Consider the following 72,089-nt stretch of genomic DNA (forward strand, 5'->3'; position numbering starts at 1 on the left):
AAGGGAGAAACGAGAGGAGATGAAGGAACAAGGGGAGAAAAGGAGGACCTTGCCACCCATTGGCAGAAGAAAGCGAGAGGAGACTGATATTAGGCGGTCTGTTTTGAAAACTGGTCAACACCCCTTTGCATACACACACACACACTCTCTCTCTCTCTCTGTGCCTCATTTTCTCTTGCTCGCTCACCCTCCTTCCACCCCAGTCTCTCTCTCTCTCTCTCTCTCTCTCTCCCTCCTTCTTCCTCCTGCATCCCCCCTCCCTGGGAAAACAGGGACAACAAATTAGCCTTCTTTTCTCGGCAAGGCCCGGGGAGGAGGACACTTGGACAGCCCTCAGAGTGTCCGCCTGGAGTTCCCATGGACCCCTCTTGCCCCTTCCCCTTTCAGCCGGCGAGGAAGCAGTCATTGTGCCAGCACCTGTCTCTGAGGAAATTGGTAAAAGTGATGGCTTTGTTAGCCGTCTCCATGACAACCAGGAGAAAAGAGCGGGGCCAGCTAGCAGGGACTGGGGTGGAGGAGAAAGAGTGGGAGAGTTAGGGGAGGGAGTTAAGGGGTCTGACAATGGAGTAGCGGTTGCATCGCTTTGGCTTTGCCAGGGATCTACGTGAGGATGCTGTGACTTGCTGTGCGTGTGTGTATGTGTGTGTTTGGGGGGGTGTGTGGAGGGTATTGTGTGTGTATAATGCAGAACTTGTAAGTAGCAACCAGCGTAGGAAAAGTCTACCGACCATCTCTCTCTCGTTCCCCCTCTCCCTCATCCCTGTGGGTGACACTGTGACATCCACCAGTGAGGCAGCGAGGCACGAGCGTGAATGGGTTGAAAGCACCGAGGTCAGTCACATCATGTCCAGAGAATATCCCCCTCGGAGCAGACGACGCAGACACTTTTTAATGATTGGTTTTACTCTCTGCAGCCCAGCTCAGGCATTCATTTCAGAAGTAAATGGGACAGGCATTTTTTTTTTTTCTCTCCGATCCATGACATTTTTAAGTGCAGTCCATTTGTAGCTAAGGTATAATGTTTAAAATCTGGAGCAAAAATATTATTTCATTAAAGATTTTCAAAATAAAATTTCTCTTTACTTTATTAACTCTTCACATAATGCAAAGAAGAGATTGACAGACATTATTATTTTCAAGTCATCCTCATTTCAAAGCTGCATCACGACTTCACCCAACAAATGAAAAAATATGTAAAACAATATCTATATCACTACATGAACAGATTTGATATAAGTGCACAGGGTAAGAGCAGAAAGCGCTGCACCTATCTCTGGTGCATTGAAAAGTTGTGCCAGCCTAATAGCAGTACTGCCACCACACCAGCAGAGGGTGCTCTTTCACTAGCTCATGCAGGAGCTGTTGTCCCCAGAGGCCAGCAAGAGTTTTCAGGTCTGCACTTTTCTCAACCTGATCGAAGGACTAACCTATTACTTATTACAGCCAAAGTGGCATTTTTTATCTTTTCATTTTTTTGCATTAAATATTCATAAGATTACAGGACTCCTGATCAAGTAATGGGTGTTTATTGGTGAAAGCAGGATAGGTACAAGAAGTTCTACAAGGTGACTGTAACTTAAAAAGGGGGTTTCAAAGGGGCTGTTTGTACGACAGGTCCCCCAAATAAATCACACTGTCAACAGAATGTGAGGAAACAACTGTGTTGATGTTATAGCAAGGGAGCCTGCGTAATGTGTTGCAGTGATGTCTACCGACGTTAGCAATCTAACGACCTAGCCACAGCCTGCCCCGTCTTGTAATACTGCTTTGTACCTCAAGAGGCAATAGTCTGATAGCCACATAGATTTTGCAGGTAGATACAGAAGCGGCAGCAAAAAGAATTCAGCAAATGTAAGGAGATATTTTTACTCCTGTTTTACTTGCTCAACAGAAGAATGCAACAATACAATGTGTTGAGGTTTCTCTCTTTTACCAAATAAAGACAAGCTGAACTGTCAAGTTAACTCATTGCAAAACACATATCATTCGACCCTGACACAAGCAAAAATTAAACCCACTAAAACAGTCTGGATTTGTCACAGTGAGGCTCTAAACGCCTCTTTTACCTGCTGCTTATGCCCGACTCTCTCTCACTACTGTCGCCTGCAGTGTATTCTCATCTCCGCGGATTCAGCGTTTTGGTCAGAGATCCTGTAAATCACCTCTGTACTGTATCCCCTGTTGCCAAACTTAAATTTGTCAGTCTTGGGGGCCAATCTGGTGTCCAGCTGTGTTCACTGGGTGGTGGCACAGCCTGGTGGAACTGAGCCCCGTGGGCCACGATGACTACACTCATGATCAGAGGCTGCAGAGTCTTGTCAGCTGTCAACTGAGCTAGTCTGTAGAGCCAAAGATATCTAGGAGAGTATTGAGCAGCATTACACAGTTATGCTGCCCCTTAAAGCTACATTTGAGTTCCAGCCTTTCTTATATATGACACCTTTAAAAATAAATGACATCTCCACTTCAGGCGGTGCACTGCAAGAGTTAGGGGGACTCAGCCTTCAAACCACTGAAGTCCAGGGAAAATGTTTAAAAGAGTGATAATTGCCAGTCGTGACCTTTCCATCTTTATTATATTCTTTATTCCTTTATAAGGAGCTGATACAGCCATAAAACCGAAGAACTTCTCATAATCTTTTTCATTTCATTTTACTTTGCAGACCAGACCACATAGGAGGTCTGTGTGTCCTTGAGTGTCTGTGTGCGATGGACCGCATTTGAAAATATGATTGATGACACCTCCTCTGTTCAAGAGAGGCTTGCATATCGAGATGAGAGGAGAACAAACTATATTAGCGGTCAAGGCCAGGAAACTTCTGTCACTCACGTAACCACAGAGGCCATTTTGAGTCCGCCACATGAATGGAGGCCTGAGGCTGCTCCACAAGTGTCTCATATAGGCTGATGTAGAGGAATGGAGGGAGTCATATATTAGCTCTGCGTGTGTGTCGCTTGTGATGTCGGGAGGAAGGAAGGAAGGAAGGAAGGAAGGAAGGAAGGAAGGAAGGAAGGAAGGAAAAAGAGAGCATGGCCAGAAGAGTGGCAGCTTCTTTGGATTATGCGATAAGATTCAATTTTGTGGCCAGGAAAGACAGGACCTGGCTGGGTAATGATGCATTTATTAGAACCATTTATCATTTTCTGAATCAAATATGTTAGAATGACTTTAACAGGCATGTATGACCTCCATTTGCCTACGAGGGCAGTTATCATTTCTTTGTGTTTTGACCTCTATATCTTACCCTTCCTCCATGTCATTTTTTATTTAAAACTAGTGCATTGCCCGTAGGAAGCATGCATTTCTATAGAAAAGTGGGAGGTTAAGTAGCTTTTTCATGGATGGCCAAATGAGGTTGTGTTTGAAGGTGGGACATCAGGGATATAATTGGCTGTTTTTGACTACTTTTGATTTGACCATTTTATTTCACCTTAAAAACTATTTACGTTGCCTTGTTTGGTGTCATTATTTTCAGCACAACCTCACATGTGTGACTGTACAGTTATTTTTTCATTTTGACATACTATATTAACACTATGGACCTAAAATCACAAAATAACAACAGAATAGGAAAAAGTTTGTTTTTTTTTACTGTGAAAACCACAAATATGTTTAATGAACCAACTGCATTAGTTATAATGCAAATATAAATAGTTGTTTGCTAAATTTGTGCATAAGTTTTTGAAATTTACAAAGTTATATGTAACTATTTACATCTAAATGCAGGCAATGCCTCAGGCTCAGGGCTCCTCAGCTCATTCCTGCCTGTTCCATATTCAGCAGTCCCCTCCTTGTTTTGACTCACAACACAAAAACGACTACAGTACACAATGAACACACTACATTACACACTAACTATACATTCCAAACACACTATATGTCACAAATCTCTCAATTCTCAAAACTCGCCATCTCTATCACCGCCTGCGTCCCTCACACAACTTCCTGTTCCTCAACAACCAAACTTGCTGCTTGCGGGCACTTTCGTGACAAAAGTCCGTTTTTTACGTTTATTCCTGCACCAAAGCAAACGTGACGGCAATGTTCGCGAAAAAGTGTAGCGGACATTATTTACCCTGAGTCCGGTTCTGGACCTGCCGGTGCGTCCGTCGACTCGGGAGGTGGGCCGTGGGGTTGGGCTAGCGGCTAGCAGCTAGCTACACAGGAACATCCACAGATTCCAGTTCCACTTTGTTGTCCTCGAGATCTCCTCAGACCGGAACAGACTTGGTCCGGACTCGTTTAGTCTCATTAATCCACAACAGTACCTTTAGATGCACAGAACGGGACCAAACCCCCGGCAAAATCCCGAACCAGCTCGCTCCGCTGATGGTTTAAATCGGCTTGTTTCTTAAGGTATGTCGTAGAGGTGAGCTCTGCAGTGACTCTGGTGCGCACGTGACTGCGGTGGCTCCGGTGGACAATGCTGCAGAATTTGTAAAGGGTTTATGAAATAATTTATTAACAGTATCATTGCCGTCCAAACAAATACGACGTGGCACCCCCTTGAACCAAGCAGCAGCCATGTTGAAACTCTCAGGCTCACAAACACACACACAGACATACAGAAATTCCTTGGTTTTATAGAGAGATAACTAATTGTGATGATGATTATTGTTATGGACCCCATCTCAAAATGCTGTATGATCAAATTTCATCTTAATAAATGACTATGGCGGCCAGCTACAATCAGCTGCAGTAGTTATATAGCAGTAGATACACAATCATTTGAGTAGTGGAAGAATAAGACTTCACTGCCACAGACGTTAGTGTCACATAGACAATACACATAACGTCAAACCTAATAGTTAAAATAAAAACGAACAAAGTGAGCTTTAGATACATTCACAGTCACCTCACCTCACTGATAATAATAAACGTTTCGACTGTATCGCGGTTACTTCACTCTCAAACCTCACGTCACGTCATTGAGCACAGAACATCTGACTTCTGCAAACAGCCTGAGTATCTCATCTTTTTATGTGGTGCAACTTTTCCATTTCATCCCCTCCAGAGCATAAAATAAAATTTGATGAGTAGCACTGAAAACGTTTGGCCCGCGTACTGCCGATGCTGCCCTTCTCCTCTCTCTGCACGAGTGTCATTCCAAATAGCGTCGGTGAATATTGCCATGTGGGAACAAAATGAACGCGGTGGGTTTACGAACGCCTCTAAAAGTGTCTTCACTGCCGTCCAGGGGCTGTGATTTATCCCCCCTCTCTCCGACGTGAGGCTGCACTACCTTTCGCTGAAACCAAATACTCTCAACATCTGGGGCAGACGGGAATATCTGTGTGTGTGTGTGTGTGTGTGTGTGTGTGCAAGCATCTGCGCCCATCTTCTTTTTGATACAGAAAACCTTGAAATGATACTCAGCCCCCCGCACAAAATTACAACATATTTCACAAGAAACAAGTCATTCAGATGTTTTTCTTTTACTCCCTCTGTATCTCATTCTTGATAAAACACACACACATATCCACACATATTGTTGTCTGTCCATGTGTGTCATCCAGATATGGGCTGATACTTCACATGCTGGTCAAACATTTCATTAATTAATTTCTGAGCGGGATTCTACTAATTGCAGATTGAGCGAAAGTGCGTTTTATGAGACTGATGCTCACACTACCTGTGTGTGTTGCAGCGCTGACATACTTACAAATGCCCACCAAGATGCACAGTAAATTATTTGTGCCCACTATTTTTCCTTGGACTGACCGATGCACAATCAGCCCTGTTGCCAACCGCACTGTCTTGTTTTGATGCTCAGCCTTGCTTTGATTAGCTTTCAATAACAATAGACCATTTTCACATGGTGGCCATCTTCCTGTGACATCACACTCAAGGGTGGGAATCTCAGATGCTGCACCGCTGTGGTTCAGACTGCATTTCATGTGAATGTACAGAATCTGACAAACTTTCATTCAGCTCCCTGTTTGATCATCAACTGTAAAATATGATGGACAGTGAAAATCTGGACGGATTTCAATAACCCATTCGCAACCACCCTGATGACCTTTAAGTTGTTGCTAGTTATTGTTCTTTTTTTTTTTTACACTTATTTTAGTTACGGTTACAGACTCTCTCCACGTCCCTATACTTTAGTCCCTATACAAAAAAAGAGACAAAACCCAAAGCAAATAAAGTTAAAGAAAGATATGATTAATAGGATTTATTTATTCCTTAATTTTTGTTTATAGATATCACAGTGATATCATTATGGTGAGTTTGTTTGGTCACAATAATCCCGTAAAGTAAATCTGAAATCCTGAAAGCCTTATGCCAAAGAACTGGAATCTTTTTTATTTTTAACTGATGATGGCATCAGATGAAGTCAGTCATTATTTCCTCAGGGGATCACGAACGTCTGCACAAAATTTCAGGGCAAACCACCCAACTGAGATATTTCAGTCCCAGCTAAAGCTGTGGACCAACTTACCAGCAGACCGACCGATAAAGAGCCGTTCATTTAGTGTGGTCCAAAAGCAGAAAGGATTTTGAAAAATACACATTTAGCCACCAATGAATATAAGGTCAGGGAGCGAATGCTTACGATTACAGTTCTCGACTGGCGTTGGCAGTAAACAATGCTGAAAAGCCCCCAACACCAAACTACTCGTACCGTATGTTAGCCAAAGTTAAAACACAAATAAAATGTAACTCCTAGCATAAAACAGCAGACCGTGAGTCAGACATGGACTTTATTCAACCAGGTAATGATGTGCTGAGACGTACTGGTGTTATCTGAATCATCAATTGTGCGCCCAGCAAATATGTGTATGGTCGTGTGTGTGTGTGTGAATATGCCTACGTGTGTGTGTGTGTGTGTGTGTGTGTGTGTGTGTGTGTGTGTGTGTGTGTGTGTTGTGCTATTTACTTTGTTTAACAGCCTCTAAATGCAAACAACTGTTTCCATGTATTTTATAGTGCCTGGCATTACAGTCCTTTGGGGGAAATAACACAGAGATTTGTGAAATGCTGGAAAGGCGTGCAGCACTATTTGCTACTGAATGGCTTTACTGTTATTTGGGCTGCGTTATTATAGTTTTACAGCACGAGTCTGATTTATATGCGAATAAAAGCATGGCCGGTGCCCCTATTCTTATGGTTCATACACGGTGCAGACGTTGTTATTCTCTCCGTTTATTTCAGTGTGTTGGATATCAGTTGATGGGGAGTGAGTCTGGGTCTGTAGTTAGTCCTTTACAGGCGCTAACGTAATCGGGCAAACACATTCACACTTACAGTCTGCTGAGTCAATAGTTCACTCCATCTGCATGCCTTTATACTGTGGGAGGATCCTGGGGGAAACCCACAGAGATATGGAGGAATATACAAATGGAGGATCATCGGACTCTGGTCAAGGTCTTTTCAGCCATGAATTGATCGTGCTAAACACTGATCCACTGTGCTACAACCACCAAATCACTGCCCAAATCACACAAAATGCCGATTTCTACATAATGTTGCTTTTACAAATTACTAATGGTGAAAGATAATGCAGACACATAGAGAATACCTTTGAATTACTTCAGTTAGATAACAACTCTGACAATGCATTCACACTTATTAAACAGAAAATGAAAATTGAAAAAAACAAACAAACATTATATTGTTTTAAACTCACATCACAGGGAATCATGGGAGCTGTTGGTTTCATCGTTCAACGACCGCCCTTGCTTATTAAAAATCAATCTGCATCACTCAGACAGAAATATTAAGGATATAATGTAAAGTTTTCTTCATGTTACATTAGGTAACATCCAGTTCATCACCCAAGTCATAGCAACAGGCGGATAAATGGAGTGAGGAAATCTAAATTTCTTGAGGTTCTCCTCCAAAAACATTTGGGATCAAGTAAGTACACAACTCAAAAATACAATATACAATATATAACAAAGATATAGTTGGTTTTCCACATTTTGAATGTCCTTGACCAGTGTTAGTCCTTTCAGAATTGAGCACGTACCATCTGTTTGTTTCTTAGGAAGTATGAAAGTGTGTGTTCCTCTCACCATTTTGTGCGACCTCCAACAGTTCTGTCAACATTCTCCCCTTTGCTGAATTTTCAACTTGCCCTCAATATTTGTTTCTGTGCTAACCTCCATGCCACAATGTTCCCAAACAGCTTGGATCCGGTAAATTACCCCCAGACTTTTTTTTTCTTTCTTTTTTCTTGTTGTTCTTATTTCTCTTTCTCCATTTTTTTCAAAACACAAACATCTCGGAAGCAAGCATGGGTGTTCCTCAGTTCATTGTTTCTACTCTCTCTCTCTCTCTCACACACACATACACACGCACACATCATGGACATGCACACACACCAGCAGACAAACACCTTAACCTCAAACCTCATGCTAGGTGCAGACAGGACCACACATACTGTCTGACACACAAAATGTTTGGAATGCTATAAACATTTATTTCGGTTGAAAAGAAGATTTTTGTGTGTGTGTGTGTGCGTGTGTGTACGTTTGTGTGTGCGCGTGTGCGTGCATGTGTCTGCACACTTTGTTTTTGCTGAAAGAGAAGGAAAGTTTAACTCCACATGTTGGCCACCAGATAGAAGGAGATCAAACATGACCAAATATTTTGGGTGTGTTGTCCATAAAACGGGACAGGTTTATATATAAAAAGAGCTAAACCCGTTGCTGAGTCATTGCTTACCCATGAAACATTTCAAAAAGAGAGAGAAGTGATTTACTAAAGCATCATGAATTGTTGCTCTCAGTGCTTTTAGACTCTTTGGGAGTTTGTTATTACAAAAGAGGAGTTGGGATTTTCTTTTTACTATAGAGCAGTTTTATCTTTCAATTTGTAATAGAGTTTAAATGCTAATCCTAACAGACATTAATGTGTTGTGCCATTTTAATCATATTGATTATTATATATGGACTCATTTTCCCCCCAATCATTGTTAGCACATCATTTCCTACCAATCAATCTATTCTAAATGAATTGGTGTTTCATTTGATTGTATTCAAACAAAAAGAAATACCTCTTCTTGTGTACATTATTACACCCAATTGATCCACAACACAAAAGCTTACATTAACATAATATAACATATATATGGTATAATATGAGCTACTATAGTGTTACATCAGAATAAGAAATACTTGTTTAATTATTGATGGAGATGGAGTGGCGGACATTCAGTGTTACAGTTGCGAATACTTCTAATACAAATATCACACTAGATATCAACAAGTTATTAAAAGGGAGGGATTACAAGAGTATGTCAGAATAAAATGCAGCATAAAAAAACAAAAAATATGCACATTAAAGTAATGATACGTGACTTGACAGGTCTGATGATCTTATTTCTGGAAGGTGATTTCATTTGGACTGATCTGAGAAAAATCTTTTCCCCCCAAACGCTTCCAGAACTTTTATTTGAAGGAGGTGTAACATCCTGAGGCAGAGAGTGTGGTCTGGACCTGCTCTATACAAAAACTGTCTCATCAACGTTTCGATGTTGTGCAAAATAAGAAATTGACTTGATTCAAATTGACGTGTTTCTGTTTTACAACATTTACAATCTCTAGACAAAGACCGTCAGTGTGTCTGTCTCTGTCTGTCTACGTGTGAGTCTTTTAGTGCCCATATTCTGTCTTGTGGACCGTCCACTCACTGGGAGGTCCCCCGACTACACAGAGCAAACATGTGGACAGACAGACAGACAGACAGACACACACACACACACACACACACACACACACTGAAGATGGGGAAACTGCTTTTTCAACATTGTGATAAAACCATGATGGGAGTCCTTTTCTCTCAGTTGTCCTTTGTCTCATATTATTGTTCCTTATGTTTATTTATTCCTAATATCTGTCTTTCTTCAGTTTAAACCTTTTTCTTTGTAAAATCTATCAATACCTCCACATCAGCCATACATATTCATACCACACATATACCATTGAGCCTGATCATAAGACGACAAACCCCTTTTGCATAACCTTCTATATATTTGAAGTTAACTCAAGTTAACATTTTAAGTTTACTTAAAAAACAACGTACGTGGAGTCAGGCAAAAGCTCGACTCCGTTACACAAGAGGCGATACTTCATTATCGCCTGCTGTTGAACATATACAGTAAAATTGCAGATCCTGATTTAGAAACTGAACCTAACGTTTCTTGAAAATGAGGCATTGTACATTTGGGCCGATACACGACAGCCAGGTACGAAAGAAGCAAATGTCAGGGAGACAGACGGGACTGTCCGCTAAGGCAAGTGAAGAGAGCAGCGGTTCATTTAAGAGACAGGTATAAAGACAACACTCACAGTTAAAAATTCAGTCGGACACACAGTTAGACACACAAGCAGCGAACAGAGAAATGTGCCAGTGCCTTGCGGCAGGGAGTCGCCCAGCTTTTCCCACTCTCGCTGTTCAAAACCCAGCCCAGATATTTCCTGGTTCTGACACCGGCTTGGCTCTCGGCTCGCTCCTGCATGTAGAGAGAAACGAGAGAAGAATTACTCCGACTGTTGCTTGAGTGAGAGAGAATGAATTTCAAGGTCTGGTGACGCAGACTGTTGAACTCTTGGAAGACAAAAAAAAAAAAAGCATTTATTTGTGAAAGTCCTTGGAAAACATGCCTCATATCACAGTTGTTTGGGTCGATGACACTTAACGCTTTGCAGCTGCTTTTTTAAGAAGTGATGGTTTTGGGGTTTTTCGCTCCAAAAAGACAATCACCCGTGTCTTGTAAAACCTTACATAACAAGAATGTTATGAGTAAACAATGAGAGAAAATACATTCGCTGTAATTAAACACACACACACGCACACGCATGGAAAATGGGATTACTGCAAAAAGAAAATATGCGCGGCATCGTTTAAGCAGCAGACCAGGGAGACATCTTTATCTGTGGCTTGTGTGTGTGTGTGTATGTGTGTGTTAATCTCTGACACTGGGTGAACGGGCCTGTTTTGGTTTCCACGGCAGCGGTGAGGGCCCCACAGTGCACTGGCCCTGGAAGTGGCGCAAACACAAACCACACTATAAGTATGCCTGTGTGTGTGTGTGTGTGTGTGTGTGTGTGTGTGTGTGTGTGTGTGTGTGCTTGCATGTGTATGAGACCACATTTGAACATCTATGTGCTGCAGTGCCCACCTCTAAACTCAGAGGGAGGCTTTGCACACACACACACACACACACACACGTACACGCCCCAGTGCGACTCACACGCGCACGCCCGCACACATACGCGCTCGCCTTGGCTCTGCTCCCTCCCTGGGTGGTCCGCGCTGCAAATGTTTATGATCTAAACCAAGCTAATCCAACTGGCTTGTTTCAGTGAATTGAGAATGATTTACAAGACGCGGCGACAGGGCCAAGGAAGGAGGAGGAAATCAGAGGGAGATCTTAGGGCTCCATTTTCAAGTCACTCTGCGACCAGACCTGCACACTTGTCTCCACGTCTGTTCTCAGGCCTATCCATCTGTTTCTGTCTTGCGGCGTTCCGTGTTTGTGTCTTTTTCATTTGCCCCCCCCCACCCCACTCATCGCCGAGATGGATGTCTTTATTTGACAAATTAGCCCAGCTTTGACGACATGCAAAAAACGCAAGGGATCAGTGGGTTTGCAGTTGCCTGTGAAGGCTCTCACCCTCATGTTCAACATTTCTTTTTTCCGCTGTTTCTCACAGACAAGAGAGGAAAGAAAACCTTAATCGCAATCTGTCTCTGTCTATCACACGCACTTATCTTCTTATAATGAATGTGTCAAATGAAGAATGAGATTAAGCAAAAGGAGTGTCTCTCTAACAACAAAAGAGATATGCTGTAACAATCAAGTGATTTATTGATTAGTTGATGTAAGAAAATGAATTGCCAGCTATTTAGGTGGTTTCAGGCATGAATATTCAGCATTTGGTGGTTCCAGAATCTTACATGTGAGGATTAAGGTGCCAATTAGCTCAGTTGGTACATGGTGTCCCATGTGCAGAGGCCTTGTCCTCGCTGCAGTGACCCCGGGTTCGAGTCCTGACCGGGGGCCCTTTGTTGCATGTCAGCCCTCCCCACATACTGTTTCCTGTCATGTCTCAAGCTGACCTATCAATAAAAAGCCATACAAAGTAGAACAAATGTAAAGATTTGCTGCTTTTCCTCCTCAGTGTGATAGTAGATGAAGAGTCTTTTTGGTTTCTGGACTGTTAGACAAAAGAAGCACTTTGGGCTCCGGAATTGTGATTGGCGTTTTTCACAATTGTTTGACATCTTTTACATGAAAAAAATGACTTGACATTTTGAGTCTCATACCCAGGATGTCAAATATTGATGCTTGGTTGCTGACCTACAGGCCCAAATCGTCAGTATTTGACAAGTTGGGATAAAGACTCAAAAATGTACTTTCTTACAAGTCGGACCTTTAAACAATGAATCCAGACAGTAATTGCTGATTAATCGATAATGAAAGTAATCATTTGCAGCAGCTCTATGTAGCAGCATGTGCTGGCACAGCCTCTTCTTTTATGGGAAGAGAATGAAATAGACGCCGTCATCCACCTTTTGTCTCTTTTACAGACACGTGCACGTCTTGTCATGCGAGCGCTCAGCGACAGCAGTAAAAACTGCAGCCCAGTCCTGCAGTTTAGCTGAATGTGGAATGTCTTGCACACTTCAGTGCTCTGTGGTAAACCAGCCAAGCAGTAATCTCTGTGAGTGTCAGTGGTTTGGGTTGACTTTTATTGCATCTTTGCCTCTTCTTTTTTTTTTTTTTTTTGGTGCCAGATCCCCCTTTTTTATGAAGAGAGAGGGATGCCACCTGCACACTGACAACACCTTGTAAACTGCGCGGGTGAAGAGGGGAAGCAGAAAAGCATAAAGGACCTTTCATAGCTTGAGGACACTGGAATGTATAATCTGTTACACTGATATTTACCCTGAGCTCATTTATAAATATTAATATTTGCAGGATAAGTGATTTCATTTGGGTTTACTTGGTTATGAGTGTAAATTCTTCTGAAAATGCCATCAGCTGGCCTGCAAAGTCAAATTATTAAGGTTGCAGTAGTTTTATTGGGAGAGGATTTGTTTTCAGTATCTCCTAATAAGGTAACAGCATCACAATTTGACATTTAAGGGTTTTATTTAGGTTTTACATTATGTAAGTGTGTTTGATCCACACTGGAGTTTATGTCTTATTGTGACTAAAGGGTTCACAGTCCCAGCACTGAACATCTCATGAATACATCAGAGATAAATTCAAGTGACCCCAGCAACGCCACAGAGAACGAAACAATTGGCTTTATTGATAATGTATTGATGACCTACAAAAAGCAGGAAGCGAAATGGCAAATCCGCTTATTAACCTCAATAAGCCTCTCAGTAAGTATGCAATTATGCTATTAAATGCACCAAAAATAATACCAAAACTAAATGTAGGCATTAACAGTGTATAGATGGATACTTTCCCAGTTGTTTTCCCAATTTATTTCTTGTTTATTCATTCATGTATTTAATTTATTACTGATGTACTTATTTGTGTATCATTTTGCTAAACGTAAATGGAAAAGAATAGGGGTGAAAAAATGATTAACGCAAAAAAAAAAATTGAATAAATGGGTAAATTAAATGCTATCCATTTAAAGAAGGGCTCCACCAACCGATTCTTTAACCAATAACCGAGGTCCTTAACTTTGGGCAGTGAGCAAAGCGTACTGATGAGATTGTCGCTGACACTGTGTTGGCTTAGTCTAATGTAACCATTGCAGCTTTCTTATTGTCATAAATGTGTTCTCCGTCCTGGCATACTGCCTAATGTCTCTGATCTGCGGATCGAGGAGGACATATTGAGATACTGTAATTGCCTGAATGTTTCTCTGGTTGAACATCTGTTATCCAACGCTTTCTTTGTCTTTCTGTATCTGTGTTCATGTATATTTCTTTCTATGTCTCTGAATCTTCGATCACTCCTCTCCTGGCTGTCTCCCTCTTCCCCAAGCTTCATTCTCACCTCTCTTTTCCCTTCATTACTGAAGGACCCCTTAGGAAGCTCTGTCCCTAACTTGTTTTCACTTCCTCTCTCTTCCTCCTCCAACATGTCAGCCCATCAGGCTCCCCTCCTCCCACTATTATTTTATCGCATTATTCTGGCATTCAGGCAACAACAGACGGACGAGCTTGTTTGTCTCCTCCTCTCCTCTTTCCCCCCTTCTTCTTCTTACCTCCTTTTTTCTCGCTCTTCTGGGTTCGAGCAAGCAGCACTGAGCAGTCAAGCTCATCTCCTGGCCAGAGCAAACAAAACCAAAGCCACATTCCCCGAGCTCAATTTGCTGTTACGTCTCAGCTCTGTGAATTGGGGGTTTTCAAGCTTGAAGTCTGGAGGAGTAGCTGGGTGGCTTCTGGCTGCTAATCTGCTCACACCACTCTGTGTATGTGTGAAGCCAAGGCATCACTTCTGCTATGGTCAAAAAGGGAAGAAAAGGCAGAAGATGTTAGGCTCTTTATTTGTTTCGACGTTTGGCTGCAGAGAGCAGCGGAAAAATAAAAAATCCAGAATGTGAACTATAAAAATGAATAACAACAACTCAAGAGTTGAGTCACTCATCACCTTTTTCTATCATTATGGTTGCACAGCTGGGTGAGAAATTGATTTATTTCCCAGGCCGTCAAACTTAAATGCTCATGATGCATAAGCAGATGATGAGTTTTCCATAGAGCGGTAATGCTGATGATGTTTTTTTTACCATCAACCAGAAATGATTGGGTTACTGGTGATTCTGGATGCCCCCCAGATTTTATGTAATGCTACACTGTATTTAGTGTGGCAGATTTTTCAGTATTTTTTTTGCATTAACATTTGCCTCTTTTACCATGATCATCAAGTTAAAATCTATGAAACAGTCCTTTAATGTTTTAATCTCAACAAGGTTCTATTTTGTTTGTCTATATTGTTTGTCAGCAAAAATGACGATGAATAAAGTAAGGGACGTTAACAAAATGTTTTAGTTTAATTCTGCTCTTGTCTCTTCTTTTATTATATATGTATATGTAGAAAAGTAGACTATAACCTTGTGTAGGTGACTATTAGAAACTTTAATATATTATATCTACTATTTATTTACTTACATTCCCAATGTATTTGAAAATGTAAACAGGTTATTTACAGTTATTTTATCCATTTTTTAAATGATCTGTCTTTTCTTTCTCTTATAGGATAGATTAAACCTCTGTGGTAACACATTAATAAATGGTAAATTTGTCACCAATTACACTTTAGTTAATGGCTAACAAACAATTGCATGCTTTATGAACCATTTTTTAAGGGGCACTAGAGTTGGAGAAGATTTATTTCAACTGTTACAACATTCACGAGGTAATAATACAAACTCATTATATTCTTGTTTTCCCTAACTGAATCTACTATCTGATTTGTTGAATTTAGTTTGTTTTAGCATTCAAAAAAATATATCAATGCACATATTTGTCTTCTGACTAACATTTCTTACCCACAACTACATAGCGCACCTGTAGGCAAGTGTAAAGGTTTGTAAACATCGATTGTAACTTTTCAACACATATTTTATAGTTCATGTTTTATAAAGCTTTTCATAATTTGTTAACAGAGAAATAACACTGACTTCTGTGATCTGTGAGCTGCAGTCGAAGGCAAAACTCCACTCGTGTGCAGAAATGCGGTAGGAACCATTGTACGGAGGAAGTCGTTTTCCACACGGACGTATTTCACCGAAAGCTCACAGGTGTCATCATCCCAAGCTAGCTGTTAGCTTACTTTTACGTGAGCTCTGTCAAAGAATTGAACGGATAATTGAACGTCTGCCTCCGCCGCTCATCTGGGCGGGTGTTTAGCTTCTCGGAGGACGCGTCCGGCGGCCTGTGAGCTGTCCCTGAAGCCGCTGTATCGTTCGGTGCTCCGTGCTAATCGTTAGCCAAGTGCTAACAACAGTGACAGCGACCAATTTAGCTGCATGCGTCCAACGCTGCTGTCATTTCGAGTGGCAGCGGATCAATTGGGATCGCTGACAGGTACATTTACACTCACTTTTCTCACATTGAGCGGGTCAACATGACATTTTTTCTCCCTGTTAACGCCATGTGTGAATTCAGATGTTTCACTGAGTGTCCATATGCCACTGTACCGCTGATTGTGTCAGATAACGAAAGGAGTCAGTGCTGTGTGGATGACCTGTCTGATTTTAACATGATATAAAAACATTTTAGGGGTTGACTTATGATTTTCTGTGCCATATTTGCAAAAAACGACCATGCTTGCATAATCTAAAGTGAATCTATACTACCCACCTGTACAGAGAGCACAACACACGGCTTACAAGTGTCATCTTTGTTAGTAACACTTCTCAGGGAATACACAGAAATGAAAAGATGGGTGAGGTGATGAGGTGATACTTATTATACAGTGTAATTTGGTTGTATGAATCAGGTACAATCATTGTAATTACAGTGGAAAAAATTGCAATGTCACTGGGTAAAAAGGGGAGTAGCCTGCAAATTAGGCATTTTTGAGGAAAGGACAAATAAAGCATACCTTTTTTGTAAACACTGGTTATAACAAGTAAAAGTAAAAAACAAAAAAACAAAACAAAAGATAATAATGGTAGGACCAACACATTAAATTGCATCTCGCTTAATCTGTTGTTATAGTCTAACTGAGGAGTTCAAAGGGGACAGCAGTCTGATTTACATACTTTAGTCATATAGTGTAATTAAAATGTTTTAAATGGTAATAATCTCTAGGCTTTGCATTAAAAATTAGCTGTTTTTTATTCACATCTATATTTGTGTCGTTAAGTATTATGTTTATGTGTCTATGTTAGTTTAAATTGCTGCCACACCAATGTAACCATACACCTCATCACACACAATGTTAAAACCCATGTTCATCATTTACCTGTCATATGAGTTTTGAGAGATATTCCAAAGTCCCCTTCCTCACCTGACTGTATCCTGTCTTTGTTACATATTCTCACTGTAAAAAATGTTACCCCACAAATTATTTAAAGGTCTCACATGATATTATCGTTTTTCCTAATTTAGGATTTTAGGACTAAAATGTTGCGTCTTCACTCCTTTGATGACCATAGTCCTGTTAATCAAACACACAGATGTTTTGGCTGTGCCTTCTTTGATGTGAACTAGTCCTTTAGCTTAAATGTTTAGTCACTAAAGCATGTTAAAGTACATATAAAACCACAGTTCACAGCACGTCGTGTTTTCCATTTCTTTACCAACAGAAGTATCAAGTGTCTATTCAACTTTATGTCTTTATATATGTCTGATATACAAGCACCTGTATACACACAGCAGTTTTTAAATCTAAGTTGTCAGGTAATGTGAGTGAATCTATCTGTTCATCTCCGTCTCTCTCTCAGGCGATCCAAGCAGACATCATGGAGCTCCAGGCGGTGTTGATGGCGGCTGGTGGGGGTTCTCGTATGACTGATCTGACATACAACACCCCCAAAGCAATGCTGCCTGTCGGGAACAAACCCCTCATGTGGTACCCGCTGAACCTGCTGGAGAGGATGGGCTTTGAAGGTGAGAGCATAGTTTTTCATTGAAGTACTGGTGTTACAACCCCTATTACCACTACACCTGCCTCAGTTACAGCTACCAATAAGACTGGATATAAGGTGGTGGGTTATTTGTGTTTTCAGCTTACCAATGGATAATGTATCAAGAAATTCACTGCACTTTATGTTGAAAATGATGCAGCCCAGATAGTCCTCTTCTCAGGACTTTGTGGGGCTGTACAGACTGTGCTTGGCTGACAGTTTCCTCCCACTTTCCTTTTAGTTACATTTAGATAGCTGAGTGATTATCTTTAGACAAGCAATTTTATTTCATGCAGGGCTGATATTGTAATATTCTCCTTGTTAACGCCCAACATTAATTGGATGTGATGGTAGTAGCCACATGTGAGCTGTTAGCCCTGCATTCACACTGTGTGTCAGTGGCAGGGGTGGAAAGTGTTACAGGAGTGCGCTGGCGTTCTCGCTTGGTTTCCACATAAAATGTAAAGACGCAAAAATACAGCCAGCACTTCGAGTCTAAGTTTAATGTGGCCCGCTTGGAAAAGCTGGAACAAAACGTGAGCAAACTTCATCTTAGCATTAATGTGGAAAGACGACCTTTAAGAGAAGAGATCCCCTCCTACTCAGATACAAGGACTAACTGTTTGTCATTTTGAACATAAGTACTGATTAGGTAAAGCTGTTGGTTTAAAGACCCTAAGAGAGTAAGAATTTAAGGTCTCTCAATTTTTTACATTTACCCAAATAATTAAAGACAAACTGATCTGTTCAGTTTTATCATTTTGATGTAGCAAGGACAGGATGATAGAGAAGATGTTTGACTAAACACAAATTACTCAACTGATGGAAATAAAAAAAAGTGCAAATCATTGAGCAACCATTGAACTACAAACTGTATTTCAACAGACAATAACTTCACTATTGTGATGGATGAATTGCAGAATATGATGTTGCACGTTTCCTTTACTTGCCTGGGCAAGTTTGAAACTGAAGCAGATGGTAGCCGGCTCCCAATGATACAGTGAAACAGAGACTACTGTAATTGAAATTGGTTAACAGTGTGTGTGTTAAAACATACTGGATAAGGATATGGCGTATATGTTGTCCCATATGCACCTTGTGAACTAATTTTTGCAAGTGTTTGAAATCTCCATTTCAGGGTTCTTTTAAAACATTAGTGTATATTTGCCACTATATACATTTCGGAATAATTTTACTCCCTAATAGCAGCACTGATATCGGCCCCAAAAATTGATTAGAGGTTGGGTTTTAGTGGTCTCACTGTTCAGTACTTTGTGTTTTATAGATTTTGTTTTGGCAGACTAGCAGTCAAAGCTGTGGTCAAATGGAGCTGCTGTGTTAAATCTATATAGTGCAGTATTGAAAATTGTGATAAGGGTGAAACTGGTAAACACATTTAGTTTTAAAATGCCAGAGGTCTCAAAATGTGTGGGGGAAACTGGAAGATATTGGTGTTAATGCTAATGTCAACTACAGTGATTTCATGTATGCTCTTGTAAAAAAACCTGCCTAAGAGGCACCAAAACTTTCATGAGATGATTATATGGAAAACCTGGAACACGAATCATTCATTGATCCTTTACTAAGGCACTATTTCAAGTGACGTGCTCTTTAAACAAATTATAACCGACCTGATAAGACATCAGACAAAAAAGAAACGGGCTTTGGCTCTTTGTAACATTGTGTTCCTCTTGTTTTATGTTTTTAAAATCTGACTCAGTACATTTCTATTCAAAAATCAAAAAACGGCGAGTACACTTGCAGATTTCCCAGAGCCACATGAGGTTGCTCCTTTCACTGCATAAAAAGTATTAGGTTTACAGCTCTGCTGTTTTTATTCCAGTCGTGCTTTCACCAGCTTGTCATCACATCAGAAGCCATTGTCAGGTGTGCATTTCCTGTCTAGATTTACAGTCCAGATTTTTTGCCTCTCGTGCTGCAGCCTGCAGTAGGTCCAGAAGCTCGGGGCTTATAAAGGGATTTGTTGCAGTGTGCTGTTCTTGCCAGTAAACAGGGCTGTTTGTTATAAAAGCCTGTAGGTCCTCACTAGCCTAAATAAAACTAACGTTCTATACATAATCATCCTGTGTGGCCAGCAGTTTACTGTGTGCAGCCAGCTAGCCAAAGCCCTGCAATTTGGTTTTACTAGGCTGACACAGCTAGAGTGAACAAATGCCCGGTAGAGAACATTTTATGCAGACAAGGATAATTAAGGCAGACGGACTCTGCAATGTACTGGATTCATAAAGTGGTGCAGTAATGTTATAACCAACTTTATAAAAAGCAGGCCAGTGGTCTTAGTCTGATGTACAGCTCAGGATGTGTCATAGTCAAATGGACATTGATTTCTTCTTCTTTACATTCACCAAACAGGTTCCCCTTTCATTCAAGAAAGGATCTGAGATAGCCACAGACCATTATTTTTTAAATTCTTCTAAATCAAAATTCTTTACTAGTGCATGTAATGTCTGATATGTACTTTTTGTGAATTTTGTCATCAGAGGTGATAGTCATCACCACCAAAGAGGTCCAGAAGATGATGAGCACAGACCCTAAAATGAAATTGGACGTGAAGATGAAACTAGATGTGGTCTGTATCCAGGAAGACGGCGACATGGGCACCGCAGACGCTCTCAGGCACATCCAGCAGAAGATTAAGGTGTGTGTGTATTATTTTTGTGATATATTGTTATATCATCAATTGCTTGGGTGTGTAGCCAAGGTCATGCCAATTAAATCATATTGTTGCCCTTTCAAGGTTTATTTCTTTAAGAAAGGCAAGCAAATGTCTAGATTAGGACCTTACACAAATATAATATGTATTTTTGGTCTTTAGTTTTGATATTTGATTAGAAAAGATAAAAGATATCTCCTTAATGTTTCAGTTCAAGGACAGTCAGGTTTCATTGTCATGAAATGAAAAAAGCTCAAAATTTAACAGATTTAATTTGGTTTAAATGGGTAACCATGTGACTTTTTAAACCAATCACCTTTCAACTCTTTTTTTTTTATATGACAAGACTTCCATTTCCCCCCTGCTCTGCACAGGGTCTCATAATGAGAGTGTGTTTTTTGTTAAGCGTCATCCTCTCTTGAGCAGAAAGGTTGGGTTGGAGGTAGAGTTGAGAAAAATGATTGAGGGGGAGGTTTAGGTGGGCGTTTTGTGTACTGCCTGGTGACCACTGATCCGTGCCTTTGCCTCCCCTGAATGGTCAGAGCTGCTGAAGTGCCTCATTTCACCTTTTTAAAATACACACAAACATGCACAGGCACACACTTTTGCGCATGCTGACATGGTATCCGTGACCCCCAACCCCAATTTCCAGACCCCCTCTGTATCCTGCCTGCTGATCCCTCCATCCCTCCCTTCATCCGAGTCTCTCTAAACAGATGAGGTCATGGTTGAGGCTCAAACTCCCTGTGCTGCCAGTTTACCCGGTGCACCATTTATTCTCATCCTGTAGTCATGAACATCTGTGCAGCATTTGTGTTTGGGTATGTTTTGGTATATGTCGTCCCTCTGTATATGCCATGGTTCTGACTGACCTCCTGTTACCATGAAGGCATGTTTGTATGAGGGTTTGTGTAGTTTAGGACCGTTGAAGTATTTCTGAATCCGTTTCCCATGTTTATTATTTGACAATCAATGATTGCACAGGTCTGGCTTAGTATTGTTGAGTTTAAGGAGATCTGTGCTTTATAGAGCAATTACTGCTTCCTGTTTGGATTCTGTACTCCTAATTTCTAGGGGTAGGGGGGATATTGATTTCCCTAATTATCCCAATTATTAGCTTCAGTGACTCTCTATTAATTTGCAAACACCATAAACTAGCCTAACCTACCATGTAGCAGAAATGAAAAGGCAGAAAACACAAGAACACACAGCTGTGATGCTACGGAGAGGGAAAATGATTCAACCTGCCCAAACTACAGTGAAGCCAAGCTTTTGGATGCTTTTTCTGTGTAATAATCTCCTGGAGAATGAGCTTGACATGACTCATTCAATATGCAAGATTTTACGAGTATTTTCAGACTCTCAGTGCAATGCAATGTGTACTGAAACATTAAGGATTTGCTATGCTGCAGTATAAAACATCAATGGCAGGCGGGCTGAATAGAAAATAGCGTATGGGAGGAGCATGGTGTTTTTTTAGAAATTTGAATACAAAACTTGGTAGCGTCTTTATTGGGTCAAAGGTTTATGTTGAATTATACCCAAGAATAAGAAATAAATAATACAATTGCTAAGAATTCTCACTCTTGACAGTCTCGGGGAAAAAAATCTGTTAAAAGTACCTTCAGATACCTTCTGTGTTTAGATGTACCACATCCAACGTGCATTGAACGCATAAGTGTCCTGCCACAGCCGCTCATTACATTGTTCACAGCAAAATCAGTTGGCTTTGCTTTTGAAAAAGAGATCTATCAGGGATTTAAAATGCTGAATTTGTTGCGACAAGTGAGTTTTAATGTTTTTTCCTCCGGTATTTGAATTTGTCTGTACAGATTCTTATTATTCTCTACACTCAAGAGATTTAAAAGATGCATAGTGTATGTTATAGCGCAAACACACACACACACACACACACACACACACACACACACACACACACACACACATACACACACTTGAGCAGGACTAGCTCCAGCATGCTCCCATTGAGAATAGTAGAGTTCCTAATCCTTTGAGCAGCCAGCTAGATTAGAGGCATTGAGTTACACACTCACCCACTGGAGGGTGATGAGTGAGGAACTGTAACCATGGCCTGCCAAATCCCTGCACGGAGATCACTCAAACTGTCAAACTGATGCATGAGTACAGTATACACACACACACACTCACTCATCTCTTTACACAAACACCCTCCCATGAGGGGATTTGGTGTAACCTATCAAACAAAATGCTTACAGGAATCCGCGTACACTCTGTGCGAGCAGAGCAAGGCCATTCCTCATGATTATTGAAAAGAGAGATTACAAGCAGCATATTTTATTTTGTTCACTCTTCAAACAGTGAAGTTGCACAAAGGTGGAGGAACATGCCTGATTATGACTGGGGTCTTTCACAATAAGCCAAACTAGTGAAAGGAGTACTTAACATGTGCTTTTTACTTTGTATGCTTAAACCCGCTTTGACGTTTTTATTATCGTTCGGACTTAATCACCTGGCAGATGAGTGTATGCAGGTTAAATAGAACTATATATACACATTTGAATTGGTGAATCAAAGGTTCACTTTTGGTCTAAATATGTAAGTCAGCTCGTAAGACTCGGGACAAAAGGTGAAGAGAGAGAGGGGCGTGAGAGATGGAGCTGAGGCTTTCCGTTTGAGAGGGACACAGAGAACATACTTAGACTTGCTCTCCACCTTCAACCCCATCAAGCTTTTTTTGTCTCCTTATGGTGACCGACTGAAGTCCAAGGTTAATGTTGGCTAATGGTAAAAGTGGCCCACATTGTTTTTAGGTCAATGTGACATGAAAATAGTTAGGTGGTATTCTCTTTATGCTTGCTGAACAAATTAGTCAAATAGTCTATATTCATCACATTGCACCATCTTGGAACATGCTATTCAGTTCTCACAAAACATCCGTGAGCACACGTTCGGTTCTCTCTCATACACAATACCAAAAGAGAAGAGGATAGCAGGGTAAATAGAGTTTTCTAAAAAAGTTGGGACTCTCTTTAGCTATGTGGCCAGTTGATTTGTTTATTCCTGGTGTTAATCATTTGCACTGGACTCATACTTTACAAGCTGTTTGCAACAGTTTTATATTAAAGGGATACGTTAAAGTTGGAAAAAACAACTGAAAGCTGCAGACTTGGGTGTGGAATTTTAAGAACTAGTAGTTGTCCCTTTTGTTTCTTGTTAACAAAGCAAAAATAGATCTTGATGGCTCTTTAATTTGTTAAATATTGGATTTAGTACAAGCGATGATAGATATTTAGTTCTTGCACATGTTAAACTCACTCAAAAAAGGCCATTATCATTTCTGTTTTTGTTTTCTTAGAATTGCCTCATGTGATGTGTTACATGTAAAGATGGTGCAGTTCACCTCAGTTTTATATACATTAAGGGGATAGATAGAGTATAATTGACGCTATTCACCCATGAAGATCAACCAACCGAAAAACTTTAATGGGAACAACTTAAAGCTACATAAAGCTGCAGACTTGGGTGTTGATGCACAGCGGGATAAACAATACCAGTATGTTTGTTTCTTGTTAAAAAAGCAAGAACATTTCTTAATGGAGCTTTAATTTGAAAAAAAAAATGTTGATTTAGTATAATTGATAAAAGATATTTAGCTTGCACCTTAAGCAATAAACACTTCACAAAATCCTTCTAAAAAAAGAAGAGGGGAGAGAACAACCACTTAAACATTATTGGACTATGACACAATCCTACCCATCAGGCAACCCATAAACAAAAAATGGCACAATTACCATATATACAACGTTTTTGTTAAAGTGGGTCATGATTGTGTAAGCAGTAGTTTCAGGTTGATGTCAGCCACCGCAGGGACAAGTGTGCATGTGTGGTTTTGTGTCCGTCAGTGTGTGTGGTCCTGACCTGTCCAGAGATCATGGCTGTTGAAAGGCCAAAGTGTCTCTGTCTCTCCAGCTGACTCCACTCTGCTGTCGCCTGAGTGTGTTGGGATCATGCAGGCGCATGTTTTTTTTTTTTTTTCTTTCTTCCCCCCTCTCCATTTGTGTGTGAGTGTGTGCACTGCGCATACTTGCGTGCTCTGTTTCTGAACATGTGTGCGAGCTCGCCTGTGTGTGTGTGTGTGTGTGATAGAGGGAGAGGAGAGTTGAAAGGTCTCGGTGTCAGCAGATCTCCTGCAGACACCTCCAGCTTTGCAACGGCTGCTTCCTGTCGCCAGGTCCAGACCAGGTTATGCCGGGAGTTACCTCTAGGTCAACTACATGACCCTTGACCCCGCTGATAGCAGCCATCTACACACCGACACATATACAGAACTCCACTCGGCTCCTCAACATTAAGCCACAGTGCTCATTACTGAGGAAATCCAGTGAAATCTTTAATCTTTTGTAATTTCCCCAACCCATAATCCATGTGTTTCAAATTGACTGACTGGTAATTTATACTTATCAGACCTTAATATTATATTTTACTGACCAGTGTAAAAGCATGTTGACATGTGCTTATTTTAGTGAATGCCATAAATTAAGTTTTACCAGTATTTTGGCGATGAAGCCTTTTCCCCCTTCAGTCTGTCCTGCGCTCACTCACTCATCTTTTATCACAGTAGTTGTTGATTTTATGCTCATCTGTTTTCTTCCTTATTTAATGCTGGCTCCCCTCCTCTCTCTCACTCTTTCTTTTCCCTCTTCCCTCCGCCAAAGACAGAGTAAAGATGTCTCTGTCATTAAGGCGGCTGGTGCTAATGGTGGGATTAGTTCTCATGCTGACAGCCTTCATCACCGGACAGACAGAGGGATACCGCACACAAATGTGGGCGCTCCCACATGTAAACACACATACACACTCGCAGACATGTAGCATCAGTGGAGACCAGTTAAAATGACTGATGGCTGGTTTTGTGATCTCTGTCGTTGGTGGTAGCGTAAGTGATATGTCTGAGGAATTCACAAGCTGTGTTTTGATGTACAGTTTTAAACGTATCTCGGTTTCCATGTCACATAGCTGAAAATAGTTTGAGTTTTAGTTTATGATGGGAATAATCGTGGGAGGCCAGTTTAGAGCAAGAGCGTGTTTTGTCATTTGACTACGGGAAGTCAAGCACCAAAATATGTGTTTTCTTCAGTCATTGTGATTTTAGAGCTGTGCTGTTGTTGGATCAGCTCATAGGAAGGCTCTCAGAGTCAGCCAGTTTCACTCTTTGTTACAGAGGAACGTAGGAAGTTGTTTATGTGACATTGTGTCAGTTTCTGCCAGGAGAATCAATCAACTGTGTGTGGGTACAAACATATTTGGAAATCTGCAAGGTTTTGAGGTTGTCTTGACTTATTTAGCCAGCCTAAGGCTGTTTTACTTTGTTAAAACTGTATATGTTATTTCTCGTAGCAGAAAGGCCAGCTACTGTTTCAGAGAAGCCAGTTTTCTGTTCTTTGAAACTTAATTTATCTTTTTAAACATCACAAATGGATCCTTTATTTGTGTTATTATGGACTTAATAAATCTTACAACTAGTTAAATATGTTTATGAATATATTTTATGATTATCTGTATCTGTCTTTTTGTGTCTAATTGCTGATAAAAACATGTTTTTAGTAGTTGGGATTAGTGGAGTTCCTTTAGTTTTTAGTTATCGCCCTCATGGATTACTAATAATCAGTATAAGTTAAACATATTGGTCGACACAATACGTAATATACCTTCACCATGTCTCAACTTTTCATTTTCCAGTGATTTGTTTGAATTCTTTGCCATGGTGTCTAGCCAGGCAACTCAAGCCTTTTATAATAAAGCGCACATCCAAACAACAGAAATGGATCAGCTGAGAAGAAACAGACACATTCTTAAACAAAAACAATGAAACGATGCAGGATTTATTACTCGCTGTCCTCAGAGTTGAAGTCGCTTTAAAACAGGTTGTACAAGTGTTTGTGTGGAATTGGCTTGAATATAAACGATGCTAAACTTGGAAGAGCTCCCTGCTGACCAAGTTATTCCTTCTTTCTCCCCTCTCTCTCTCTGTCTCTCTGTCCATAATTCTGTCTCAGTGAGCCGGTTTCTGTTGTGAATATTGAAAATGACACAGTCCAAACCTCGCATGTCTTGAGGTGTTTATGTGGAGCATTGTCGCCACATTAATTTATGTATAGTCTACATGCATGACTGTCATGAGTGAGCAAACCTCGCTTTGTAAACATACCTCACCAATCAAACTGTCTGTCATGTATTTCTCTTCTTTTGTGGGCTTTTATGTGGGTGTGTGTGCGTGCGGGGTGACATTGGAAATGTCTTAAAAACCACAACAGGTGGGAGGATTTTGTTCCAAAATAGCAAACAAGCCAGAAACTCAATATGAAAGCCTGAAATTGCTTCACTTGTTGATGTAATCCAAGTCCAAAGAGCAGATCTTGCATGTTGAGGTCATTTTGTCTTTATTTACGCTATTTTTTTCTTTCCAACCCCCCTTCTCAGACGGACATCCTGGTGGTGAGCTGTGACCTGATAACAGACGTGGCGCTTCACGAGGTGGTCGATCTGTTCAGAGCCCACAATGCAACGCTGGCCATGCTAATGAGCAAAGCCCATGAATTCACGGAGACAGTCCCGGGCCAGAAGGGCAAGAAAAAGACAGGTAATGGGAAAAGTGAATCACAGGAGATGAGACTGTTTGCATTAATTACCTTTTACCATGTATGACATGATTCTTATATGAAAGAATTAGCTGTTGTCAGTTACTGTTAGTCTCCATTATTTTGTGCTCAAGTTAAACATCGTGTATGTTTTTCCCCAGCTGAGCAGAGAGACTTTGTGGGCGTGGATCAGACTGGGAAGAGGCTGCTGTTCATGGCCAATGAGGCCGATCTGGAGGATGGGCTATCGATTAGGAAGTCTATCATGAGGAAGTAAGTAAATTAAAGACGTATTTATTTAATGTATATTGTCTCTTTACCTCTTCCAGTATATAATTATGCTGATAGGATTGATTTAAGTTTTCCCATTTTTGAGGAATCCATCTGCATTGTATCTCTCTCCACCATCATACAGCGGAGGTGGATGGAATTTAATTTATGGTGCTGTTCGAAAAATCACATTTAAAAGCATCTCTTTTCAGTATCACTGTCGCAACAGACCATGTCGTGGACAGCAAGGTACCTCTACTGGAAATTTTCTCTAAAGTCATGGCCGACTATATTTTTTGATCAGATATTCTGGCTCGGCTTGACTCGGTTTTGACTCAGCAGGTCATCACAGCGCAACAGGAATTTGCATTTTCATTGCAACAGTGCTCCCTTCTTGTGTCTTTAACTTGAGACACACTTGTTTTATGTTGAAGTCAAGAAGTGGCTGTGAATACTCTTCCTCCCTTTCATACTACGGAAGAATAGCCGCTAACAAAAGTCTTCTAATCCGGTTATAAACCCGTTTCATTTCCTATAAATTCTTTGCCATAAATGTCCCTTGTTATTTAGTTATTTTAAACTTTTTAATCAGGAAATGGGTTTTTTTACCAGCAGTAACTTAACTCAACTCCCAAAACGGCTCACACAGTGACGTCTCGCAGTTTAGAGACTTGGAGGAGAGGCAACACATTTTTTATATCCGTCATCACAAATTTGATCACTCGTAACTAATTAACAATAATTCCATACGTTGCTAAGCCTGTGCAGTATATTGTCATTGGAAGACTCGAATCACGAGGTCAGCAGAGATCAGTGTTAAGAATTTGACTGATGGTAAATATCTTCTGCACATCTGTAGTTTCTAGTCAGGAGAGCAGATGTTTTGGTTTCTAATCAGAGTGGGTATGTTGTAGGCTTAAGGTTCTGTGGCTGGTGTGTGGGATTTTTGTTACAGGAAGAGTACTCTAGGTAGGTTTTCGTTTCTGAGTCCTAAAATGCATGTATGTGTGAGAGCGGGTGTTTTGGGAGCTCGTAAATACTTCATGGAGCCAAAGCCACTGTAAATTCTGGCCAATAAGAGGGGGGCCAGAGCAGCTGCTTGCATGCTTCCCTGCACAGGGAAATCTTCAGACACACACACACACACACACTGACACACACACACACTCACTCTGTCTTTTTCGAACACATACAGCAATGCTTATATGAACACTCACAGACACGTAACATGACCTCCAGGTGGACATTGATGGAGGGAAAACAGTCACACGTTGTCACAGTGTTATGGAAACACGAGCCCACAGCTAAACATTTATGGCTTAACATTGAAGGACTTATTAGGTTTAAATCACCTCCGATCATTTATACGCACACACGTCACACAGCCACATGAAACAGATTTCACTTGACACACAGTATTTATAGACTCAAGTTCATAACAGAATAAATATCTCGAGTTGTGGGTTTTTGTAGCCTGTCATGAGGTAGTTTTTTCAAGATCTGTTTTTTTTCATTAGTACCATCCAGTCAAAGGTCACTTGGTCATGGCACATCACGCACACACACACACACACACACACACACACACACACACACACACACACACACATATGCACACACTGCAGGTGTCTTCTTTTCTTATTTGCACACTGCCTCATTCATGAAACATTTGTTCTCTCCACGTGGTTCTTTGGCCAGAAGATGAATTCTCCAAAGACGTTTTTTCTTGCCTCAAGTTTGACACAAAAGTATTGTGTCACTGCATACCATTATAAATGAAGCACTGTGTTGCTACAAAGACGCCTCAGCCCGTAAATCATATTCTCCAGATGTAAGGGGAACGTGGTTGTTTGCGACAGAACAAAAATCATTTTTAATATTTTATCAAGGAAAATGGTCACCATTCCCACAAAAACCCTTACTCATATCACAACATCTGTTAAAATCATCACGTATGTTTTTTTTCACTCTTTATTCATTCAGCCATCTCTCTCTTAGTCCGTGCATCCCTGCGTGCACCCATTCAACTGTTTTTTCATCCCTCCATCCTTGTTCAGCCTCTGTCCCATTAACTTTTTTTCCCCTCCTCACTGTCTCTACGGTTTCCACATAGTTAAGGTGTGTTAGCTCAAAACCTTCTGCACATGTGTGATTGTTTGACCTGGAAATCGCTTTAAACGCTGTGAAAGGACTCCAGCAGAGCTTCCCCTCGTACATTACAGCTCCACCTGTCAGAGTCTCTGGGCCTGGAGGAGTGGTTGACTGTGTAATAATAGGCCCATTCAAAATCAGAATCATGAGAAAATATTCAAGCAGAGGTTTTCTGTTTTTGGGTAAGGTCGTTAGTTACAGTCGGTATAAAATTACAAATTTACATTCATTTGAGGCCAATACTTCTGCATCATGTGCCATTAATAATAATTTTGAAGTTCAAATACTTGTCAAAACAGCCAAATATTTATGAGAAACATTTCTTAACCCTGAAGATATTGGAGCAGGACTTTGTTTGCGTCTGTTAACAATGAGGCTAAAACCCAGTCAACACAAATACCACAAGAAATAACTCCCTTGAAGTGCAAAAGAAGGACAGGATTGATTTAGTAATTCAGTAACACATCATAGTTTACTGCATAACATATGATTAAGTGCTATCAACATAAGTTACTAATGTAGATGGTAAGTCATAAGGGGATATCTTTTATTGTGTCCACTTCATTTGTTTGATGGATATCTGTTTTATTACTCATTGGCTCTTAACGGTTGTTTGACAAATGTCAGAATCTCTGACTAGTCTGGCGGGCTTGACAGGTAAAATCAGGGTGCTGAATATATTGTCATTTTTCAAGCAAAACTGGCAAACATATTTATAATGTACGTAGAACAAAAATGAAATTTAAAGCGCTGACGTTCTGGAAAACGGACAATCTCACAAACTAAATGATGAATACATAGTATAACGTGTCAATGATCTCACAAACCAAGTGTGCAGGTTTTTCTCAGCTGTGAAGGGAACATAATTGCACCAGCAGTGCCATATAACGCAGGTTCAAATATGTGAGTCAGCTCAATTAAGGAAGCATCTATTAGACTAGCATGGTATTTAGGGAATCACACATTTTATTTTGGAGGCAATAGGTGAATGCCCTGAATAAGCCCTTCAGCCTTGTTGGCTTGGGAGTGAAAACCTGACTAATGAGGGTATTAACAGTCAATCCGTTGCGTCTGAGTCATCGTCCGCTGTGGGGTTTTAGTTGTAACAAAATAAGACATTATGCCGTGTGTGTTTGAGAGCGAGAGAAAACTGACTCCTCTCTCCCACTGAGGACTTTAGTGGTACTTTAGTAGTCCGTCATTAATCCAAGGGGTTGAGTCATCCTCGCCTGCAGAGGCACTAAATTCCTGCGCCCCTCGACATCGAGCTCTACAGCACTCGCAGCAACCAGAAATCACATGATGCCCCAGTCAGGAACAACAAGATGTTTACCCTTGTTTGGGAAATGTGAGATGCTTGTTGTAGTTGAATTCTGGAAAAAAAAATGTAAACTAATAAAGTAGCATGTTGTCAGTGTTTTGATGTTTTGAATCAGAAGGTCTTGGAACGGTTAAAAGTAATGGAAAATATGTTTTAGCATCCAAATGGTCGTCAGGAATACGTTAGAAATTAACATTCGATCAGATGTTGTCATTTGTTACAGGTTCAGTTCAGGTTAAAGATGAGGGAGGGGATTTAGTGTTTGATGTGAAACAGAATGTTAGTTTATTCCTGTCTGAGGACTCTTTGAATAGAAATATGTAAGAAATATATAAAGTGTATATTTGGTTTGTGTACTTTGTGGTTTTTCTGCTGAAGTATTATTTCAGTGACCTGAAAAGTGATCGAGTTTTGTATCAAAATTGAATTTAATCAAAGGCTGGTTGAGAGGGATTTGTCAGTTGTGGTTTGCAAACACAACATTGAAATTTGGCTCTTTCTTCCCTTCTCAATGGCTTGTGTTGGATGCGTGCTTAAGTTTTAGCACCATGTACTCTGCTATTGGCTTTGGGGCTACACACCCACTCGCCAAAGGTTGATGCCCGGAAACATCCAGAAGGTAGTTAAATACTACGAAAAATGGGGAGAGGCAGAGGGGCACGGTCTCTACAGATTGGTTATAATATCCCATTCTGCCTCTAACATTTGGGGAGTTTTTGGTGGTAAGTGTACAGTCTGGTACAAGTAGTGCCAGTGTTTTCATGTGTGTTTCCATGCCTTCCACAGCACAGCTTGGATGTAGAGGCCATAGTATTTTTAAGGAAATCCAGGAGTGTTACATCAAACTAATTTGAGTTTTGTTTTTCTTTCTGCATCAGGAAGTCATGCTAATACTTGCCGTTGCTAATGCAGGATTTCTGAGTTTTTTTGTAGTGGAGTCTCACATCAGCTGAACTTAGAGTGTCTCTGCGAACAGCAATTTTTATGAAAATGAATATCGAGCTTATTAAGTCTAATGGAATGTGAGCAGTGGTGCTGTAACATGCGGCAAAGCCCACATATTTAAAGGGTGAGCAAACTGTTTACAGCATCATCTAGTAGCTGTTTCATTAAGGTGAAAAGGTGCGTCAGAAACATTCATCATTCGGCTTCGCAGGTGATTTATTACTCGTCCGCATTATGCTTTGCTTCTCATTAATCATAGCAGCATGTTACACATTTTTATATGTTTGGAAAACAACCACCCCAGTCATGCACGATCAGCCAGGGTGGTGCTAGTTTGATAATCACCATTTGGACACATGTTTTTACCCGGATGAGTCTGCATCAAGATTAAATTAGTTTAACAATAATATTGACCAGCTTTATTTATATCATCCGTGGCTCTGGTCGCACTGGGTTTACCGGGTAGAGCTAGCAGCTGATTGCGAGACCTCCCTGAAATGTAAAATGTTTATATTTTATGAATGAAAAGCCTGAAGTGAAGTCCTGCTCATCCCTCATACCTGTTCTTCACCATGCTGACTTTAAAAGGCACCTGTTCTCTCTCTCTCTCTCCTGCCCACCCACAGGTGCCAAACAGTGATGTCACATGTGGGGTGTTGCCATAAATTCCACTTTAAGCCCATGATACACACACACACACACACACACACACACAGATACAGAGATAGACACGCACCTGGGAAATGTTGTATGAATAAATACATTTGGCAAACACCCACAGAGCGTGTCTGTGTACGCACGCACATGTGTTTTTATGCTTTGGAATAAAATGCCTTGACACAGACGGACACACACAGTTCAATTTATGGCTTTCAGCATCTGGTTGTAAAATATGTGTGACCAAGCAATCCTCCTGAGTCATTCTAGTTATGCTGAATGACTGGTGAAGAGAGGGAGAGAGAGTTGAATGGAGGGGAGAGGACGGAGTTGAAAAATTATAGAAAAGTGTTTTTGATGAAAAGGAGAGCAAGGAAATGGACAGAGGAGAGGGCGAGAAAGAAATGGCCTCTAATGTCTTGTTTGGTCAACAACCCGAATGTATTTAGTTTATTGTCATAGAGGAGTGACAAACCAAAAATTATTTAGAGAAATACGCAATATTCAGAGAATTTTAACTATCATGTCTTTAAAAAAATTCTTAAATCTAGCAATGAATTATCAAAATAGTTCTTAGTGGACAACTAGTCAATTCATTGTGGCGGCTCTAACTGGCACCATTTCTGGCACTTCTGGTTTTCATGTCTTGCTGTTTTGATTAATCAGTGTCGTGGCTCTGGTTAAAACTGTTTTCTGTTACTCAGCAATATGTAAATACAGACCGGGTGACAAATCGGACAAAAAACATAGGAACACATCAAATGGAGACGCTTCCATTCAGGACCTAATGGGTGATATGATGAATAAATAGAGATGAGAATGCGACTCACCATACAAATCACAACATGTTACCCATGATAACAATAGTATCACGATACATTAATTTATACGTTGTAAGATAAATATCTAACAGTACATCACGATATCTGTCAAACGGCAAAGTGCAGAAATTATGTATTTTTTTCACTGGATTGAGGTGTCAGTGGTGTTAACCAAATTTTACATTAACTGAAATGAAACAATATAAAAAAATGTGCAGAATTGGCCTCTTTATCACGAACACTGTTTGCAACTTGTCCATGTGGGCCACCATTACATTGTAAAATAGCTATAAACTGGCAAGAGACCAAACTGCTAGAAAGGATTAATTATGGCTCACTAAATTCTTTTTAATCTCTGTCAATGAAGTTTACAGAAGTTTACACCAGAAGGAGTTGTGAAGTAGGGACACAAGTAAATATGGTAGGGGGAGTCCATTTCAAGCGCCATGTCTTAATTGAAATATCAGTATTTTGCACCACTGTATTGATTATATACCATATCCATATTTGCCCCTAGCCTTATGAATGTGAATCACATGCCCGGCCATGACCTTTTCAGCCACAAGTTTAAACAATTATGAGTTACTTTGAGCCAAGACTAAAGACGGGGATCTCAAATGTCATCATAAAAAAACTCAATAAGGGAACATGGAGTTTCAAAGGCAAACATGAGTTTGACTCCATGCCAAAATATGAGCCCCAGCTGTAGTTTTACATGAAAACTGTGATTTCAGCCACACTACTGACACAGGAGCTAATTGTGGTGACTTTTAATTTTGGCTACCATCCAGTTCATCTTGATTGTCCATAATACAGAATCTGTTTTTTGTTTTTTTTTACCGAGGGCAGCTGTTGGTTTTCGATTACTTTCAATCTGAATTCATAAATTGGCTCGCTCAGATTTGAACAGAACTGAGAACAGTGAACGTCCTGTCTGCTTTTGATTTAGTCAAAGTTACGTTATTGTTGTGCAGTAATGAGACACAGGCTTTTCAAATCAATCTTTTACAACTTTAAAAACTTAAATCACTGCAGAGTGCTTTTGAAAAATGGTTCGCAGTAATAGAAGGTATATGTGATTTGTACTAAATGGGCTAAAACATGTAAAAGCAGTGGTATGGTCGTTTTAGGACAACAATGCACCCTGCAGTTTTTATGATGCAATGATTGAAAGGGCAGAGGAAGAGGAGGATGGGTAGTGGGAGAGGATGAAGAGGTGAGGTTGATTTGTTTATTGAAACCTGGAGGATAAAATGGTTTTCTTTGGCTCTCGCTTCGTAAATGTCACATGTTCAAACTCTGGGCCACTGTGGGTCCGCGTCCGAGGAAATGTGTGAATGAGTGAATGCATGTGTGACTCGGCTCAGTGGGGCAACGTCTACGGTAGCTGACAGAGGACAATAGACAGATGTCACTATTCTCTGACTTTTATGTAAGCCTATGGCCGCGTCTGGTTTCCATCAAATGTTCCTGTCCTATGTGCAAAGCGGAGGTAAATTAAAAGGGATTTCAGTAAATGAGAAGCAAACATAAAACATAAAAACAGCAGGTGATGAGAACAATCAAAGCAAGTTGTCCTCCAAGTAGCAGCTAGGGAAAAGCTGTTTGTCATGAAACTGCTGTGTGTGTGTGTGTGTGTGTGTGTGTGTGTGTGTGTGTGTGTGTGTGTGTGTGTGTGTGTGTGTGTGTGTGTGTGTGTGTGTGTGTGTGTGTGTGTGTGTGTGTGTGTGTGTGTGCACAGCCATGAGACTCCACAGATGCATGTTTTGATCGAAATTCTGATATTTTCTTTCAGCCTTTGTGTCTAAAATGTCCAAGATGAATCATTTTTTCAGCAGGACATTTTGCAAATCAAGCTAAGCTGATGCTGATGTTAAAAGTATTTGGCTATTGTTGTTCTAGTGTTCCCCCTTTTGACTATTTGTTTCTGTCTTGCAGACATCCCAGGATGCACATAAAAACAGGCCTCGTGGACGCTCATCTGTACTGCCTGAAAAAAGCAGTTGTGGACTTTCTCGCTGATAACAAGTAAGGTCTTTCCCATATTTCTCATGTTCAATATAAGAATTAATATTTGATTAGACAATCAAGCCTTGAATTTGAACCCTAAATCTTTCAAAATTATTTTAAAAAGTCCATTTTATGTCTGCAACGTGAGCAGTACAGTTATAAAATGTATACATAGACTTGGACACAGTCATACACACATTCTCATTGGCTGCTTAATCTGCAGCAAGTGTTAAACATGGTAACATGGTGTGTAGGGCTTTGAAAGGTCCTGTTAGCAGGGTATTCTAGCGAGGTGTTAATTTGTTTTACTATGTGCCACTGAGGCAGGCTGTTAGGCCTTTAGCCTCTGAAGTGAAGCAGTGTCACAGGGAGCCTCCAGTAGCCGCCCAAGCTATAGATGCACGGTTAAACTGAAAAATCAGAGGAGCTGTAAGATATCAGCTTGTGTGAAAATATTTTTCACTTAAAATTAGAAATGACGTTATGGTATTAAGTAATGGTGTAATGGTAGTTACCACGTGACTCAGTTCAGTTAAAAAAAAAAAAAAATCTAAAGTTTTTGTAAACAGATTTAGCACCAAAATTCTTACAACAGACTTCCATTAACAAATGAATATATCCACTTGTTTTATAACCAAATTTATCTTAACTTCAATAACGTGAACTTTAGAATATAAGATGCTTTCACGAGAATGTCCTTATAGTTATATGCCATGTTTTTTTTGTGGTTGCTAAAACACCGGCCGAGTTGATGTGAAAACACGCTCACTGGGGCCTTCTCAGGCCTGTGAGAGCTGACCAATCAGAGCAGACTGAGCTTTCTGGGAGAGAGGCCTTAAAGAGACAGGCACTAAAACAACATTCAGGCAGAGGGTAAATAGAGGTGCTGCAGCAGCAATGGACAACATGAGAAAAAGATGGATACTTTAGTCAACACAACATGTCTTAAAACATTTTTTTTATCACAAAATATAGAGCCAAAACAAATGTTACATTTTCATCTGACTAATTCTGACTAGTCTGCCGTCAAGATGACATGTTTCCAGAAGTTGACAAACTTACTTTATTTTTCATGAATATTGTTCAGCATTTTTGGCAAAGTGTGAACACTTGAGGAGGAGGTCTTGGGAAGCACATTAAAAGACTGTTGACAGCAGTATCAAGCATGTTAGGTAAAGTTGGGAAGAGATCCAGATGATTTGCAGACAAGGTTACGTGCTCAGGAAGATGACGCCAACATCTCAAAACAGGGAGGTGATGACACTCTGCTGGCATGTGTGTGTGGATGGTTTGGAAATGGTCCCATCGTAAAGCAGACGGTTGCCGGAGGTCAGATTGTAGAGATCTGTTATTGTCCAGTTTTGCATTCTAATAATTTTAAATGGAGTGTCAGCATCATGCTAATTTTTGTTGACACATAAATAAATCCAAAGCCAAGTCAGCAAACACAAAGCACAGCAGCTCCATTCTCTTAACCCTTCTTGAATATTCTTGGTTAATGCCAGGGCTGCGCTTAAACATAGTCATTTGCCAAAGAGATGCAGATATAAATCTCTTGTCATTACATCACTCTGCCGCCACCATATATCATCTCTGTTGTTAGATGACTCATTTCTTTCTTCAACCCTTTTCTTGGACTTTCTTTTCATAGCTCATCGCTCTCTCCCTCTCTCATCCTTTCTCCGTCTCTTGCCCAAGGAGGGAAATGGACAGAGTAACTGTTGTTTTTCTGCTGTCATTCAGATGGAAATTCTAATCTCCCTTTAAAAGAAAGTAAGAGAGGGCAAGTGAAGGGGGGGAGCGAGTGTGTGGTGGTGGAGGAGAGGAACACTGAGCACGGCAGAGTACAAGGAGGAGGAAGAAATTAAGATGGGGAAGTTTGCTCCTGGTTTACACAGAGAGAGAGAGAGCGACTTGAAAGCAGCGTTCAGCTTCATCTGCTTTCATCATAACAACCTAAAGTGATGATTATCATTGCTACATTTTACTCCGTTACTCCATAAATAACTTTCATTAACAATAACTCTATCATAATTTGGCCTAGATAGATGGTCAACTTTTACGGAATGGATTTTAATTTCAACCACTAACATGAGTCTGATGTACCCAGATCACCCCTTGATTTATTACCAAGGCATTAGTGCCACGAAGGAGTGCATGAACTTGAACTGCAGCAGTTAAATGAGCAAACTGTATTTATCCATTTTAGGATGTCTGTGTCATCAAAGTAGTCCTGGTTTCTGGTGCAGCCTTGGCCTTTTCCTCTCTCTTGATTCAGTATCAGATGTTGAGCACAAATGGCAGCAAAGCATTTGCCAAGGACGTTTAGCATTTAAGTGGTAGTGTATACAGAGAAATTGCACAGTCAGATAATTGCAAGGTCGCCGAAAAATGTGTTAACCATCTCAGCTGTCTTTTCTGTGCTAAGTCAGTAGATGCAGTAGCTCCCCTACAAAATAATTTCCTCCCTTGTTAATTTAGTGTTTTACTCAGGCGTGCTTTCTTCACCAACACAGGACATTCAACCAAATTCACTCACTGTCTTCTTCTTGTATTGTAGGTCCATCTCGTCAATCCGTGGTGAGTTGGTACCGTATTTGGTGAGGAAGCAGTTTTCCAAAACAACCAACTGTCCGAAAATCAAAGACGACGCAGAGGATCAGAACCAGAAAAAGAACGACGGCTCTACAAACCACGGTCAGTGTTCACACACGACACAACTTCAGAATTAGAGGACAGACAACATCTAAGAGCCACATGTCTTGATCTTATTCAGCATGTAGAGCATATAGTTTTGTTTTTTTGTTCTAAATTAACACCTACGCAGACACCGTACCAAGCTGGCAACAAAAAGGACAATTCTGCCGATCACATGGCAGACAAAACCACCTATAACTACTCGTATGTTTCATCATTTCAACTCCCAACTCAGCTCTTCGTGCCTCTCTTTCTCTCTTTTTTTTTCCTCATCCAGAGCTCCTCATCTCATCACGAGACGAGCCTCTCCTCCAGCTGGCCCAGGAGCGCTCCTGTTGGAACGACCACCGCGGTGACATGAGCGAGGCTTACCACGGAGGAAAGCTCCGCTGCTACGTTCACATAATGGACGAGGGCCCTTGCTACCGTGTCAACACATTGGCAGCTTACATAGAAGCAAATCGACTGGTGAGTCCGACACATCACACACTGTACATGTATACATACCTTTCATTTGAATATAGATAAAATGAAATATGTGTTTATATATATATATATATTTTTTTTTTAACCACTATGACGGTCCTAAAACAGTATTGTCTTCTCTGTCTCTCTTGTCCCCATCATTCTTGTAGATGTCCCCATTTTCATATTTCACATAATGCTGATTAACATCTTCATCTTATGTCTCCTCCTTCTTGCCCTGACTAGGCCCCGAAGCTGTTTGAGGAGGTGCCAGTCCACCCATCTGCTGTTATTTCTGAGAGGTGTCAGGTAAGAATAAAGTAGTAGAAGTGTCACTAGTTCATATTTGTTCAGATTTCTGTTTCCTTCTATCGTCACTGGACAGGCCTGTGTGTGTTTTTCTGAGTGTTTTTGTGTGTGTTTGTTTGCGCTGCCCCCTCAGATGGGATCAGACAGCTACATTGGAGCTATGTGCCAGGTAGCAGAGAAGACTTCACTAAAGAGGTCTACCATCGGAAACTCCACCACCATCAGAGAGAAGGTCAAAATCGCCAACTCCATCATCATGCACGGGGTTACCATCGAGGAGGGGTGAGAAAACACACATCTGCACACACGCATGCACACACTTGCTTGTTTATGTGTACTTTGAAGCCCTTGTGCGAACACTTTAATTTTAGCCTGATGAAAAGTTTCACCTCCGAGGCATATTTATTAATTAAATTCTAATCCTCACATCATCTGTGTTTGATGTTCAGTTTGCAGTGGAAGTTGGTAAACATAGATTTCAAAATAAAATCTAAGGTTGCCAGTTAAACATCTTTTATCTCAGTTCAAACTTTCATATCTCTGCATGTCTTGAGATGTAGTCTCGCTATCCTAGAAACCTCCCCTCCAGCTCTTAACACTGTTTGGTCTTTACATATAAAAGCAGCCCTCGCTCCTCATTCATTGCATATCTTTCCATTGAATTTTCTAGGTGCTGCTATGTGCAAATGTGTGTGCGTCTCAGGCAGATGCCTGTGCAAGTGTGTGTCGGTTGATGGGAGGTGTAACAGGTTTTTGTTTTCTGTGCACTATGGGGTCAAACAGGGAACGCTGAGTTAACAATGCATCTATTGGTGTGCAACCAGCCAGAGATCGGTTCCAAACAAACACAAAGCTGCTGGACCGAAACACACAACATCCATATATTTCATTTAGTCGCTAATTTACTCGCCGTATAGCAAGTTTCCCACTGGTTATGGAATTTGTGGATCACCGTGGGGGCTCGAAAGGTGAAGCCCAGAGAGCGCAAGAGTGGATTAATTCTCTGAGGGAGTTGAGGAGCTTTGACATTATTGGTGGTAAGTTTTAACAATAACGGCAAATCAAATCTAATTAATCATAGAAGGAATAACCTTCCCAGTTTGGTTAAGGGAACTCAGAAGGACCATACAGACAGCAGATATTGTATTTGCCTCATTATGGCTGCACTTAAGGAGGACTGAAAACCCCCGTCTGAATAGCGATGCATCATGATCAGCCGCATAATTGTACATCAGGATTTCCGCAGACGTAGCTGGTAGATAAAGTTGTCAAAATTGACTGCTTTGTTGTGAGAAAAGAGGAGCTACAAGTAGCTACTGTAGAATTAGCATGTAGATTGATCTACTCAGTCTCTTAGCCAGAAACCCCGGTGGAAAGAGACTCATCTTGGCCTCAAGTCCGGACTTTAATGCACTCATTCACAGGCTCCTTTTCTTTTATCTCAATTTCTTACTCCTCCCTCTCTTTTCTCTCCATCAAGGCCTCAACGCCATCTCTCTCCTCTCTCGCTCTCTCTTCCATCTCTTCTTAAGCCTTTCAGGGACCCCAGCCAGCCAGCATGGGGACCCTCATCATGCCCATGTAGGTGCATGCACAAAGGCATGAAAGAACGAGAGAGAGGGAGATGGGAGAAGGGAAGAAAGAAGCGAAGGGGAAAGCAAGCTAGCACGCAAGAAAGAAATTGCAATTCTTTCTTTTCTTTTTCTTTTTTTTTTTTTGAGGACATAAGAAGGAAGGAGAAAGAAGGAAAGAAAGAGCCAGTGTGAGGGGATTAGCAGACCCCGGCCATGTCGCAGAAACCCCTCGCATTTCTGGTTTCTTTGTTTGGAGCTGACCAGAACTTGTTGACAAAGCGCTGCGTGTTTGGGAAGGGGGATAGTAGGGGTCAACTTTACGGGGGGGGTGTGGGGGTGGTGGGGGGGTGTTGGCACAGGAGGTGGGGGTTGACGTGTGTGTGTGTGTGTGTGAGAGAGAGAGAGAGAGAGAGAGAGAGAGAGAGAGAGAGCGAGAGAGAGGCAGGATGGGGGGGTCACGGCAAGGAGGAGCCCTGGTGTTAGTAATTAGTGGTGTTTCAGCTCCGAAGCTTCTTTGGTGGTCTCTCTCTCTCGCTCTCTCTCTAATGTTACAAAACTCTGAATCTTGTAATCTCCCATCACCAACTACCACCGCCACCTCCTAGGCAGTCACTTACACACCCATACTCCCACACACACACACACACACCCCTTTCTCCCTCTTCCCCCCCAGGCCTAACCACCTGAATAGAATGGGCCAATACAAACCTGTCTGTGTGTGTGAGGTGCAGAGGGGCCAAGTGTGTGTGCGTCACTGCCTGGGCAAGACCAACATGTGTTCTCCACCGGGCTCCCCAAGCTACTGAAGCACACACATTCTCGAACACACACACTCCACGGTTAGCTGACACAGGACACACACTGTCTGTGTCAAGACTGTCTGTGTCTCCCCTCCAAGAATTTTATGGTGATGGTTTGGCTGAATGCAAGCGTGCACGGTGGGTTGGCACCGGCGGCTCAGGTGGGACCGAAGCAACGATGTTTTAACACACACACGAGCAACACAGCTCGGCCCGCTGTTGTTATTTCATATATATGCTAATGTCGTGTCATTAAGTCGGGTTGATTGGGAAGGTTTGAGTGTTCGGAGCAGGTGGGAGGATCCCGGACGGGGAAACGGACTGAATGTTCCTACTGTCAGTTTGACCTCAAGTGTGGCACTCACTCGGCAACCGTGTGAGTGCAGAAGCCGAACAGCCAACATTGCAGGAAGGCTGTGGCTGCACTGGGCAGCTCCCAGTATGAATGTCCAGAACTGTGTGTGTACATAAGGTACGAGGAGAAAACAGAAAGTGAACCAAAAACATGTTCGAATCTCCAGCAGGCCCAAAGAGCAAACAGCGGAGTCGGAAAATCATGTTGTAACACCACCAAACCGATCCCAGTAAAATATGAATCTTTATTTACTCAAGAGTTTGTAAAGCACCAGTTGGTACCAGGAATTAGCCACTTGTTCAAACTTCACAGGTGTTATTGAGTGACTGTCAATGTGTCATTATTGATGATTATGTTTATTTATTTTTTTTCTTGGTACCATTAATTTGAATCACAACCTCTCAAAAAACTTTTTAAAAAAACAGAACTTGAATGATTCATTCCAGGTCTGTTTTATTAGACTGAATTCATTTTAGCTAGGTGAAGTGAATAAGCTGGCATCTGAGTTGAGGATGCATGATATGGATTTTTTTTTTTTTTCAGTTGATGCCGATTACTGTTAATTACCTGCCTCGCATGGAAGATAACCAAGGAAGATAGCCTTGTTATGTTTATCTTTAACTGAAATTCTGACATTTCATGCCCCCAATGAAGTTTCAGTATATCAGATATTTATATCTTTGAAGATATGGTATCTGCAGTTGGATGCTATGAGTCTCACACCAGGTTGTTCCTCTTTTTCCATTTCTTCTTCTTTGCTTTTCTCTCTTCTCTTGATTTATTTGCTTAATGGCTGATTACAGCCGATAATATCCAACATGCATCAAGAATTCCTATTGTCTAAAGTTGTGTCTCTGTGATGTAGCCTATAGACCAGGGGCTCACAAAAATAAGAGCAATGTCCTCTTGTGACCCACAGAACTGGCCTTAATGTGGACAAGAGTCCTAAAAATATATATGTTGTATTCTACAGGGAAAGGAAAAGTTGCAGGAATATTTAATAATTTTTTATGCTACCCAGGTTGGGAACGACCGCTGCAGTGTGTAAACTATAAGTAGATTATTGTGATTGATGTAAAATGTGTGTGTGTGTGTGTGTGATTTCCAGATGTAACATCCAGGGCAGTGTGATCTGCAGTAACGCTGTCATCGGCCGAGGAGCGGACCTCAAATACTGTCTGGTGGGAAACGGACAACAGATCGAACCAGAGGGTGAGGACCACTGGCATGAACACATACCCTGAAATATTTTAATTCACACTCTTCATCTATATTCTGGATTGTGCCTTGTAGTTTCTATCCTCTCACAGTCTTTGTCGGCACATGATGCCTTGAGAACCTTTCTCTTCAGCCAAGCGAATGAACATTAGGCCGTACAATGAAGAAATACAACAGCAGTTGACCATTTTGGTCACAGAAATGCTGTACATTGTTACATCATTCGGGAAAGTTACAGGATGTTTTGTTTTTGTTTTGTCCACCCTGAGTATTTCTCCGCACCTGCCTCAGACAAGGTGTCCATGTATGTGTGTGGTATCTGTCTGTAGGTGCCAAGTGCTCGAGCCAACGAGGGAAGTTTCTTAATTCTGAAGTCTGTGTGATAGAGAGATTCGTCAAGAGATTTTTTTATTTCCTTAATCCTCTTGTCCCCAAAGCTAGATCGCTGTGTGTGTGTGTCGCTGTGTGTGTGTGTCACTGTGTGTGTGTGTGTGTGTGTGTGTGTGTGTGTGTCACATTGATGGAGAGGTTAGAGAGCAGGGCCAGAACAGGACCACCCGGAATTCAACAGCAGCAGCCTCCAGCCACATCCAGCACACACACACACACACACACACACACACACATATAGAGAAAGAGAGTGAGCTCGGCTACCAGACTGAGCAGCCTAATTGAGTGAACAACAGGGTGCTCTAAGGAACAACAGTGTGAATTTGAGCTAAACTTTCCTACAAATGTTTGAAACCGTTGAGACTTCCTTGGAGGATCCAGTGAGCGATCGCCACAACAAAAAAACAATCTCGCATTAGCTTTTTTCCCCCTTTTCTTTCTTTTTTTTGTTTTTTTGTTTTTTTTTTTTGGCAAAGCAACAAGCTGCTAACATTATGTTTTTGAACACTGGAAACTTGGACCCCTGGTTGCATAATTGTTTTACATACACTGTATAGCCAAAGTTCAGTGACACAATTGCAAAGTTTCAGCCTCTGATACAGACACATTGTTGGTTTATTCTGTTTTTACTCTTTGATTATTAATCCTTAATCTATTCTTGTCTCTTTGGTATACATTTTAAAAGGCATCTACTCTATATAGTCAAGTGAAGTCAAGTTTATTCAAAGTGCAAATAGCCAGCTTTTCAACATTTGTCCTCCCTGATGTGTTTCCCTGTGGCATTACTGTTGGCGCCACTGTCGCAAAGACAGTGTTAGCAGCATGGTTACTGTCCAGAGCAGAAAAAATACAAATTAGAGCCAAGAAACTCTCCCTCAACAAACATGTCCGCGGTGTGGGAGGTTGTGTTAGTGTACCTGTTGAGAAAGAGTTAAATGTGGCGTTGTAGATGACAGTGGTGTGTGAGGCCATTAAGGACATTTTCAGTGATTTTCAGATGTCTGCGATTGTTCCGTCTTATTCTGCGCGTCCTATTGTCGTCTCACGGGAACTATTGGCAACTCTGCCCCTGTGACTTCTGGTGACATCGCTCCATGTTATTCACATCTATAACAAATTTGAACTTAGAATTCAACTTAGACATAAATGAGCCTTAATATCTGACCAGAGGTGAAAAAGAGAGCAATGGTCAAATAAATTCTTGTTTTGTTAAATACATGTTAAACAATCAGCTGGAATCACGGATTAAAAGAAACACATTTACCATTTTTTTTCCACTTCAAAACATGCCTCAACAGTTAGGATCGCACAGGCCAGTTTATTGATCAGTTCATCCAGATTGAGTCAGATTAGATTCATCCATGTAAATACATTGGACCGAAGACAAACCACCTTTTGTTTTATATTCTATTGCAAGAAAGCACAGGGTTGTCTCTCGCCACCAATCTAGCCGGCTGACCGTAGGCTGCTAAAGACATTACACACCCACTCCACTGCTGAAGCTGTTAGCAGCTCAGGACCACCCTGCCAGTTAGCCACACACACACATACACACACACACACACACAGATACAGGTCTGTCAGGTGTTGATGATTAAAAGATCCATACTGGGCACTTACACATGTGCATGCATTTAAACAGTCAGCAAACATTTTAGACACACACATGCATTATGTTGTTATGTAGTGTTGCAACCTGTTTAAATTTGCCTGCCATATTTGGTGAGAATAAGACCAAATCATGTGCATGTTTTCTTCCCGTTCTTGAATATTATCACTGGCCCAAGAGCAGAAATATCTCAATGTATAGTCTAAATACATTTAAACACTTTATCAGTCAGTGATGAATCAACGGGCCCAGATTGAGTAACCTTTCCTCCCTTTCTCCCCCAGTCACTCCCTCTCCTTCCCTCTCCTGCTGTCCCATGCTCCATTTGTCCTCCCCTCCACGCAGCGGAGGATAAACTCGCTCTGAGCAACAGATTCCTTCACACTAAAACCTGTCTGTGTGGATGGAACATAAGTCTCTGCCACCGTTTGCTTTGGATCAGTACTGATGCTCGGCGATGGAGAGGGCGGAGGGGGGAGCAGCGGCAGCTCTCCCCATGCTGAACCAGCTCTGGGCTGAGAGAGATAGCAGGAAAATGCTGGCAGACTCAGTTTAAATTACATGTATTTCTTTTTGTGAGGTTCAGGTAGCGGTCAGGGTGACCTAAGTCTCACCACACCGACGATTCTGGGTCTGATTTCAAATAAAATTCAAGCACCATACAGTGGGGTATGCATGTTGTAGCCCATTAATTACAAATGACATGTACGTATATATATCCCACCTGCCAGGCAGCTATTCTTTTCCATTCTTCTGTTAAAATCAATGTGCTGAATTACTACTGGGTATCTCATTTGAGTAAATCCTTCAGTGTCAGCTGTCGTTTATTACAGGAAATTGCTGAAAGAGCATTCTCCAACATCCACGTTTGATTGTTGTTTATGTTGTAGGCTTGATTTTGTTGTAAATCAGTCAGCTAACGCAGGGCTGTTCAAGACCAAACTCAAAGTCCTTTTTGACAAGCCTCGCCACTCGGCAGCCAGCTTGGCAATGCCCCTGTGCAGTTATTTCAGTCTAACAAAGACCGGCCCATAACTGAATGGGGAGAGGGAGGAATTTCACTTAACTTTCCATCGTCATCTTATAGAATGTATGTGCTTTGGTGGAGGTTTATGAACCTGAAGGGTCTGACAGATTACTTCCAAGTAGATTTCAGTTCAAAACCACCTGAGGGTTTCACTCAACAGCAACACCTCCCTTATAACACAGCGTTTCCTTTTCTGTGTAAACGTCTAAATGTGTCTGTCTTCCTCAGCCGAGAGGACTAACGAGGTCATCGTTGGAACGGACCAGCTGATGGAGATCTAGCTCCCTCAGGGACGGAGTGGCATCACCACATTAACCGATCGGAGAGCAGCGAAACACGAAGGATAACTAAACTGACCGCCTGGATGCTGCTTCTAGACTTTCCTCATGAGCTTTTTTTGTACATTGTGTCCAAATAAAGACGATTGCTTGAACCCATTAATCAAGATGTTTGTGTTTATGTTTTTTTTCTTCATCTTGTAGGAGTTTTAGTGACAGGTCCTCATCTCTCTGTCTGTCAGCTCTCGGTGGATCTTTGTAATTGCTTCACCACACTACATATTATCAGATCGTTACTGTCTCCTAATAGCAGGTCTCAATTACTCAATTTCCCCTGGTTTGAGAGGGTGGAGCGCGGGCTCGTACACGTCCCAGTGTGCACGGGGGTGTTTACACGCGCGCACTGTGCAGCTGTGAAGACTAGAGATGGAGAAAAAAAAAGAAGTGGGAGGGGTGACCACAATGGCGTGGGGGTTAAGTTTATTTGTACACAAAAATGGTGTATGTGTAGGCCCCGGACCACCCAGCTTGATCCTGTATCAGTTAACACCGACGCCCCGCCCTCATGCAGACACTCACACGAACGCAGCAGGAGGAGGAAACTGACTCGCGGCTGACACTTTTCTCTCTCTCTCTCTTTTTTTTTCTTCTCTCCTCCTCTCTGCTCCCTTTGCCGTCACAAGATTTATTGCATTCCTCCGGCAGAGCATTTCTTAAATTACAGGTTTTGAAGTTCCTTAGTCACGAAGGAAGAGGATGAGGACAGGGATGTCTGTGGGGGTGCTTGATGTGTGTGTGTGTGTGTGTGTGTGTGTGATTTTACCATCCTCTGTTTCCTATTGTGTCTGCGGCCTTGCAGGAGTCATATAGACTGTCTCGTGTGGCCTGAATATGTGATGTCGCTGTGTGTGTGTGTGTGTGTGTGTGTGAGAGAAAGAAATTATGTCATTTTGTCCTCCATCTCTGCTGTCTTTCTCCATGGGATTATTAGTCAGTTAGATGGTCCTTAAGAAACTGATGATAACTAATGTGGCTTCCATCTACACTAGACAGCAGAATTTTGTAACTTCCCAAACTTTGCAGAAAAAAGACTTTCAAGTGGAGTTTTCTTATTTACAAAAATGTTTAGAAAGTTGGGATGCACTCACAGTTTGTATTCTTTTGTGGGCCGTTGTCTCGATTTGTCAAATCACGATCGGTTTACTTGTGCGGTGCTCGGCGTGTGAAACAGTTGCGTTATGTCGTCTGTGGCTCCAGAGCAGCTTTTCTGAAGTCTGAGATTATAAGTCAAGTCTGATGTCATCGGGGTTTTATTGGGTAGCTGCATAACCGGCAGAATTTTTTCAATCTGGCCTCATAGAAAGAATATTTTTATACAACAACTTTGCAACAGCAGATACGTTTTGGAGGAAATATCATGCCACCAGGATACATTTCATATGAAGCTTATCAGAAAACTGCTGTCAGTGCATAAAAGTATAGTCAATTAAATGTTTGTTGATATTTATGTCACTGTCACAAACAATGAAATACTTTGTAAACCATTCATTAAAGTTGCAACGGATTTTTAACCAGCTTTGTAAATGATTAATAAATAGTGTAGTTCATCTATATCAACATTTTTTGGTAAGTTGCAGCTGGTGTTCATAAATCTTTACAATTGCTTAATAAATTGTTGATAAAGCATTTCATTTCTTGTTGATTAAATAACTTTTAACTATAGATGGACTGTAAATATACTATTTATTAATGAAGGTTGTTATAAAGAATTACCAAGTGTTGATACCGACCCTGACATCATATTTCATCATCGCTGTCAGCCAAAATTTGCAATCTTGCAACATGGTATCAGTTTTTATTTATTTATTTATTTATTTATTGGGGTCATGTTTAGATATAGCACTCCATGGATAGAAAGGTCATGGTCTGATTTAACACAGAAAATAAAATCACAGTTAGTCTTAAAACATTAAACATGGTACAATATTTGCCTCTGAATTCTAGTGGAGTCAAAGCAGAGAGTAGCAGAAAATGGAAGTACTCAAGTGAAGTACAAGTACTTTAAAACTGTATCTAAGAACAGTAGTGACTAAATGTACATTGTTACTTTCCACCAATAAAAATCAGGATATCTCAGGTTTCAATTTCACCAATTTCACATGTCTAAGCAGGTTTTAACTTTAGTATTTACACATGGAAAAGGAGCAAAATGAGGGCAACTCGACTCCTCTCCTAAGCGGTTGTTGATGTATGCTGTTTTCCCACAATGCAAAGCACAATGGAAAATGCCGTTCGCAGCTGGAAAAATTTAGATTGTGTGTTGGTGGGACAGTTCACCACATTCAGAGATCTTGAAAAACAAAAGAAAAAAAATCATAACGAAGATGGTTTTTTTTCCCCCTCGTCATGAAGTTTAATTAGCTGTGACCTACATTTATTTACATTATTTATTGTTTACAGAACAGTTTAAACATACAGTGGTGATTAGCTCGTGGTATGTATTGAGATATAGCTGATAGTCTGTAAGTCCAGCTGTGTAAGCAAAGTATGAAAAGCCATCAACTTTGGAGTCGACACTTCATCTGACTCCATTGTTGGCGCTGTGGACTGGATCAGGTGCGAGCCCACAACACAAGGCGGCCTTCAGAAGTCATAACGGGTTTCGGCTTTAAACTGCGCGACGGAATGCGAAACACGGAGTGGCACTTTAATTTGATTGGTTTCCTTTTTTGCAAGAATACATTCCATAAATGTGGGTCCTGGGCTGAAAAGATGAACTGCTACAGAAACAAAGTGGTTCTTTATATGGCCACTCGGGCCCCGCCACAGGACTGTCCTCCCAGTCTGTTTACTGTAGATGTGGCTTCAGCTCGCAGACGGGAATACTCCATAGTTCAGTACTTTTCCATGGCCTTTGTCTCTTACCTGCGCTCATCCTCCTGTTGCAATTCTTTGGTTTTACAGATTGTTTTCTGAAAATCATGATTGTTAAGACTTCCTGTGGTTGTTTTTCTATTCTCCCACTTACCTGTGATTTCCCGTACGTGAACTACATTTGATGTTTTTACTCCTCTCTGAATTACAAACTTTAATCTCGTCTTTTTTGTGTAATTCTCCATCCTGCCTTTGCCACTTTCCTCAGACACTAAGAGTGTGAAGATGGGAGGGTGAAAGACATTTGTCACCTGAGTTTTTAGCTAAAAAAAAAAAAAAAAAAAGATCAGGAAAACCACAGTAAAGTCTGGCGCTCTTTGTCCTGGCTGTGTTAACCTTTTTAGCGGTCTCACACTCTGACCTCTCTCTTCAACCGCATGATGAGATCTGGCAGCCGGGTGTGTTTGGGTAGAGGTTTGTGTATTTACACAGTGACCCCAGAGTCCCCTCAATACAAACGCCACCATAGCTGAGCCCCGTCTTCCAAGCACACACACACACACACACGTGTTTGCTGCTCACACATGTGCAGACTTACCTGTGTGTGACCATTGTTAAATCCTCCATCGCACAAACTAACTGACGCTGCCTCACCCCCCCCCCCCCCCCCCCTTTTTGAGTGAGGGGGTGTGTGCGTGCGTGCTCTCGTGTGCACACATGCGTACACGAATGTGCGTGTTTGCTTTGCAGATCTGGAGTTCAGATGTCGGGGGCCACGGATCATATATCAGGCTGTCTGTCCTGTGGCTCTGTGTGGAAATTCTTTGACATCTCCTCAGAAGATTTTCATCTAATTATGCGTCCCAAACAAATCCAATCGAACACCAGAGAGACGAGAAGTCATCTGTTAAATAAAACATTCTCATGCACAGATTATCATCAGTTATCCGTTTTAACTGGCAGCACGTTTGCTATCATTTGGTTTACCAAGGGTGAAATCTTGCATGGGAGTAAACGAAGATGCCCCTGCAACATCTCCAGAGAGTAGAAATGGATTCTTTTATGAACCCAGGAGCCTTCGTCTCATCTGCAGTGCATGTTCCTATGAATTGTGTCATTTTTTTTGTTTTTTTTTTCTCTGCAGATGATGAAGAGATCACTTTTTTAGAACATTGATGTCGTATAAGTCGGCAGAAGTCCTGAGATTAAAAAGGCTTGTTCACATCGAAGTTCTTATTTTTTTTTATTATTTTTTTTTCAGATTCCGGGAAGGGAACCAAAGCGGGCTGGGAAAAATTCAAACGGTTGTCATCATTTTAAGCTTTTAGTCAAGATAAATGCATTATATGACCCTTTTGGACATGTTATCTTGACTTTTGTGTCTCACATGTATCTCCAAAACACAGTTCGCTAAATCAAATACAGCTGGTTAGAGGATCTGTTTTCCCAAATCACAAAAAACGTTATCCCACTTATAACAAGTGGTGTCTTGCCATGAAGAGTTTTGTTTTATGGGCCATGGGATTTTTTTGTTTTTCTTTCATATTCACCTCCAGCACTTGAATATAATGGAGGCAAATTGAATTTGGTGTGTGATGGACAAAGCATTGCAAGAATCCCATTAAAGAATACGCATTTTTCAAGAGATGGTGTTCCAGTTGCTCTAAATAACCCAAAGATCCAACTGTGCAACTGGCGATAGCTTTTCTTGGAGCTACATTCTTCTGAGGAAGAAGTTGCAAATACAAACTGTCCAAAGTAAAGTCTGTGGGTTATCTAGACAGAGCGAGATAAAGTCGGAGAGTGTTTGACCCTCCTCCAGTTTGATTTATGAAGTGAGACGTGGGCTCAGAAACAACTAAACAATGAAGTTTAGGAAGAAGAAAATGCTCAACCAAATAGTCTGGCTGGTGTTTCTTTTCCTTGTTCCAGTCGAATACAACAAACATTAAACCCATTTAGTGGCGGCGCAGCGGTGGGTCAGTCATCACAAATGCCACCATAACCAACAGAAGTTAGTTTAAGGTTTTAATGGACGCTTCAGAGGTTCCAAACATACCAAATATGTCTTGTTGGAATTTTCCTTGGCTGTGTATAAAATGATGCGTAAGACTTTGGGTTTGAAAACACCTTACAGCTTCAATGGATGGTTTGTCAATCAGTCGTATACAGAATATACAGTGTGTATGTTAGATTGCCAGTCTGTGGGCAGTTTGATGTACACACACTTCACAAGTGTCACACAGCATCACTCAGGTCTCGGGTGAAACCCTGAAACACAAGTGTGTACTCTACACACTCGTCAGTAAGACTGAATAAAAGTCATTTTATGGATACGCGTTTTCACTTGTCTTTATTTGATATGTTTGGTAATGTGGTAATCCAGAAGTAATAGACAGTAATTAATTGCATTACTTTAACTCTGTGATATTTTGATTACATTACTGGTTACATTGTTAGACAGGTCATTAGTGGCTGTATCAGAATACATTTTTAATGTAACCCTCCCAACCCTGATATAACTGAGTATATATACATTTGCTGCCACTTTTTTCTGCCACTTTATACTTTTTACTCCTCAGCATTTACTTGACAACTTCAGTTGCTAGTTACTTTGCAGCTTGCATGCTACATTATAGTAAAAGAAACATTTAATCTCTAATCTGATTAAAAGACGAAACACTTATTCAGATAATTGTTATGGAATGTGACCATCAGTGTGTGCCTAGTTAAGTATATACATATAAGTATAATTTACTTTAATTAATGAGATTTATGTGCATTTATTGACAGAAATTGACTTTTGATAAATATGTACTTCTGATTTCAGATACTTGAAGACCTTTTGTATGGGTGACATTTTTTAATTTCAGCCTTTAGTTAAGATTCTCTGAGAGATCACTGAGGATGACCCTCGACTCCGAGATTACACCACGGAAATACAAATCTACAAATCGGCAACACATATCAGCTAATATGTTACACATACAGGTCTGCTCAATCAATATAAACAGTTCCTGGCAGGTGGTGGACGATTATTATCATTTTTAACAAAATACTGTTACTTTTACTCATGTTTGACTTTTGGCTACTTTTTTACAGTGGTTTTAACAATATTACAGCTATGGAACAAAACTAGAAAAGAACATTTAAAGGGCTTAAACATGTTGAGCGCCCTCACACATGGCTACGTGATGTCTCACTTTAGCTCTCGCTGAGCCTTCAGGGGGGGAAATATTAAATAACCGGCCTTTTAGTCCAAGACAGATGGGTTGAGATGGATGGTGGAGACAAGTGTGCGATACATGGACATACACAGATGCACAGAGAGGTGGGGTGGAGTCTGAGCTCATGGTTTTGGGGGGTGGTGGTGGTGGTGGGTTGGAGGGGGGGTTGGCTGAGTAGCTGGGTGGCTTCATGGCTTGAGGGCTGATCGTGGGTGAGCAGAAGAGAGAGAGCATGAGAGAGAGAGAGCAGGGCAGGCCACCCAAGTGGCAGTCAGTCAGAAACCTGTGTGTGTTTGCTGCTGACCCCTACACATTAGCACAACACTTCCTCAATTTGTCTTCTGTGTTCTCCGGCCACAAATGAATTTCCTCCCTCCCTCTTTTTTTTTTACACACACACACACACACACACACACACACACACACACTACCTTTCAAGATGCCACCCCCCCCCCACCACCACCACCACCTCCACCCTCCTCCTCCTCCCAAAAACACACACCAAACACCACCCCATCTCTAACTTAAACATATGAATACATACACACACAAATACTCCTTTTTTTGAACCAGCTTTAGAGATACAACAGTTGCTTATGTTGCTCGGCCAACAAAGAGTGTGTGTGGGATAACAACCGCAGTGACATGCCTTACACACACACACACACACACACACACACACACACTGAGCCAGATATCCCTGTCTGTCACCATGGAGGCCCCCAGCTAATTAACTAAACATTGACTGGGTGGCTGATTGGGATCACGTCTTTAAATTGCTTTCACTATAAAATCACAGGAAGAAGCGAGCGAGTGACCCGCTTTACACCCTCGGGTGACCTCTTCTCTCTAATCTTATTAGGCCGAGTGTTTATAACATCGACAGCTGTAACTGCAAACACATTGGCCATTCCAAATCATTAAAATAAACTTTGTTTTCTGGTACAATTATGTTTACTTGTCTCGCACTGCGATCACACACACTTATAATCACTTTGTTCTTTTCAGTTTTACGCCACATTTAATGACATTTTTGAAAGATATGTTTTTATTTCTATTAGCTGTTGTTTGTCCACATATCCACGACAACTAAAACATGAGCTGTTAAGATGATATGTGAGAAGGGCAGGTAACATGAGGTAAAGCTTCAGCCGGCAACTTTTGGTTAATATATTTTTGGAGTCATATTCAGTTTTTTTAATCTTTATTTCCGTGTGCATAATGGAAAACAGCTAATGTCGTCCAACGCTGCTCTGAGCTGAACTAATGAGCTTTAATAGCATTTGATTGTAAGAGGGTTAGCGTTGTGAATGCAGAAGACATTAAAGGTGCACTATGTAGTTTTGGGGAAGAGCATCTGAGAAAAGATCTTCATTGACTGATTTTCTTTTTACGCCAAAACAAACTAAACAAACAAACTCTCTTCATTGACTGGACGAGCTGAATAAACAAACGGACCTCGAGGGACAACACAGTTTCATACTGATTTACTTTGTTTATTTTTGGTGGACCCCGCCACCTTCTATCAGACCTTATTTTCCTCTGAGAACAGCTTGTTTATTCAGTTATGGGAAAATAAATAGTTCTAAGTTCAAAGTATTACATCTTTAATATTGTGAATATTAGAATTTGGCTACATAAAACTGCAAAGTGCCCCTTTGAAAATGGTTTCCACCCATTTCTGTATGAGTAAAAAAAGAAATATGCTTATTTTCTACTTTCCAACATAAGTTCTTTAAAAAAAAAAAATATATATATATATATATATATATATATATATATATATATATATATATATATATATATATATATATATTTTTTTTTTTTTTTTTTTTTTTTTTTTTTTTTTTTTTAAAGAACTTATGTTGGAAAGTAGAAAATAAGCATATTTCTTTTTTTACTCATTTGTGTCACTGAAAATAAAATGTTTGTTAAAAATAAGATTAAAATAAGACTTACGGATGACACTTCATAATAAGCATTGTTGATAAATGGTACATGTGTGGTCGATTAAACTTAACTTGATGGTTATTCCACCATTTGACAAACAATTAAGTGCTTTATAAAAGATTTTCCCAAATAGTGTTGATAGATGGACAACACAGTATCTAGCCCCTACAGAGTGTTAGAAACATCAACTTTACAATAAAATATTGCTTAAGAACTGGTTTATAAAGTGCTTAATTGTTTGTTAAAAGCAAAATAACTATTAAGTAAAGTTCAGTTAACTATAAATTTACCATTTGTTAATTATGTTTGTTACGAGGCGTTAGATTTGCTTGAATTAAGTTAAAAAATGTCCCAAAAACCCTTTGAAATATCACTTTCTCTGGGATTTTGTAACAAGACTATAAATCAGACAAATATCACTGAGGACAGCTGCAGGTTCTGTTTGCACTGGAGCTTCATCGTTTGTAACAGATCACAATAGTGCCAGAGATTATACCACTGAAGCAATGTTTGCTCATATAGATTCTCTCTCACACACACACACAAGCACATATAGGCGAGGTTTTCTTTTAAAGCTACAGGTCTGAGTTTGCGTTACCACCTGCTAGCAGCGTCTGACAATACCTCTGTTACAACCACACAAACAAAGACTTAAAGAAAAGTGTGTTTCTCTGTCTCTCTCCGTGTTTTGTGTGTTTTTACCCCAGAAAGGCAACCATTCATTACGATGACAAAGGGCTAAAGAAATGCATTATCATAATTAATCTTGTGCGAGACTGTGGGTGGCAGCTCCGACTCGGAGACTGACAGAGGTGCTCAATGCACAAAGTGTCTCTCTGCTACCAGGCAACTTTTTTTTTCTCTGCCTTTTTCACTGATGTCTGAGAAACATAATGTAATTATAGACTTGTAAAGTTGAAAAACATCTTATGGGTTTTCCCAACTCTATGTAAGATGACTCTGTGAACTTTAAAATCAGACATCCAGTATGAAAAAATGTTTTATGGCTGAAAAAAAAAAAAAAAAAAGTGCAAAAAGGTTTTTTGGTTCATTTGGTGCATATTTTCTCCCATTTTCAAACAGCTTTATCTGTGTAGTCAGCCGGATCATAGCCAAATGTTCTGCTCGGTTATCGTGAAAATGATTTGTTGATTTGGATAAGACTTTACCCAAAATGTGTTTGTGATTTGTTCCCTTTTTGTGTGTGTTTTTACAGGGGATTTTTTATTTTTTTTTTGTTACATCTCAGTCTTTTTTAAGAGCTCAGTCTATGTGATGTTTGACTCTTTAAAGTGGTTTTGCATAATGGATTCATAGTAATTTGCCCTCACACATAGATAAGTATACCCGGGGTGTAATGAGAGGGTGAAAAGAAATGATCATTCTACCACCTCAGTCGCCTTCAGACTGCACAGCGACTGTATAGTTTGAAGATGGTCTTTATCTTAATTCCAGACTTGCATCGAAAATCATTTATCTACAACTTTTTCTCCAGATTTTTGGGAACGGAGGGAGATGGGATGAAGCTTTTATCCTGAATGTAAGAGCGTTAAAGCTTTGTGCTCTAAACACATCATCCCTCCTGTCTTGTCGATGGAGGCACAGCTTCGATTAGATGCGACAATACATCGAAACAATCATGAGCAAGTGAAGAAATCCTCCTCAGAATATACCTGACGATGTGATCTTGGTCCCACTAGTAAAAGTTTGATTTTTCCTTTTACAGACTACCTTGCTTGCTCACTTGCTTCCAGTTGTTCTGTATCAAACCAGCTTCGTTACTCATTTGGCATCTTGTTTCATGTAATTGATCGCTTTCCCCTAATTTCCTGTCAAACATATTTCTTGTGGCTTTCGAAAGAACGGTTCATCCTTCAGTGAGTTAATGTTCTTAACAGTATCATGCTGTTACTCTTACTCTCCCGGGAGGATCCTCTTCGCACAAAATTCTTCATTTTGCCTCCAACGGGCTCGAGCTTTTGTTCCTCGTGTAACCTCCTTAATGTTCCCCAGATACACAGTGCTGTTGATTGGAATTACATATCTCATAATGACAGTTGTTCCAGTAAAACTACCAGTAGAGCTAGTTGCTCATCATTCGCATGCATGTTCGAAGCACGCTGGCTCTTTATTAGTCATTATAAAGCGCCTATTAATGTCTTATTCGGTATGACCACAGGCTGCAAGTTAAGATTCATTTGTTTTTGCTCTGTAACCTCATGAGTACTTTTCCTTGATGAGTGACGATGTAGCTGTACATGAGTACAGGAGCCCAGATGCCAGGATAAAATGTTGTCAGCTAATGCTTCCTGCAAACCAAAGAGACAGTCACATTTGTATGTGTCATAGGCTACGTGCCGTATCGACATTTCGTCAAAATACATCATATCATGTTCACTTTTATGCCCTGTCATACCGGGAGGTGGAGGGGATGGTGGTATAGTTCCATGCGAGACGGTTTCCGAGACAGTGGACGCAGTTTGAGACTCCCGACATTTGTAAACGCGACACCGTTAAGGAGACCTCAAGACAATTTCCACCTGTGTTTTTGGTGACTGAACTGGGTGTATTTGATGAGACCTTGGGATCTCATATCTTAAGCCAAAACAGGGTCTTTTCCGAACCGTAACCAGTTGTTTTTTGTGCCTCGACCTAACCAGAACATGAGCACTAGTTGTCACAACGTTTGTATGAAAATTGAACCTAAAGGAATATAAAGTTGCAACATGTTTGTGTTTTTCCGAAACACACACCGCCAACATTATTCCTTTTTAACGTTTTCGGTGATTGGGTCGGAATTGAGATGTGCTCTGTGCAGGGTGGGTCATATAGAGCGCTGGTAGCACAAGAATAGGCATAATTGTAACACTTCACGCTGCTCTTACGTAACAAAACACAAACTGTCAAGTGTTTATTTATGTGTTTTAGTTCATTATAAATAACTTGACTTTCCACCTCCGAATATGTTGCCCATTCTAAAGTGAGGTCTTGCTAATAACCGTCAACGTGTCAGACTATTACTATATATTAAGTTGGTCATGTGTCATGCTTCCTTCCATACAACCAGGAAGCAGTAATTAGAGGGTTATTGAGTTTAACTTAAATAAATGTGAAAAGTGAAAGTAAATGGCCTTGTAGTTTTAGAAAGCAGTCATGCATGTTCAAGGCATCAATAAGTTCTTTATAACGACTACTAAAGAGCCAATATTATTTATAGTTTTAACAAAATAAACGTTGTTCATATACTGTATCTTTGTGCTCTATTCACTCATCCACTTTCACTTATCCTTTGTGAGAGCAGAGGAAGAAAATGCCGTCGTGAGCAGTCTCACAGCCTCTCTCCTCGATAAATAAACTTTGCGGGCCTGAACCCTGGGCGTCTCGGCTGTTGTGCGACGGCTGAGTGCCAGAGCGGTTCCGTAGCTCTGCCTATAGCGCAGACAGAACTCCCGGACGGACGGCCAGCCATGCATGCACGGATGAACGGATGGATGGATGGAGTCACTGGGGAGACATGAAAAGGAGGAATGGAGATAGGACGGAGGGGGGGATGGAGGAAGGGAGGGAGGGAGGAGGAAGAGCTGGAGTGGAGAAGCAGATGAAACAGAGGGGAAAGGCGAAGGTGTTGAGAAGAAAATGCGAAATTAAAGGACGAGTAGGGGAGATAAAGTGAGGTCGGGATAGATGGATGGATAAAGGGAGGGATGGAGGGATGGAGGGAGGGGGGACATGTGGGACACAGGACATGGGAGAGCGGGAGACAGTGCCTGGGCGGTTTGTGTTTGGAGGCTGGGGCAGTGTGATGGCAGATATCTGCACAGCGCATGGTCATCTCGGATGGTTTATTTATCCAAGGCCTCCAGACCAGGCCTCGGACCTCCCTGAGTTTGTTAGGCTTGAAGGGGCCCCCTACCACACAACCCAATTCTTCACATTCCACATTAGCTCCCATTTCCAGCTGCCTGTTTCCCTCTACCACTCAGCCCGACCCAACCCAGTCCAGGCAGACCATACCCAGTTCCAGCAAAGCAGAAAAAACAGACCGGACAGTGGCACTGTAGAATCATGAGCGGGTTATAAGAACGTGCAGTCATCTCTGGTTTGAAAAGATGGATGATAAGTGTACGTGTCGGTGTGTCATTTGACTTCTGCAGAGGTAAATGAGAAGTTAACGACGGGATGTGTGATCATACATTTCAGGTCAAAAGAGTGGACGCATCCTGTTTTGTCAAGATGCAACAAGAGATATGAGGACACGCTCTTCCTCTATCTCTTCCCAAAACCGCGTCTTTAACTGAATCCTGTAACCAAAAAAACAGAATTATTCATTCAGCGAAGGAACACCGAAGGAGATGAAGATATGAAATAAAACGTTCAACAAGCATCATGGTGAAAGAAAGTTACACAAATTCTTGACATCAATGGAGCCTTTTAATTCAGCTTATAAGCCTAACTTGTCCAAAAGGTTGGATTAACTTGCAGTAAGTGGTGACTTGAAGTCTTTTACTCTTGACCTTGATTTCAGTACAAATATAAGTCTTACTTTTGAAGCAAACACAAACTGAACAATTTAGAGCTCTCAGTTTTTATATTGTGTTGATCCTCTGTGGTGGGAAGAAGTATTCAGAAATCACACTTAAAGGAAAAGTCTGCCCAAAAATGGAACTTCAGTCATCATCGCCTCACCGTCGTGTCAAAGGAAAGTCTGGTGAAGATTTGAGGTCCATAAAACATTTCTGGAGCTTCACAGCAAACCAGCGTTGCAGCAGCATTCTCCTAAACAAGTGAAGTAGACAGGGACCTGTTTTAAAACGTAAAAAAAAAAAAAAAAACTTGTCAGAGGCCCGGAGATCCCAAAGTGATTTTAAACACACCAAACAGGAGTGAGTAGATGATAACTGAATTTTCAATTCCGGGTGAACCATTCCTCTAAATAGAATAATCTATAAAGATTTATTGTAGGTATAGAATGAGCCGTGATATACGTGTATCATTAGATTCTGATACTGACTAATGACGTGTCATGTAAAGTGTAAATGTACTAAACCACGTCATCATAAAGCTTCTTACATAAGTGCATATAGTGATTATGTGAGACAAAATACACACTAACATTTGGAATATTCTTGGATTTTCATCTGCAAAACAGGAGATCTGAAGGAGACACATTGAACTCTGGGAACTTTTTCTGCTTTTTTTAAAAGACATTTTATTGAACAGATGATGAGCTGGAGAAATAGTTGGTACAAAAGCTATTATAGATCTACTTACCAAAACTATTTCAGATACATTTCAGAAACTAAGGGCAAAAAAATGAACTGTGCATTTCAGCCATCTTCCTTCTTACTATCACTCTGATAGTTACTGTAACTCACACAACTGTTTTTTCCCCCTTTGTGACAGTAAATCAAGAAAAATCTTATAACGACACACTTATCACCACATAGATACCTCCCCTCTCCTCCTCTGACAGTAACATACCCACACATCTTTTGTCTCCGTGCCATGTAAACAGTGATAACAGCGCGCTGTGATGTCCATTGAACCTGCTGTCACAAACAGATTGAGCTTATAGCACCGACACCTATATTCAAATTGCTTTACCCCGGGCTTCAAATTGTTTTACAGTCGCTCCACAGGGCCTCAAATTAGCACCAGCAACCTGACAAATGTCCTGCGCTGCAGCACAGGTAGGTGTTTAGCAAAGTGATGAGGTGTTTGTTCTTCACCCCCCATGCTGTCATGAGTGGGGCCAATGGGGGCACCAAGACACCCCTAACTTCTTTCTTTCTTTCTGTCTTCCACTCTTCCTTTCTGAACTCATGAAATCATGCATGGCAAGACATGGAAACTTTCCAGAATGAGTCTCCACGAGGAGAGAGATAAGAGTGTCACGCTGAACCGGTGTGCGGCTCTGAGGCGCGGATGAGAAAAAAGGAATAATTCCTACAATCTTTTTTTCCGGGGGGTGGGAAGCTTTACAAGGATGAGAGGTCATATTTTCTGGGGTGTAAGAAGGCCCATCAACCTACTTATAGAAGGCCACAGGAGTTGAGGTTACAGCTGTTGGTGCTAAAGTCTCCCCACAGCTGCCTAACTGCACTCACAAGCACCGACTCCAGAGGTCTTTTTTAGGGGCGTTCTGTAACAAATGTGAGGCTCCGAGAGAGAAAGAGAAAAAAAAAAAAAAAAAACCTCGAACATGAGATGCCCTCAAGTGATATGAAAAGTGTTGAAAGAAAAGAGAGAGGTGGGGGAGAAAGAAGAAAAAGAAGAATCACATGTGTGCATTCTGTCTTTAAAATAAAAAACTTTTTTTTTCTGTCACTGATGAAACAGAAAAAAAAAAAGAAAAAAAAGCTGAAAATTGTGTGCGTGCCTGCCGCTGTGATATCAATAGATGGCATGTGCGATTGCTCCTTACAAACTGGAGGGGCCAGGCCTCTGGGAATAATGTTCAGAGAGCAAGTGAGGCGGGCAAAGGCAGCAAGCTGTGTGCGTGAGCGTGCGCGCACGGTGCGTGTGCGCGGCTGTGCAGAGTTTATTGAAAGAGTTCCTCTCTCCCTCCTCCTCCTCCCTCCCTCCCTCCCTCCTTCCCTCCCTCCTCCTCCTCCTCCTCCTCCCCTCCCCTCCAGCCCAGGCAGCAGCAGCCTGGGTGGTCCCCCTCTCTCTCCACTTTGGTGAGCTGTTGCTTAGCAGCTAATAATAGGCGATGTTTGCAAAGTAATTTGCCTCTTCCTTGGCCAATGGGAGCCGGAGCACTTTTCCATCAAACCTCCCTTTTCAGGATTTGCCGAGAGGCGAACTTCTCCAAATGTTACCGCTACGGGATCGGAGTTAGACTTGACACGGACGGCTCAGACATAGGCTCCCACTACTACTACTACTACTACTACTACTACTACTACTACAACTACTACGACGTCGTTTCATGAACTATCGGGACGAATGAAGACTGACGGATCTATAAGGATTTCGGCGCATAATGTTGGGATGGAGTTTCGAGACTTGTTTGGCTCCAGGGAAGACTAGAAAACCTCCATCTGACTTGTCGCCGGCGCTGCTGGATGCGCTCCTCTTCTATGTTGGATTATCGTCGCTTTTTCTGAACTCGCACCGATTTCTCTGCCGCTTCGCCCCGTTCCCCCTCTTCGGACTATGGCCTCGGATCGCGGGGTCCCAGGGGCCGGCGTCTATGGAGATTTACCCCCGAGTTATACGCGCTCCCAGCCGCCTGCGAACCCAGACCTACTCCGGAGACCCAGCTACTGCCACGCTGCTTTCGCACTTAAACAGATCTCAAAGGTGATACACTGCTACCGACGTTTAGTGTGGATTTCTGCTGTGAGAAGGGGGGCAGCTTCCATTCAAAGTGAATGAAGCAATTTTTTTTAAAAAAGAGAGTCGTCTTGTGTGTTTAGCGGTGGTCTGATCGTGGGGTTGCGGGGCGCATGTGGGACTGGAAGGCTGGAGCGGCGGCGGCTCCCCTGACTGGGGTCCGGGGACCTCCAGAGCTCCCTGATGGGAGCAGGAAGCGAAATCGGGAGCGTTTCATGACAAGAGAAATAATGTAGTTAATGTCATGAGGCGAGCAGTTAGGACAGAAGCCTTACACTTCATGTTTACATGACAGAAGTCTGGAGCTTTCACGCGATTTCATATTTTGGCAGCATGTAAACTTCGCTGTTTGTTTGAATGGACACCACACCGCACTCTTCATTCATTTTTTTTCCCCTTCTTGTGTGAGTGTGTGTGTTGTTGTTGTTAAAGCCAGCGAGCTAGGAGCGTGTGTGCGTGCGTGTGTGTGTGTGTGTGTGTGTGTGTGTGTGTGTGTGTGGAGGGTTTGTTCCCATATCCTCAGCTTGTGTTGTGTTGTGCTGTGCGTGTTTTTTTGGCTTTGTGCAGGCAGCGGAGAGAGAGAGAGAGAGAGAGAGAGAGAGAGAGAGCGCACTGGCCCGGGGTCTGTTTGGAAATGTGGTGGGTCCTGTAAAGGAATTCACTGATTGAGTTTGATCTGACAAAGCATCTTTGGACCGCCCGGATGCTTGGACGTGTTTCAGCACTGCTGAGAGAAACCACAACACCAGTGCAAATGTCTTGTGCAGCAGTGTGACGTCTGAGATTCTGACATTTGGGGATGAGATCTGCATATTGTGGACAGCTACTGACTCATTCTGTTAGTGCATGTTAGTTTCCGTTATTACAGAGTGATGAAGAAGCCTCGCTCTTCCACAGATGGTTGCAAAAAAAAAACAAAAAAACAGTTAACTTGTGTTTAATAGAAAGAGATACGGTGATAAAGGTGCTCCGGAGACCAGATTCAACTATCATGATCTGCAGCTTAAATCTGAATTTTCACTCTTACTGTGATGGATTAACAGTTTTAAACTCTTGTTTCTCAAACTACTTGAAAGCTCCTTCTTCAGCCAAAAGCTTAACATCAGTAGAAATCATTGCCACAACTGTTGCCAACTAAATCATGTCGAGTGTGGGAGAACTTAGATGTTTTAGCAGGAATCTCGTCAGCACGCTCTGGGTAGGATTTCATATCAGCAGTCGCCGAGTTAGCACCTTTTCTTTGAATCCAGCAGATGCATGTGTCGTCCGGCGCCTTCACAGACAGAGAACGCAGGGGCATGAAGCCCTACCTGTGGTGATGTAGTAATAACAATTCTGTCCTCTTTTTTTTTTTCTCGCCCTCCCCTTCCTGCTTCGAAAAAAATCCAGGGTAAGGCGGTAGGTCAGAAATGTCCTCTGTGGATCCGGGCGAGGTTCCAGGCCCTCCTGTTCTCTCTGGGCTGCCACATCCAGAGGCACTGTGGGAAGGTCCTCTTTATCGGACTCTTAGTGTTCGGGGCCCTGTCTGTGGGACTCCGGGTTGCGGCCATCGAAACGGACATCGAGAAGCTCTGGGTGGAAGGTGAGTCCAAGATATCTTATCCAGCTCTTCAGAGGCAGCGGCGCTTAGGCCCAGACTCTGGGGCTGTTTCACACACAAACACACACACACTCCGCTTACCACACAGGTGAGCGTTCAATCTGTGTGTTCGGCCCCATGTTCAGGGACCGTATTCACTGATTTTGCTTCAAATAATCAGCTGACAGGGGTTTGTACGTTTTGACATTTGGCCCCCCACATCAGTTGCGACAGTGGCTGGTGGGAAGATGCAGGGTGGCCATGTTAGTGTCAACTCAGTGCCACGGGAGGGCACGAGGTGTTCAGTGACCGACTGCTCGTCCGGCTCAAATCCTCACGGGGGGGAAACAGTCTTGTTGGGGCTGATTTCTCTCTTATGTTTGGATAAAAAAGATACTCACAGATAAAGTGTTTCCTGTGTACTTCCTGTTGCGATGCATTGTGCGAGCTTCGGTGTCGCCCGCTCAGGTCTGTACACGTCTTAATGAGTTACAGTTTACCAGAGGAACCCAAACACATCTGGCACTGCTGCATTACAGCACTATCTCTCAGCTCGTCTTGTCAGACAGGCGCTCACTATCTTCGTGCTTGTTCCAAAGAAGCGTGACTGTGACCCCCCCCCCCCTTTTTTGTTTTCCTCTCCTTTTTTTTTCTTTGTTTTTTGTTCTGTGCATTTTTACATTTTTAGGTTATCTGTACATTTTTCAGGGAGCAGAGGCAGCTTTATTTGGTTTTTCACACCGGCCAAATTCCTTTTAAACCCCCAGGCTTTCAGTGCCGGGGCTGATCCCCGCAGCAGATGGACTGTGTGAATGGTTAGCCATCTTTGAGGGCTCTGACCCCTCCCCCCCTCGGCTCCCTGTGTGGTCCCTAACTATTCTTGGATTCCATTCAACAAGAGGCAAGCAGGCAGGCAGGCAAGCAGGCACCACCTCCCTTAAACCCCCCCTTCTCCCTCCTCCCTCCCTCCCTCCCTCCTCGCCTCCTCACAAGAAGAGAAAATATAAGTGAATGCAGCTGAAGTTTACCCACCTGTTTTGCACGCTCTAAAAGCGCTACAGCAGTTGGTGAATATAAACAGACTCTATGGGGTTTTTTTAAGCCCACCATGTCACCAGAGGACGGAGGTGTGTGTTGGGGGGGGGGACACATGCGGTTCCCGCAGGAGGGCCCTGAATCACACGCCGCCGGTGTCAGGAGAAGCATCGTTGGGGACGGCTGTGCGCTTCACTTGCACAGGAATTTAAGTAAGCTCCTGTATCAAGTGCAATTATTAAAACACACACACACACACACACACACACACACACACATGCACACACACAAGATCTCTGTAAATTGGTCGCTGGTGGTTGCAGAAGGCTACAAAAGCAGGCAAGAGTTTCCACTGCCTCCTCTTTTTTTTTTTCTTTCTTTCTTTCACTCTGGTTAGTGTAAAGCTTCAGGATTACCTCTTGAGCTAATTGGCAGATCCATCTCTTAAAGGAGATGTTTAGATGTTTGTGTGCCAGTTGTTTTGCTGCGGGACTGAGAGAGTCGAGGTTGGATGGGTGGGGGGATGTGGAGGGGGCCGCTGAAAAGGAATGCTGTGCCTTTAAGAGGCCGTGGCCATGTTTCTAAAGTTTCTGCCTGCCTTGTTTCCACCAATAGCCCATTGACAAAGCTGCTAGGGCCTCAATGGAGAGTAAAGTGGTTCGGTAACAAGGAGAGGTTAGTTCTCCCTCTGTCTCTCTCTCTCTGTTGCACACACACACATGCACCATTGTACACAAGCCAGGAGAGGGAGGAATGATATGCTCTCTGAAAAAAAAAAAAAAAAAAAAAAAAGACATCTGATTTCATATAAAGTTCCCCAAATGACTAGTTTTTTTAAACTTTCCGATCCATCTTATACAGCTTGTCCACACTGCAGCGCAAACAGAGCGCTCGCACCCGCGTCCTAATTTGCTCAGAAATAAACTAGCTGTGAATCGACACCGTATGTGTTAACACCGCCAACAGGGTGTGAGCCGTGTGTTGAGGGGGCATATGCTTCCCATCATATATTCACGCTGGAGGCAGCCCCCCCCCCACATCCCACACATCCACAAACACGCACACACACACACATCCACAAACACACACACACGCGCTTGTCATCTTTGCCACCTTTGGTGTGTGTGTGTGTGTGTGTGCGTGCAGCCCTCGCCGTGGCCGTCTGTCCGCCCCGCCTGGGTTTCCTGACTGCGTGCCCGTCTGTCTGCCTGCCCTGCGCTTTGTGTACGTCTGTTTATATTTCTACCTGTCTGTCTGCCTGCTCTGTGAAGTCAGGGCCACCAGGGCTTTTTTAATTGCTTCCTCCCTCCTACGGCACCAAAACACTGTGAAGCAGAGCACAGCCACAGTGGAGTCTGTCTGGAGAGAGGAGACAGAGGAGGGAGATCAGTGAAGTAGTTTCCCAAGTGAAGATGCTTTATTTTTCAAGATTCTTGTGCCTGTGTGAGGAGGACACGCCGCAAGACAGTAGAAGGGTTCATCTCAGTGCTCACACCTGTGTTGGTATCAGGGTGTTTAGTCTGAGAAGGGGATTTAGGACTATTTTGTGGCTTACTGCTCAGTCACCAAGAGAACCTGAGACGCACATCACCCATCAAAACACCCGAAACTACCAGGTCTCCCTCTTGAAAGCTGTAATTTCCTCGTCGTATCAAATATTAGCTTGTTTTCTGGAAAATGTGTGCGCGTGAGGACATCTCCAGTGGCGCGCATCGTCTAAAAGTGTCAGAGTCACACGTTTTGGTTTTTTTTTCCTTTTTGAATCATTTTTTTTCTTTTGCGCTTGCACAGCCTGCCCACCTTTGAGAGTGTGAGAGCCGGTGTGAGCCCAGCAACGTGTGACCCAGCCTGTATTGTCCACAAACAGAAAAGAGAGAGATCGTAAAAAAAGGGGTGCAGGAAGAAGAGAGGGATGAGTGGAGACTTTGGAGGGGGGGGGCAGGAACAGAGCGGAAGGTTTATGGCTCGCTGACACTTTTTTTTTTTTTTTGCGCCCTGTGTTTTTGCCTGTCTCACTTGAACAAACATGATAAGTGTGAGACGGTCTCGTATACGTCTCTCCCCTGCCATAAAGGACCGTGAGAGGTCGGTGTGGTTTCTCGCTCAGAATGTGTTTAGAATAATTGTTCTAAGTCGTCTTCTTTCCACTTGAAAAGCTTGTTGTTTCGGGGTTGGGGAGAAAGAGGGGAAGAAATGGCCTCCATGTTAAGAGTGGTGGTGTTTACTCTTACATTAACTAAACTCATCCTTCTTGGCAGAGTTTGGGTGAGGCATGACAGACATGTACACAGACTCAAGCTGTCCAAATATGAGTGCAGTGAGACAGGGCCTATCCGGATAGCAGGCGCACCACATGTCCCATAAAGAGGCCGTGTAGAAAGAGGATAGGAAAGGGGGAGGCAGAGACCATACGCAGTTCACATATGTAGCATGAATGCATAGAGACTGCTTAGCTTAGCCAGCTAGTGGCGCGCCCAGACACGGGCCCTTTTTGGCAGATACGAAGAGGACAGGAAGCAGACTGATTAAAAGACGTCTGCGTTTTTGCGCAAATGAGCGAACGCACACGTGGGCATTCGAGTGTTTGGAGCGAGTTTCTCTAAACAAACCTCAGAGCGGCACAGCAGGTAAATGCTATAATTCATCGGAGCGCACACAGCGCCCCAGTTCAGACAGAGAAAGGGAGCTCTATGAGGCATTATTGGAGGTGAATAGTGCGCGGTGGTGCCCCAGCTAGATAAATAAACTCCCAGCGCTCAGGGCCCGGGACCTCACTGGTAGAGAGAACAAACAAGACCAGAGTCAACCTGGGTCACTTCTAAATGTTTATTTCACCCCCCCCTCTTCCCGCCATCCTTCAATCCAAGTCTCCCTCCCGCCCCCCAAACCCAAGCAACACACACTCTCTAACAGGACCGGGACCACCCCCCAACAAATAAACACAGATTGAGCAGCTATGGATACATGTGCATATGACAGACACATGGCTTTTGCTTCCATAGCACACACTGCTCCCTACCTGATTGAAGCAGCATTTTCAAAACACAACTATGCATCATCTGGGCTAGATGCCCAGTGTTACAATCCACATTTAAAAGCTGTTATTTTGGTGCCAAAATAAAGGGCACTGGACCGTCAGTCTCTGCAAACGCTGAATGCTATATGGGGGAGAAAGGCTGCAATGCGACTGAAAACAGGATAATGAAAACTCAATCAATATAGCGTGGCACCCTTTCTTACCCGGCTGAACAGCAACTTTTGTCTTTGGTCGGCGTGCAAATAAAGCGGCACCAGTCACCTCAGAGTTTGCACCATTTGCCTCCTTCTTTACACCACGAAAGTATTAAAAAAAAAAAAAGTAAAGGGAGAGAGGGGACGGAGAGGGACTGAACATTTTCTTGGTACTTGGGAGGGAAAAAAGAAATGGTTCTCGGGCTCAATAAATTCATTTCTTGTCTGAATGAGACCAGCAACGTGGAAAAATTTTGCCTTTCAGGCGGGGATGAATGTATGTTTCAACCACACATTAAGCAGTATTAGCGGTCAGTGGAGTGTCTAATGTGACTATTTTTCACAGTGGCCAACTCTGCCCATGATTAGCATAATTAGCAGAGGCAAGCCTATACATATGGAAATAGAAAGTGCCTAAATGCCAACCCTGGCGGAAATTTATGTGTGGTGGCTAACACCACTGGCACATCTGAATAGAATGTAAGTGAAACTGATTTTTCATGTTGTTTTCACTGTTTTATACTGTTTTTGAAGGTGTGATCTCAGGGTGGTTGTTTTTTTGTGTGCTTTTTTTTTTTTCCACGGTGACAGCAGCCGCTTCTTCAAATGCTTTAAAACGCTTCATTTTGTTTTCTTATGTTCGCACGTTAATTAGGGATTTTCTCCTTGTAAAATAACACGACTATCTCTGACGATTAATGAACAGATACAAGCGTGCGCGTGAAGACAAAAAACAGGCACAGACTCACACACGCGCACACACTGTATTTCTATAGGTAAGATACCAAAGTGCCAGCTTCTCTTTTCTTGCCCCCAGCCTCACCCTCCCACCGCCAGCTCCTGCATTGTTTTACAGGCTGGGAAAGTTTTTGGTCCATTTGCTTTTGTTGTGAAAAAAAAAAAAAAAAAAAAACTCTTTATTTTATTCCGCTGTTTGTTGGGAAACATCTGAAAGAAATTGAAGGGTTGAATGACAAAAGGGTGTGCATTCAGTCTGGAGCTGCTGTACTGAAGGATTGTATGGAGGAATGGCCCATCTGCTGGGGGGCAGCCCGCTTTAGGCGGTGCCCTGGCTAGGGAATGCCATAGGGCAGGGCCGGGCCGGGCTCAGGACCCAAAGTTGGGCACAGTCGTGATTCTGGTGGGTCCACTTGTGACAAAAGGACCAAGAGGCTTTTTTGTGTGTGTGTGTGTGTGTATGTGTGTGATGCTGGGTGCCAGGCGGCCAAGAGAATGAGTTTCGCATTTGGCTCTTTAGCTGAAAATCTAAAGAAATAAAGGACCTTTATCGGTGCAAAAAGATGAGGGTGAGAGTGAATGATGAATAGAAGATGGCAGCCAAAGAGTAGCTTTCTGTCCTTTTCTTTTTTTATGTATACTTGTTGCCACTCTACGCTGATTGGAACGACTTTGCCCTTAATTCGAAATGAGGTTCTGCTTGGAAAATCGGCTGTTGGTTTCTCGGCATGCGGTCAAGCTGTGTGAACCAGGAGACTTCCCGTGTACGTAGCAGGTAAAAGCATACATGTCACTTTCAACCCTCTTCGTCTTGGCTCTTCCTCCATAGCAGCGTGGGGCCTTTCAGAGGCCCCCTAATCCAGCTAATCTACCACACTGAACTTTGAAGGTGGCCTGGTCTGACCTGGTATGGCCTGGAACTGGGACTAGGCCTGTAAGCCACAAAGATAGAATAGAATAGAATAGAATAGAATAGAACAGAATAGAATAGAATAGAATGGAATACATTTGAAACACAGCACTTTAAATGTGGCCTCGCCTCCGTCCCAGAAGCCAGATGTGAGAAGCCGCGCATATTTCACCGGGTTAGGGGATTCTGGGTGTTCGGCTTTTTGTGGATGGAAGGGTCAGGTGGGGAGGAAATGACTGAGGTTGGTGGGGACAGGGCTCAGTGTTTACACCAGCGTACGCACCCCCACACACGCACGCAGAGCCACATGTACACACACATTCGTACAAACGCCGTGTTTGTACGCCCACTGCCATTAAACCATGTCAGCGCTTGTTATGACATCTTTCATTAGCTTTTCACCTCCCCCGATGTCGTAACTGTTGTGAAAGTGCTTTTAGTGATTAAGCTAGTAAATAAAATCACATGTTGCGCCCAACAAAGTCGAAACTGCGAGATGGTGGTTGGGTTTCGCAAAAAAAAAAAAAAATAGATCCGGCGAAAAGAGCTGTGGCTGTGATTCAGAGGGAGTTTCTGATCTATCATTTTATTTCATCATTTCGTTATACGATCGCTCCTGTAATAAAAAATTACCCAGCGGCCTTGGGTGATGAACCCCCCCACCCCCAAAACTTCCACGCTCAAAGGCAGTTTTTTCTTCCCAGGGTGGGAAAATATCCGGGGAACTGTCTCTTTAAGGCTGTGTGGAGCGCAGGCCGAGTGCAGGGAGAGGGTAGGGGGGATTGAAAAAAGAGTGAGAAAGAAGAAGAAAAAGGAGAAAGAGGGAGGAAAAAGGAGAAGAGAGAGAAACCAGGAGAGAGGGGGGGGGACAGATAAGAACAGAAAGGTTCCTTCTGGAGCGAGCCGTGAAGTGAGCGCAGCAGAAGCAGAGCGGAGTAGCTGCGAGAAGCTCAGAGTTGGGTGGTTGGGGCCGGACCAGGGGTTGAGGAGAGAAGGCGAGAAAGAGGGAGAGAGAGAGAGGACTGGCTGCCTGGGTGGTCCAGATGGGAGGAACGAGACACAAATAGCTATAATTTACTTCAGGAGGCCTGTAATTACAGAGCCAGAGTCTCTCCGAGCCACCCAGTTCCTGTTGGGATCAAAACCCCACACTGCAGAGGTTAACATACGAAATGTCAAAAAAGGTTTAACAGATGTCAAAGAGGTCCGCGAACGGAAAGGGTTCCATTTTGTAGTAGCCACTATTTTTTTATTTATTTTTTTTAGATTGGAAATCAGCGTGCACCAAGGAAACGCAGCCGTGACGGTTTTAACACCGAGGCGCGATCTGTGAAAAACGGTACAATAAAAGACAAATAAACTCCAAGGAACCGGCAAGAACTCCAAGAACTGCTTAAAAAATTAGCTCCCAAGGAAATTCTCCTCCATGTCATTGTTGTGGTTCGCCCGGAATAAAAGCTTTATTAAAACTTCCCGACTTTAAACATTTTGTTGGACCAGATGTGCAACAAGTCCCCCCACCACCCTTTTTTTTTTTCCTCCTCTCTTCGAGATGCACTGAGTCAGACACCCATGATTGCAAATAAACGAGCTGACCTTATATCCCTCGAGCTGGACCGTGTCTCCGAGGCCCAAGGAGTTTTTTTGAACCTGATCTCACACTTTTCTTTCGCGGCGTAGGCTGAATAGTTTGTTTTTTCTTTTTCTCGCCATCAATTATGGGAGCCTGCTCGGGGGCTGGGGGAGGTGCAGAGAGCGTGGGGGGAAAAGAGAGAGAGAGAGAGAGAGAAAGTATTAAAGAGTATGAGAGGGTAGAGATGCAGGCAGGATTGAGCGCAGGGCAAGTGAGTAAAAGAGTGACGAGAGTTAGAATTAAGAAGGAGGTAGGAAGCCCCTGTTTTCCAAAAAACCTCTCCCCCTCCTCTTCCCCTCCCTCGCTCTTTCTCTCTCCGGGGTTGTCATGTAGTGGGACAGCGAGAGGGGCAGACGGGCCCTCTGTGATCCAGCGCGGCATGTTTCATGTCCACTTGGCACAGGCACAGATCCCCCCGGCTGGCAAACTCTTTTCAGGGCAACCTCCTGTAATTAGGGGGCTGGAGTCTACCGCACAGCACAACATAGCTTCTCTCTCTCTGTTGTTTCTTTTTTTTCTTTCTTTCTTTCTTCATCCTCTTTCTATCTCTGTTTGGTTCATCATCACCACCACTGACATCCATATTTAGCTCTTTATGAGTCTATTTACCTCTCTTCATCTACTTGTATTCTCCAAGTTCTTTGACTTCTCTTCTCTTCTCTTCTCTTCTCTTCTCTTCTCTTCTCTTCTCTTCTCTTCTCTTCTCTTCTCACTTGTGATGTTTCCTTTTGTCAATATATCTGCTGCCTCCAGAAGAGTGGCAGAGGGGTTTTCTCGCGGGGCATCAGAAGGGCTGGTTATTCCGAACTAACAGGGCACATCTGTTTCGCAGAGGGAGCCAATGAGAAGCTGTATTACTCATTTCTCTTGGCCAGACGCTGGCTTGTGTGAAGTGCCTTCAAAACCAACACTGGCGAGGGCCAAGGGCGTTGGTCGATATATGTGTGTGTTCCTGCGCGCAAGTGCATGCGCATATATAACACACTTTGTTATAGGAGCCGCATCCGTGCGCGCGCGTCTTTGTAGAGATTCTGCGCTAATGCATGAATAATACGAAGTCCATCTATCCATCGAGCCAATTATTTACCCGTTATGTTCTTTGATTTCCAGCTGGCAGTCGGGTCAGCACGGAGCTTCACTACACCAGGGAGAAGCAGGGAGAGGAGTCAGTATTTACCTCACAGATGCTCATCCAGACCCCCAAAGAAGAGGGCACCAATATTCTTACCCAGGAGGCTTTGCTGGTTCACATGGAGGCCGCCCTGTCCGCCAGCAAGGTCCAGGTGTCGCTGTTTGGAAAGTAAGTGGGACTGCAGGCGATGTGACGCGAAAGCGCTTCCTTGTTGTAAGTGATTATCAGTCACTCACGATTGTTTTTCTTTCTCTTGCAGATCTTGGGATCTTAACAAAATATGCTATAAATCAGGAGTCCCTATTATAGAAAATGTCATGATTGAAAGGGTAAGTTCACCAAAAAAAAACTCTTTACTTACTGTTTCCTCCTGATTTATGATGTTTAATCCCGCTTCCTTTCTATTTCCTGATCCCAGATGATTGACAAGCTATTCCCCTGTATGATAATCACCCCACTGGATTGTTTTTGGGAAGGGGCCAAACTTCAAGGAGGCTCCGCCTATTTACCGTAAGTCTTGGAATATTTGACCTGACTTCCATTTTTTTTCCTTTTGCATATTAAAACATTTCATAGAAAATCTTGGCTCTACCCTTTTCGCTGTCATTGCTTCCATCAGAGTAGCAGGCTTTTGGTGGGGTCCTGTAACATTTTAGCTCGATGGAGACATACAGTTGGGCTTTCAGTAGTCTGTCAGT

At 42.1% G+C, this 72,089-nt stretch overlaps 2 protein-coding genes and 1 long non-coding RNA gene across 5 annotated transcripts in view; 2 read left to right on the forward strand and 1 right to left on the reverse strand.

Moving 5' to 3' along the window:
• Window positions 1-7,919: 7,919 nt before the first annotated feature.
• On the reverse strand, window positions 7,920-16,338 carry LOC119011646. Of its 3 annotated transcripts, none has more exons than XR_005072241.1 (3): window positions 16,283-16,338; window positions 14,185-14,420; window positions 7,920-10,460 (listed from the first exon to the last, which is right to left on the reverse strand). It is a non-coding gene; the product is annotated as an uncharacterized LOC119011646 (long non-coding RNA). The 3 variants fall into 3 exon arrangements; XR_005072240.1 differs by lacking the exon at window positions 16,283-16,338 and adding an exon at window positions 15,601-15,737; XR_005072239.1 differs by lacking the exon at window positions 16,283-16,338 and adding an exon at window positions 15,601-15,717 and having other exon boundaries at window positions 14,185-14,417.
• Window positions 15,707-45,907, forward strand: eif2b3 (eukaryotic translation initiation factor 2B, subunit 3 gamma). Its single transcript, XM_037084951.1, has 12 exons — window positions 15,707-16,006; window positions 17,371-17,536; window positions 20,055-20,212; window positions 26,690-26,849; window positions 27,009-27,120; window positions 34,951-35,040; window positions 37,583-37,719; window positions 37,997-38,187; window positions 38,431-38,493; window positions 38,627-38,775; window positions 42,331-42,434; window positions 45,695-45,907. The coding sequence occupies exons 2-12, from the start codon at window positions 17,389-17,391 to the stop codon at window positions 45,745-45,747; spliced, it is 1,365 nt and encodes a 454-aa protein (XP_036940846.1). The 5' UTR covers window positions 15,707-16,006; window positions 17,371-17,388; the 3' UTR covers window positions 45,748-45,907.
• Window positions 45,908-60,554: 14,647 nt separating this feature from the next.
• Window positions 60,555-72,089, forward strand: part of ptch2 (patched 2) — a 26,658-nt gene continuing 15,123 nt past the window's right edge. The window contains exons 1-5 of the mRNA XM_037085189.1: window positions 60,555-61,100; window positions 62,523-62,715; window positions 71,370-71,559; window positions 71,651-71,720; window positions 71,810-71,901. Coding sequence (XP_036941084.1) covers window positions 60,954-61,100; window positions 62,523-62,715; window positions 71,370-71,559; window positions 71,651-71,720; window positions 71,810-71,901 — 692 coding nt within the window. The 5' untranslated portion in view covers window positions 60,555-60,953. The remainder of the gene's footprint in view (window positions 61,101-62,522; window positions 62,716-71,369; window positions 71,560-71,650; window positions 71,721-71,809; window positions 71,902-72,089) is intronic.

The sequence above is a fragment of the Acanthopagrus latus genome, chromosome 21 (genome assembly GCF_904848185.1).
Source record: "Acanthopagrus latus isolate v.2019 chromosome 21, fAcaLat1.1, whole genome shotgun sequence".
NCBI lineage: Eukaryota > Metazoa > Chordata > Actinopteri > Spariformes > Sparidae > Acanthopagrus > Acanthopagrus latus.

Excerpts from the sequence above, each read along its gene's own strand:
- eif2b3 (XM_037084951.1), top strand. The coding sequence starts at position 17,389 with ATGGAGCTCCAGGCGGTGTTGATGGCGGCTGGTGGGGGTTCTCGTATG. Across the intron at positions 27,121-34,950 it reads AGGAAGTCTATCATGAGGAA|ACATCCCAGGATGCACATAA; the intron begins GTAAGTAAATTA and ends TCTGTCTTGCAG. Across the intron at positions 38,494-38,626 it reads TTATTTCTGAGAGGTGTCAG|ATGGGATCAGACAGCTACAT; the intron begins GTAAGAATAAAG and ends CTGCCCCCTCAG.